The sequence below is a fragment of the Patella vulgata genome, chromosome 4 (assembly GCF_932274485.2).
Source record: "Patella vulgata chromosome 4, xgPatVulg1.2, whole genome shotgun sequence".
In the NCBI taxonomy this organism is placed as follows: Eukaryota; Metazoa; Mollusca; class Gastropoda; family Patellidae; genus Patella; species Patella vulgata.
The window spans coordinates 75,860,510-75,932,598 of NC_065882.2; the positions used below are offsets into that span (position 1 = coordinate 75,860,510).

At 36.5% G+C, this 72,089-nt stretch overlaps 4 protein-coding genes and 1 long non-coding RNA gene across 7 annotated transcripts in view; 3 read left to right on the plus strand and 2 right to left on the minus strand.

The window, feature by feature from the left end:
• The first annotated feature begins 483 nt into the window (after positions 1 to 483).
• Positions 484 to 9,302, plus strand: LOC126819324 (uncharacterized). The gene is made up of 5 exons (XR_007679574.2): positions 484 to 730; positions 1,335 to 1,484; positions 3,252 to 3,533; positions 4,972 to 5,173; positions 6,294 to 9,302. It is a non-coding gene; the product is annotated as an uncharacterized LOC126819324 (long non-coding RNA).
• A 4,996-nt stretch (positions 9,303 to 14,298) lies between these two features.
• Positions 14,299 to 17,357, plus strand: LOC126819303 (uncharacterized). The gene has a single exon (XM_050547286.2). The coding sequence runs from the start codon at positions 14,888 to 14,890 to the stop codon at positions 16,370 to 16,372; it is 1,485 nt and encodes a 494-aa protein (XP_050403243.2). The 5' UTR covers positions 14,299 to 14,887; the 3' UTR covers positions 16,373 to 17,357.
• A 2,941-nt stretch (positions 17,358 to 20,298) lies between these two features.
• LOC126819311 (coiled-coil domain-containing protein 24) lies at positions 20,299 to 29,694 on the minus strand. 2 transcript variants are annotated; one of them, XM_050547293.2, is made up of 9 exons: positions 29,570 to 29,694; positions 27,726 to 27,958; positions 26,814 to 26,974; positions 26,062 to 26,126; positions 25,081 to 25,168; positions 24,676 to 24,768; positions 22,694 to 22,824; positions 21,956 to 22,040; positions 20,299 to 21,164 (listed from the first exon to the last, which is right to left on the minus strand). In XM_050547293.2, the coding sequence occupies exons 2-9, from the start codon at positions 27,861 to 27,863 to the stop codon at positions 20,798 to 20,800; spliced, it is 1,128 nt and encodes a 375-aa protein (XP_050403250.1). In that variant the 5' UTR covers positions 27,864 to 27,958; positions 29,570 to 29,694; the 3' UTR covers positions 20,299 to 20,797. The 2 variants fall into 2 exon arrangements, with proteins under 2 accessions (XP_050403250.1, XP_050403251.1); XM_050547294.2 differs by having other exon boundaries at positions 29,577 to 29,655.
• Positions 29,695 to 34,054: 4,360 nt separating this feature from the next.
• LOC126819312 (transmembrane protein 68) lies at positions 34,055 to 44,023 on the minus strand. Of its 2 annotated transcripts, none has more exons than XM_050547297.2 (9): positions 43,905 to 44,023; positions 41,299 to 41,691; positions 40,362 to 40,526; positions 39,363 to 39,461; positions 37,925 to 38,019; positions 37,458 to 37,521; positions 36,644 to 36,719; positions 35,635 to 35,698; positions 34,055 to 35,023 (listed from the first exon to the last, which is right to left on the minus strand). In XM_050547297.2, the coding sequence occupies exons 2-9, from the start codon at positions 41,654 to 41,656 to the stop codon at positions 34,919 to 34,921; spliced, it is 1,026 nt and encodes a 341-aa protein (XP_050403254.2). In that variant the 5' UTR covers positions 41,657 to 41,691; positions 43,905 to 44,023; the 3' UTR covers positions 34,055 to 34,918. The 2 variants fall into 2 exon arrangements, with proteins under 2 accessions (XP_050403254.2, XP_050403255.2); XM_050547298.2 differs by having other exon boundaries at positions 43,882 to 44,023.
• Positions 44,024 to 68,178: 24,155 nt separating this feature from the next.
• The window catches only part of LOC126819310 (beta-1,3-galactosyltransferase 5), a 7,492-nt gene continuing 3,581 nt past the window's right edge, over positions 68,179 to 72,089 (plus strand). Inside the window, exon 1 of the mRNA XM_050547292.2 lies at positions 68,179 to 68,333. The gene's annotated coding sequence lies outside the window, so the exon portion shown is untranslated. The remainder of the gene's footprint in view (positions 68,334 to 72,089) is intronic.

The window sequence follows — 72,089 nt, forward strand, 5'->3', positions numbered from 1 at the left end:
AAACAAAAACACAGGGTTTTTTTCTTTAGGTTTTTTTTTTAATAAGCGCTTCAATATTTTAATTATAAAGTTCATTTTGATTCTAGTTATATTTATATCACGTATTTAAGGTCTCGATATTTCCACCCAATGCTTACCATTTTAATTTTGGCCATAATTCAAAACGTAGATCCACTCTAGCTCAGTAGCTGAGACTTTTACCAGTGTGTTCACAACTCTTTACAGACTACGGGCAGACTACATTCTGCTGTCAATTTTTTGATTAAGACAATTTTATCAATGCTAAAACTAAAGTGTGATAAAATTAAGCATTGCTTACAATCTGGTTTAAAATTTCTTAACGAGCAAGAAATATTTAAATATTAGCTTAAAGGAGCTAAGTCTCTAACTCAATATCCAAAATTTTCAACATTTAAAACACAGATTATTTGTCAATTTAAAACAACATTGATGCTGTGATCTTACCGGAAAAGGGTGGGCTTCTGATGTCCAATATTTAAGACAAAATAAATATTTTAGCATTGGTACACGAATCGTGTACCATAATGCGTTTCAGCCCCAGTTCTAGCAAGAGACTAGAGGAACGAGGCTAGACATATTGCACCAAACCAAACGGCTTATGTAGACTGGAATAACCAGACGCTAGGAATTTGCACTCGATTGAGACTGCCGGCTTATTTCTCGGAACATAACCGATTTGAAATTATAGTAAAAACGGAAACGATTGAATGTAAATCAGTTTATATACATTCATATTACGGTATTATATGAGTTGCGACCCACTTGTGTCAATTTCTAGGTCCCAAATATTAGCGATTTAGCTCCTTTTAATTAGTAATTATACCTTTCATCATATAACTTATAAGCTATTATTGTTTCCATGAACAGTGGCTAGTTTTTTTATCACATAGCTACAAGTTGTGACTGGTGTCATGTAAGGAGCAGGATAATTATGCTTACTCTTTCTAAAACGGGTGTGTGGGGGGGGGGGGATGGTCGAATGGTTAGCGTGCGTTGTATCATAGGGTCTGTCATTCATTGAGTCATATCCCAGGTTGTACATGACAAGGAGTAGGGTCGCCTGTTCAACCTTTTGGGTTTTCTCTGGGTCCTCCGGTTTCCTCCTACTGCTAAAGACCCCTACGTGCAAGCGAATTCTCTCTCTCTCTTGTGGTGACAATCAAAAATAAATTTAAAATACAACTGTTATGACAACCTAAAATAAAGCTAAGGTAAACGTGTCATAACAACCTAAAATACAGGTGTCATGAGAACTGAAAATAGAGGTGTCGTGATGAATAATTTAAAAAGATTAATGTATTTTTTTATGTCAGATAAAAACATCATTTGGTGTGGAGGATCAAAGACACTGATCATGTTGATGAAACAAGCGTCAATGAATTCCTGTATAGCAAATATTTTCAGACTTCTAGGACAATGGATTTCAACATTTTCTGTATTATTTTACATCTTAAAATTACCTGGTAAGATTTTTAATTTCATTTTAGTTTAGTTAGCCCCATGATCTGAATTCTGTGATTGCTCCAATTTTCAGATACTTATGTTTGGCTATCAAAAAATTGTAACTCACATGCATGGTATTCGTGCTGAATACATCTGATTGGCTAAATAGATACTACTTTCAATTTATCAGACTACAAGTTCACATGATCAGGTATAGAAGTTGTTATGTAGGAGCCTTATAGTGAGATCTAGAATTCAAATAGTCTTCAATATTATACGCATGTGTGCTAAGTGAAACTTGATCACAATTGAATGGGGCCCAATCTGATTAAAACAAAGATCCTATTTCGTTTTGTTTTTATAGTTCAAAATTTCGTTTTACTTGTCTTTACAACACTAGGATCTGGAAGAGTTGTTATCATTGACGTGTTCTGAATGATGTGAGCTATTAGCCAATGAAACGATCTGTTACGGCTAGCTTTAGGCATTTTTGCACAGAACTGTCGGTAATCCACTAGTAACATCAATGCTGATTGGTTAATCAAATGTCTGAATCATAGAGTCAAAAGCCGCTCGTATGACCTCTGACGCGACCTATTGCTACAAACAGTCAGATCTTCGTGTAGTGTAGACCATCGAAAGTATAAAAAAAAAACGAAACGAAATATAGATCTGAATTTTAATCAGATTGAATGGGGCCCGAAATAAGGTAAATTTCACTTTCAAAACCACCAGGATGCCAGACCAGTGAGACCACAGATGTTACAGTTACATGCTCATCTATCATTTTAGTCTGGCAGCCAATTACCTACATGTATTGTGTGCAAACATACATTTATTACTATGTAATGGAAAAACTCTTTTGGAATAAAATTTGATAATAAAGAAAATTATTTATTCATGTCACTGTTTATCTAATAATTTGTTTATATGTCATGTACCAACATATATTTAAGGGTCGCCTGTCCAACCTCGCGGGTTTTCTCCGGGTCCTCCGGTTTCCTCCCACTGCTAAAGACCCCTATGCGCAAGCGAATTATTGAAATAAAATTAAACCATATGTTAGTCCCGAAATGACCTAGTTTGTGTCGAGTGGACGTTAAACCCCATTTCTCTCTCTCTCACCAACCTATATTTAATGTGGAAGTATATTGATGTTACCTTAATCCATTATCTCTCTACCATTTCATCTAAACATTCTATAGGTCAAGAGTTAATGGAGAACTCTATCCAAATTCAGAAGTTTTTGATATTTACATTTAAATTTGTAAAAGCTTGAGAATGAAATACAGAGCAGTCAGTGGGATTTGTCAATTGATGTTTCCAGCCATTAATTGTGAAATTTTTTGATCAAATTTTTTAAAACATAGGGCTATTGTTGAGTTGGTTCTAAGGAGTAACCCTGTTGAAATTCAAAATCTATTGATAGCAAAACGCTGAGTTATCCCTTCTGTTTATGTTCAAATCTGTGAAATCTTGTGATACATGACAGATTCCTGGTAAGAATTTTTTGGAAGTCAGTTAGATTAGTCCTTGTGTCATAATAAAGAAACATTGAATTTCAAAATTTGGGAATCACAATTTTGGACAAGTTGTCGTTCCATTCGCATTTTTATGTTTTTGTGAAGTCATACAGGACAGAGTTCTATACATGATTGTTGGTTTTTATAAAACTTGCTTAGCAGGATTTATTGACATTGATTTAAAAGCTAAAATGGATGACTATGCTGCTGGTAGGTGTATTAATGGGCTTGAGAAGCTCCTTTCTATGTTTATTTATATTACAGATATTATAAATGCTGAGATTCTTGCTATTCATGTCGTCTTGAATAAAACATGTGATGATTGGGCAAGTCTAAACTGGAACCAGAAACCACAATTTTTAAGTGAAACATCTCGATGTCAGTTGACAACGGTTGCATTAAAAACAAACTCAACAGATATTCAGTCAATTTATCCAAGAGATTATCAGGAGTTAAAATTAACAAAGTTAAAAGAAAATTCACCGTATATGTTTTATATGCTGTGTGATAGAGTTTATATATCAAATAATGTTTCCTTTGTCACAGGTAAGTTTTGGTTTTAAAAACCCATTTCTAGACTCTGAAGTGGCTAGGAATAATGATAAGGCCTCAAGTTCACAAAGCATTCTCAGACTTAACTTAAGAATTTACTCAACTTTCAATCACTGTTTATGAGAAATATCTTTGATCCAGAAACAAAAAACTTTGCACATAGTTTCTTATTGATGTATTTGATATATTAAAACAACAAAAGTTTCATAAAGGGCTATATCTTAGTTAAAATAAATTTTTAACCTAAGTCTGAGAATGTTTTGTGAACTCAGGGCCAGGTATCTTAAAACCAATGATCATCATTCTGGAAATTGCAATATTGTGAAAGTGGACTCAATAAAAGGAAAATTAATCCAAAAATGGTTTAATTCTATTCCATATGATATGATGAATTGGCAATTGAACAGCAATCAGCATCCTGTGCTATAAGGATGGTTAAAATATTTTGATGGGCCTCTTTTTAACCCTTACCGATATACTAGTTGCTTTGCACATAAAAGGTGCAGAACGGAGGGCCTGACAAGGACAGCTGTCTAGTCCTTCGGATGAAACGAAAAAACGAAACGTAAAAGATCCCTTGGCAGTTGGAATTCAATATAAGAGTAGGCGATAGTGCCGCTGCCCGGGCAAAATTTCCCTCAAAGCACACTGTATGGCGTATGCCCGTCTTCATTAGCCCAGTATAGGAGCAGAACAGTAGGACGTTAAACCCCATTTCATTTCATTTCTTGCACATAAAAAAACCATTGGCAGTTGGAATTCGACCAAGAGTAGGTTTACCAACTGCATGGGATGTTCTTGTCTTTATTGGCCTGTTCGTATGGAAAAGTAATACGTTAAACCTAAATTCATTTCCAGTGTAATGGATGTATGACCATAATGGCAGGTTCCCACTGTCGTGCAATGCGTTACAATGGAATTGTCCCTATTGATTCCACAATCTGCTTCGTACAGAAACGTTTGGACACGTTTCGATACTATCGACACGATTGCTACGACTGGCCTCAATATATGATAAGACCTGATAGGACCACCATCGTTACTCCATGATTAAAATTACGATTTCAATCGTAGCAGTGGGAGGTGATGGCCGAAAAGTTAGCGCATGCGCGTTGTATCACAAGGTCTTTCATTGAGTCAATTTGTGTGGTTTCGATTCCCTGGTTGTACGTGACAAGGAATAGGGTCGCCTGTCCAACCTTGTAGTTTTTCTTGCGTCCTCCGGTTTCCTCCCACTGCTAAAGACCCCCACACACAAGCAAATTATTGAAATAAAATTGAACCATGTTAGTCCATAAATGACCTAGTTTGTGTCAAGTGGACCTTAAATCTCTCTCTCTGTCTCTCTCTGTCTCTCTCTCTCTCTCTCTCTCTCTCTCTTTATTTCCTTTCTTGTTTTACTTAACTTGACTCCATTGATTTCCTTTTACAGGTTCTAAGTGTTCCACACATGAAGATGATTCTACTCCATATTTTGTAAAAGAACCAGAAATGGCCGTAGAAATACCAGTATCATTATCAGATATAGTTCTCGGAACTGTTTTTGCACTAGTAGGACTTATAATCATTTGTGTCTTTCTTTATCATTTTTGGAAAAGTTATGTTCGTAGACAAAGAATTAATAGAATTTTCAGGTTAGTAATTATATATAAATGTTATATGCAGGGGGACCGCAACACACAAAAAAACAAAACTGGGGACATAACACTCATACTACACAGACATTGTAAGCAATAAACAACAAACGCATAGATCAAATCAAGAGAATGGAATTAGATCAGGCTGGTTTGTTTTAGGTTTGGAGGCACTCTTGAAAGATATTGTGTTTCAATCGTGGGGGGTGGATGGCCGAATGGTTAGAGCATGCACGCTGTATCATAAGGTTTGTCATTGAGTCAACTCATGTGGTTTCGATTCCCTGGTTGTATGTGACAAGGAGTAGGGTCGCTTGTCCAACCTCAGGGTCCTCCGGTTTCCTCCCACTGCTAAAGACCCCTACGCACAAGCAAATTATTGAAATAAAATTGAACCATATGTTAGTCCCGAAATGACCTAGTTTGTGTCAAATGGACATTAAACCCCACCATTCCTGTCTCTCTCATTCAATCATGTTAGATCCCATTGTTGGCCGAGAAAGTGGGTTTATCCTTGTTAGTGGTAAGGCTGAGACAAAAAACAGGCCCCGAGTTCACAAAGCATTCTCAGAACCAAGTTAAGAATTTACTCAACTTTCAATCATTGTTTATGAGAAATATCTTTGATCCAGAAACACAAAACTTTGCACATAGTTTCCTATTGATGTATTTGATACATTAAAACAACAAAAGTTTTATAAAGGGCTATATTTTAGTTAAAATAAGGCAAACAATTTTGAGTAAATTCTTAACTTAAGTCTGAGAATGTTTTGTTAACTTGGTGCCAGATCTTATGTACTTGTTGGCAAGTGCATAAAAGAACCCTTGACAGTTGGAATTCAAAATGAAAGAAGGCCATACAAAATGTCGGCCAAAATTTCCCTCATAGGACACAGCATGGCGTATGCCGTCTTTATTAGTCCAATTGGTGCAGGAAGTATACGTTAATCCTCATTTCATTTTGTAAACAAACACCAATGCACACCCTGAAAACCAGTTTTAAAATAATCCCGCCAAAGATGTCACTTAGAATACTCAAAAATCATTAAAATCAGTATTTTAAAAAAATTAAACAGACATTTTATTTTTCAGAGTAGTACATTTATCATTTTTATTTCAGGGAAGTGGAAACCGATCCGTTTACATATTTACAAAATCATATGGAAGAACAAAGTGCCGTTAATCTATAACAACACAGGCGTGATGGAAATGTAGATCTGTATATATTACTTCATCCCAATCATTTTTAATAAACAAAACAATTTACGAAATCCAAATGAGAAACCACTTCAGAGCATGTCTTCCTGATTGTTGATTGAAGGACATTACATACATGCACTTAATTTTTATATGACCACATTTGTCGTACATTGACATCACCCATGTCCATATGTCCGTCCCAAAGCAATTGTGGATGCTGTCGAAGAGAAACTTCTCATCTAATTGACTGTGTTTATGTTCATGAGGTGAATATTTGGTCCCTTGATCACTTATGTTCCTAATAGTAAGTGCAGGGGACTGCACCACACATAATTACACAAAACAAATGTACGGACAAGACACAATATGCAGAAATCACAAACAAACGTACATATCAGATAAAGTGAATAGATCCAGGGGCTAGCCGAATAGATCCCGGGCCTGTAGTGATACAGACTTCACTCAAATTTGAAAACAATCAGGGATGTAACTGTTACACGGAGAAACCATTGTGTAATAGCAGCATGAGTCATGATCTGCTATATTTTACATGAAATATGAATGTAAGCACATTGAAGTAAAAATTACCTGTACACAAGTAAACATATCGGTGAAATGTATAAAAAACGAGGTACTACAGGTAATCTAAAACTAAATGCTCTATGTTATTTGTTAAGTGAGAAACATTTTAAGTGTTCAAAAGAATTGAGGTATATTGACTATAAAGTTAGGGCATATGTTCCATTTACCAGAAAAACAGAGGAGATGGAGAAGTATCTCGATTTATTAATTAACGGTTCACGATTGTTTAAGTTAGAGCTAGGAAGAACTGAAACCTATCAAATTTTAATTATTTCTGATGTCAATGATTAACTAATGGATTGTTGCCCTTGATAAGCTTTTAGTGTCTTGTAAGAGCCCCCACTACTAACAAAAGAATAAAAATGTGATTACCTTTATGGACTGCTCAGACGACTTAGCTGCTGACGGTGTATGTTTCATTGGCTGCCAACCTATCTTTTAAAGTGAAACATATCGACATTAGGTTATTCTTTGTATTCTTAATAACCTTTATCAAATCACCTTAATTGATAAAATGTATGTATATATGAATACATGTAGATGGGGTTTAACATCTGCTCAACACAAATTAAATCATTTTGTGACTAACAATTACATTTTATATCATCATTTGCTTGCGTGCTGGGGTCTTTTAGAGTGGAAGCATAATGGAGGACCCACAGAAAACCCATGACGTAAGGCTCATGACAAACCTTCCCATGGTACTGTTAAACATGTAGGTATCACATGAACCTATGTTCCATACTGATCAGCAGTGAATATTCGCTATCCCACTACAATCACTGAGAGGGAAGTATTGGGAAAATATATTAAGGTGTTTGAAGTATATCTGTAAAAAATAATTCCTATTTAGTGTAAATGGATATATAAAATGAGTAAAAGTTCATCCAGATTTTCCGGCGTGGTTCCCCCTTGTCAGTGATGCAGGACGGAAGGGCTGACAAGGACAGCTGTCTAGTCCTTCGGATGAGATGAAAAACCAAGGTCCCGTGTATACATTAGAATGCACATAAAAGATCCCTTGGCAGTTGGAATTCGATATAAGAGTAGGCGATAGTGCCACTGCCCGGGCAAAATTTCCCTCATCGCACACTGTATGGCGTATGCCCGTCTTCATTAGCCCAGCATAGGAGCAGAACAGTAGGACGTTAAACACCATTTCATTTCATTTCTCAGATACCTGTAGTATCATACAATTCCTAGTAAAGCCCACTTATTAATACAACATGGTAATTAACATCATAATTTATGGAATTCCATACCATTAAGTCTAAAATGTGCCCCCTTCACTGGAATCATTCAAATCGAGATTAAAGACTCATCTGTTTGAATGTGAATACAGTTGTATTTGACTGAATATACTGTTGTGTAAATGGTGAAAGATACACAGTGTACATAGTGTTTGGCGCTTTGAGCATGCATACGTGTATGGAAATTTGCACATTATAAATATACACTATTATTATTATTATCTGTCTCTATTGGGTGATCTAACACATGAACTTTGGATCATAAGGTCTGTCATTGAGTCAAGTCGCAGGTTTTTGATCCCAAGGTTGTCTGTGACAAGTGTAGGGTTACCTGTCCAACCTCGTGTTTTTTCTGTTGGTTCTCTGGTTTTCTCCCACTGCTAAAGACCCCTACACACAAGTAAATTATTGAAATAAAATTGAACCATGTTAGTCCCAAATTAGTGTTTACTGGACATTGAACCAAATTTATCTCTCTCTTGTCTTGGTTACCTCGTGTTTAAGTTACATAATATATATTTCTATATTATACTGATATATGTAATAGAAAGTGTGTTCATGATTTCTGTCTGTAATATTTCAAATTTTATTCTTTTCACCCCCTTAAGCCCTAAAGATGGTTGTTTTAAAACCAGAAATAATGTTTATTTAGGAGGCTAAAGAACATTTTTTAGGTAGCCTCACCCCATAAAACCACAAAAGTTTTATAATGGGCTACATTTTAGTTAAAATAAGACAAACAATAGAGTAAATTCTTAACCTAAGTCTGAGAATGTTTTGTGAAACCGACACCTGATTATCTGGGGCCTGTTTCACGAAATTTTAACTAAGATAAAATCCAGATTTTAGTAATTTGATTGGGTAATATTAGATTGATTTTAGTGCTTAGCCAATCAAAATTGAAGTATCTACAAAAATTTGGATTTTATCTTTAGTTAAGATTTCGAGAAACAGGGCCCAGTTACTGTATTAAACATATTTAAAGAGTATTTATCATATTTTACTTGCCAGTTTGTTAAATATGTCACCAAGCTTGTTTGATAGATGTATATTTTGTATGTGCTATTTTTGCGTTGATTAAAGTATGGCTTCTTAAAGTATTTGTTAAAACCACAGATCTTCATTTGAGAGATTTTGAATCGCTTTCAAATTGAAATATTCTGAAAGTTGAAAGGGATATCAGTCAAAAAACAAAGCTAATTTCACAACTTGAATTCAATAGGATTAAAGGAGACCCCTAAAAAACTTGTCCACATTGATAGGTGGCTCTGCAGAGGATGGCAAATTTTGTAAAAATTTCAATTCATTATATCTTTGTAAATACTGAATGAAAGTCAACCATTTACAGGAGGTGGTGGCCAAATGGTTAACGCATGTGTTTGATCATAAGGTCTGTCATTGAGTCAAGTGGCATGGTTTTGATTCCCTGCTTGTACGTGACAAGGAGTAGGATCGCTTGTCCAACCTCATGGGTTTTCTCCAGGGCCTCTGATTTCCTCCCACTGCTAAAGACCCCTACACGCTAGCAAATTATTGAAATAAAAATGAACTATATGTCAGTCCCGAAATGACCTAGTTTGTGTCAAGTGGACATTAAATTAAACCCCTTTTCACAATATTGGAGTTTGCAAGGGATTCAAAATCTCTCAGAAGGCAATCAGCGACTTTAGTTGGAAGAACAATGGGTCATTTAGCCCTTACAATTCATGTATATACATGTATATAGATCGTTTGACAGCCTCACAGGAGTTATATATAGAATTACTTTTTTGCTGATGGCAGCATTTCTTTACTTAATTTCCCTACTTATATAACCATTAATTGATTTGTATACATATTGTTACTGTATCTATTTGTAAAGCCTAGCACAGACGATGGAACATTTATGTTGACAAACAAAAATACCAAACAAATATTTTTATTTTTGTTGTCCGCAGATGACAAACATGGTCCCCCAGACGAACAAATGTTTTAAGTCGAACAATAAGTTTAGCGCCACATAAAATCACTGCAGACACAATCATTGTAACGCAGACAAACTAATGTTTTAGCTTAAACAATACCCTACTGCCCATATGTGTCATTGATACTGCCACATAAAATCATGTGATTTCAAAATGGCATACATATCACATGACATTTGAATATCATGTGATATGTATGTGATCATTATTCAAATTACTTTATTCTGAGCAAAGTTTACAATGTTTATAGATTTGACAAGATGTGTGCATTGTGCGGTGCTTTTTATTCAAGTCTTAGTCTCACTTCTACATTTTTAAATTAAATCATTAAATGGCCAAACCAAATAATTTATATAACATTTCAGGCCTAAAGAAAGACCAGCAATAGGAAGATCTTGAATAATGCCTGTTTAAAGTTTGTTAAAATACAGATGTGACGTCATCCTTTGATGTTGGAGTACCATTATTTCAAATAATCGTACGGGCAATGTGCCAAGCGTAACTTTGTAAAATATTGAACTCGAGTGACGTATTTCATTGCAAAGCATGTGCAAGTGTCTGTTTTTTAAGTTGTTTAATGGTCTCGAGCTTACGACATTGCGTAATATATTGTAAAAACATTAGGGCCTCACGGCCCTCATGTTGTTACAATATATTACTTAATGTCTCGCTCTTAACCATTAAACAATACTTAATACCACTAACCTGGAGGTCCCATGTTCTTCTGGATTTTCTGGTATTGTTCCCCCTTGTCAGAGGTGCAGTATGGGGGGGCCTGACAAGGGACAGCATAGTTATTCGGATGGGACAAAAAAACCAAGGTCCTGTGTAGTATATGTACACATTGGGGTGCATGTAAAAGAACCCTTGACAGTTGTAATATTGAAATAAGAGTAGCCCATAGTGCTGTTGTCCGGACAAAATTTCCCTCATAGCACACTGTATGGTGTACGCCGGTCTTCGTTAGCCCAGTCCGTGCAGAATAGTAGGACGATTTGTTGGGTTTAGTGTGTTGATTGGAGGATTGTTCCAAATTTTAAATCTACAGAAAAAGCCAATGTTCAGAAATAATCAATGGTTGGTCCATGTGTCGAAACAGTAATCAAAACATAGACTAAAATCTTTTCAAACAAAATTTTGATGATGTGGAGCTTTTCCTGTCTCTAATGGTTAATACACACATCAGGTCAACCTAATGTAATACTTTATTTTGGTCTATATGAAAAAGGTTTAACCCCCTTAATTTAAAAGCTATAACTTCATCAATGCAAAAGTTTAATCTCATATCATTCAACTTAATTTGATGCTTTTTCTACAAACTATTTTTTTTTTTTTTTTAACATAATCTTTGAGTGGCATTTAGCGATGGCAAACACATTAACAGAACACAGTTTTTATATGATACAATCACTAGTTTATTCTAGATTATGAAGAGTGATTGTATCCCATAAAAACTGTGTTCTGTTAATATTTTTTTTTTAGGTTGTCATATTTTATTTCAGTCCACAGTCCACAAGTTATTAATGTTTAATTTTTACATTTATTTTTATTGTTTATTTATAAGATCTGTTTATGATAATGAATATATATATATATGTGTAATATTTATGTATGCCTAACAAACTCCATTAAACGATATATCTTGCCTTTCCATTCATTTGTTATGGTTGTGTTCTTTTCATCGTTTTCAAATGTTACAGATTATTTTCATATTAAAATAACTTATAAAACAGCACAAAGATGGAGATCACATCCAGCACTGGCCACATTGTCATTTCACGTTTGAAAAAAATTGAATCCTGTTTTTCCGAACACAAAAGAGGAAGCCATAAAATGCTAGAATATGGCCCCTCCCATAAGAGGAGGCAGGAAGGGTGGGTGGGTTTGTACTATTGTACACAGTGAATTATTTTCCCAGTTATAAGCAATGTTTAAAGGAGCTAAATCGCTAATATTTGGGACCTAGAAACGCATATAATAATGTAATCTGATTGTATATAAACTGATTTACATCCAATTGTTTCCTTTTTGACTCTAATCTCAAATCAGTTATGTCCAGCGAAATACAGCATGTGTCTCAACCCTACAGCAATTTCTAGCGTCTGGTTATTCCAGTCTATTAAGCAGGCTCTCCAGTTGAATATGTCTAGCCTCGTTCTTTCTGGTCACTTGTTGCAAATGACGCTAAAACGCACTATGGTACACGATTCGTGTACCAATGGTAAAATATTTATTATGTCTTAAATATTGGATATCAGAAGCCTGCCTTTTCCTGGTAAGATCACAACATCAATGTTGATTTGAATTGACAAATAATTCGTATTTTCAACGTGTAAGACTTTTGATGATATTGAGTTAGAGACTTAGCTACTTTAAAACATACCCCAGACCACAACGTTGTGTATTTTTATGGTTAATGGTAACATTGTCAGGGAAATTTGTGCTGACGGCAACGTTCCTTGTTCGAAACATATAACTCCCAACATGAGTCCTGTATCGGAAAGATATGGAAATGAAAGGACTATTCCAGATAAAATGGACTTGAACCCCTCTACTTTCATCGGTACTCTTGAAAAATACTTTTAAGGTTTAATTTAAAGCCCTAATATCGTCAAGGCACGTCTATCTACATCTGACTTCAAGATTTTTTAAAAAGGCAAATAGTAATGATACAGAGATCTCATGCGTACGCATAATATAACATCGAACAGAAATCAAACTGTTTGGTAAGATAAACACATAACATATAAACGACTGAAACATGCTGTGAATTGAACTAATTCTTAAATAACCAACTTTGTGCTCGAGAGTCGCCTCTACGAAACTTTTTTATAATCCTGTTTTAATCAATTAATACCCAAGAACTGTTAAAGTATTCCAAGCCTTATTGATCCAAATTTACTTTTCCATGTTCTAGATTTTTCACTGTTAAAGAATTCCGAGCCTTATTAATCCAAATTTACTTTTCCACGTTCTAGATTTTTCACTTGCCATATTATGAGATCTAAAAAGCCAATTTCTAGAATTGTTAGTTTTACTTAAGAATACTTTAATCAACTGTTAGAACTGTACAAAAAGACAAGAATTTTTTAGATGTCAAGAGGTGTGAAAATACGAGACTGGTGTCAACGGCGGCGTGTCAGAAGCATCAACAAATACTGATCATTTATCATCTTTTATAAACCTGTAACGGTAAATCTCTTTGATCTTTGGGGTATGACTTGCGGTCTGAAAGTCGGGGGCGGCTTTGGATATATACAGTGACATTTGGGGCTATTCTTTTGAAAGTTTTTCTTTAAATCTGTAACGGGTTATTCTTCCAGGGTAGGTTTTTTTTCCATAAGAAAACATGATATAAAGTTTTTCTTACGGAATTCGGGGATATTCTCATCTTGCGTACATGTAAACATAGACGGTTTATAAGCAAGATAACGTCCTCGGTTTTTCTTTTTCTCTGGTTATTTTCTTCAGTCTTTCTTTCCCTAGCATAACCCCAGTCTATTCAGTTCCGAATGGCATACAATGCGCGGAAATGACATATAACGGCGATTACCGTGAAACTTTCATCTGAAATTTGAATTTTTTCTCTTTATGCCATGAACCGCGGGACCCTGCGTCTGGGCCCCTTAGGCCCATGCCTAAGCTGGGCATTGCACCCCCCCCCCACACTTGTTAGTGGTGCATGATTAACGGCCTTGCAAGGAAAACGTATAGTCCTTCGGACGGTATGAAAAATAACAAGGTTCCGTGTACTGTTGGCAACAAATGGAAATCTAATTAACAGCAGTTTTCAAGGCACGCATAAAAAAAACTAATTCACCAGATTTTGCATGATGAAATTAAGACCTGTAATTTTTAAATCACATAAATCAAATATATTATAAAGAACCTGTAATTACGTGCTGTGGTATTATGATATTATTATATATGACTTTTATAAACTACAGCCGATATTGAGGTAAGGTTATTGATACTAGACAATGGCTATTGTATGAATAGAATCATTATGAATAAAAACGGTGTCGTCCTTTGTCGATTCAAGAAAGCGTTGTCAGAGGGCTTAATAATTCGTTGTATACAAAACTAAGGAACAAACATATACATAGATTTCATAGTTAGAGTTCTTAGCAATGGTATTCATCGATCTTGTTTTATTAATGTTAGAAAGAGGAAAACAAACTTGAAGAAACTACTTCTCGGCTTTAAGTCATCTTATATCGGCAATATATCAATCACGTGTTGACAGTCTTCGTATCGATCAGTTAAGATATTAAACAGCGTATAAAATAACGTTAAGGATAGCCATACTCTGGTGATAAGTGCTCGTTCAGGAATGTTTGAAGTTGACGACCCGTTATTACACCCTTAACAACAGGTGAATAGTTTGATAGCCAGGGTTTAAAATATCATTATGTGTTACCTGATAGTGGATTTAATTTAGGGTATATTCGAATATAAGATACTAATCATAAATATTACTGAACGGTTGACTACTGTTTCAGTAGATATTATGAGTGTGGACGGGCTCAAATGTTATTTGTGTGCGCCGTTTCTTGGTTTTTTAAACTTTCATCAGAGATCATTCCTTCAAAAGCAATGAGAAATGTTATAAATCTTGTTGTATATGTAGTGTAGTAGATTAACGGAATCAGATACTGTCCAAGATATATTTGCTATGGGAAGGGAATTATCAAGCTGAACACTATAACCAAAGTAAAATGTTATCGCAGGAATATCCAAAATTACAGATAGATCTGACTTCTATCCACGAGGAAGATCTCACAAAATCAACCAGACTGTCGGAAGTGAGGAAGGGGGCAGATTTTACCAAAATGGTAAATCAGTTGGCGGATCAGCAATGGCGTGGAACCAATGTCATGCCACGTATTATGGAGACAGAAGAGAGAGAGACACCAAGGAAAGACGGAGATGGGGCCCCGTTTAAACTGGAAGATTCAACCTATAATGTTTATGAACCCAAATTGAAAATGAACCAACCTCAATTTCAATTTGATGAACCCAAGTTGATGCAGATGACTAAGGTACCAGCTCCACCAAGAAGAACGACGCCCTTGGCACCGGTGTCGCGCCAAGGAGGATCGGGAAGATCGAGCATTGGAACTGTTTCCAGGGAGATACAGAACATACCCTCTAGACGGGACTCTTTGATATCGAGTATTCTGAACATCGAAACCACCAGCAATAAAAGCAACCGGAATCTTCAGAAAATAAACAACAACAACATCAACAACAATAATATCAACAACATTTTAAACAGCAACAAAGCAGTTCTGCCAGATATCAGTGGGCAAAGTTTCAGAGATCGTTCATCTTCTGTGGATCTAAAGGAATTATACTATTTCAACACGTGGGGATCCCGCGATCTCGGATTGGATTCTAAACTGGTGCCAGATGAGGTGCCACGTGTTATAGCACCTAAACAATCCGTTCCTTCCAGCAGAGTTGGATCCCAAGGCCGCGATCGACAACTTAGAACTGAGACTGACTTTAGATCAAGAAATGGATTAGTTCGGATTGTTAAACCGCATAAACCGCTACCACCAATTGCGAGGACCGAATATCCAGAAGCAGACCCGGCCTATGATCTTGACAATTTAGGACGAGAAAAGACTTATGTGACCCTCAAACGAATTGACCAAATACTAAATCCCCAACAAGCGTTTGTTAAAAGTGAACTTAATTCTTCTGAATTTGGAATATTAGGCTCAGGTTCGACAACTCCGAAATCGGTTAAAAAGAAGAAACGGGAAAACGTGGATAAAGTCGTGAAGTCGTTCGATGGAATACTAGACCATTCTAAGAATAATGCCAGTTATATCAATCATTCTGGTGGCGTAACTGTGGTGCACACATATCCCAGTGGACATCATTCACACCCACATCAAACTGCGCAATATCCACACACTTTTCAAAATGCGCAACATCCTTATCCCAACGGGCAGCATCCACACACGTCACAAAATGTGCAACATCCTTATCCAAACGGACAGTATCCACACACTTTTCCGACTAGGCAGCCACACCCGCCCACAAAAGCTGCCTCTAAGCCATCCTCTCGTATCAGTAGCAAAAATCCGAACCGTTCTCTATCTCCTGTTCTGAAATGTTTAGATACCGAAAAAGTAACATCTTACGAAAAATGTATGAAATGGGTTGATAAATGTAGTGAGTGGTATGACTGAAGATGACTGAAATTCGATACCAATTCGTTTAAAAACCACAGAGTTTTGTGGCTCCGGTTTAATATTTTGGGTAAATCGTAACGTTTTACGTGACTATAGAAAACGCAAAGCAATGGATAGTGATTACTGTACAAGAAACTGGACAGAGTCGTTGTCTTGAAGAATTATAATTTCTTATCAACCGATTGCATAGCTATGTTTAATGTTTCAAAATGAAATTATCTGAGAGAATAAAGGAATGAATCGTGGTATACTTAACATTATTAGGCCTACTTTTATTTATATTTTTAAATTTAAAAAAAGAAATGTTCGGAGGATCATGTCTCAAGCATTGGATGATTATACATTATAATTCGTATAATGTGCTGAGTGGCAATTAACAGTGTGGATCGAATGGACAACACTATTTATAATTAACCTACCTACGTTATAATATTTCTATGAATGGATGTGTATATATATAACAATATGTATTGTAGACTATAAGATTGGTTACTTGGTGTTATATTGTTATAGTCTATAATGACCAGATATATACTGTGATAAAAAGCGTATTGTGATATATTAATAGGACTGTCTATATATTTATATTGTTGACCGTAAACATAAATATACCATACCCATATACAATAACCATAAAGTTTGCGTGTTTGTTGTTAATCAGGAGTGCAGGATGGTAAGGGACAACGTATAGTCGTTCGGATGGGACGTAAAAGATCCCTTGACAGTTGGAATTCGATATAAGAGTAGGCCGTAGTGTCGCTGTCCGGGCTGTATGGCGTCTGCCCGTCTTCATTAGCCCAGGTAATCAGGAATGAACCATTTTATAGACATTGGATTTTGTTCCATGACAACAGCTTCAGGCCGTTTGCAATAACATTTTTTAAAAGTAACCATGTTTCAAAGAGTTCCGTTATGTGCTATGAGCACGATTTGTGGATTTGGCGCTATATAAATGGACATATTATTATTATTTTTATTTATGTGTATATTTTTTATTTCAATTTGAGGGGGGGGGGGGGGAGGTAACGTCCACTTGCCATCACAAACTAGGTCATTTCGGGACTAACACATGGTTCAATTTTATTTCAATAATTCGCTTGCGCTTAGGGGTCTTTAGCAATGGGAGGAAACCGGAGGACCCGGAGAAAACCCACGAGGTTGGACAGGCGACCCTACTCCTTGTCACGTACAACCGGGGAATCGAAACCCCGCCAGTTGACTCAATGACAGACCGTATGATACAGCGATACAGCGCGCGCGTGCTAACCATTCGGCCATCCAACCCCCCTTGTTAGAAATGTAGATTAAATGTAAAATAATTTAAATACGGTATCCCAATTCTTTCATAAAACAGTTTGTGCCCGGCTATTGTCTTGAATTTTCTGCTTTAAAAAAAAATACAATTTTAGTCTTCCACCTCTAATATTTGCAAAAAACATCATATACACGAATTGGAATCGCGTCTTTTTAACAATTCCAATTATGTCGTTTTATGATGATAAACATTTTCTTGAGAGAAATGGGGTTGAACGTCCACCCGACACAAACTAGGTCATTTCGGGACTAACATATGGTTCAATTTTATTTCAATAATTCGCTTGTGCGTAGGGGTCTTTAGCAGTGGGAGGAAACCCGAGGACCCGGAGAAAACCCACATGATTGAACAGGCGACCCTAACCCCTTTCACGTACAACCGGGGAATTGAAACCACGCTAGTTGACTCAATGACAGACCTTATGATACAGCGCGTACACGCCAACCATTCGGCCATCCAACCCCACATACAATAATGGATCTAGGACATTGATTCTCAACCAGTGTGCCGCGTCAAACAGGTGTGCCGCGAGATCTTCCTAATTGTGCCGCGAAAGTTTTCATATATTAGCCCAGGTATGCCGCTATTTTTTCATGTGTTCCAAGGTGTGCCGTTGGCAAAAAAAGGTTGAGAACCACTGATCTAGGAGGTTATACCGATACTTATCATGCGCAGTTATACATTAGCCGACGATTTACTATATTTACATGTATTTATCTATAAAAACGCAAGATCTTATCAAATCTATTGTTGCTTAGCTTCCATAGTATAAAAAGATCTGCTGACAAAGAACATTGATTTTTAAAAATGTTTCCTTGACAAGAAAGGGGATTATTTATGTCTTAAATCCTGGCCATAATATCAATAATATAAAGACGATTAACTCAAGAGGAATGATAAACAAAAAGAAATCAATAAAAGAAGACAGTAAATTTTGAATTCTATATAATACATTAGGCCTACACGGTCCATGATTGGGTCCAGTCCAGATTAACAGCATCGATTCTGGAAATCTGATCCATTTCTCCGAATTTGGTATAGGTCGATAAAGTGCATCTTTTTATGTTGGACGCGGACTCCAACTGATCCTCTGGTCCATGGACTTTTAGTCAGCAAATCGAACAACATCAAAATAGTTGATAGAAGACATGTCAGGGTTTGTCAATTTCCTTTCGTTTTATTTATGTAATTAGATTCACCTTTTCCATATTATGTACACAGAGATCCATCTGCTTCATACTTCGAGTATAGATCTCTGCCTTAAAGTTACAATTTCATATTTTTAAGTTATATTTTTAAAATGTATTAAAATAAAGCCCTAAAATAGATGGTATCTATAAACAGTTCTATCTTGTTAACGAATAATCCTATTAATCCTATAATTCACTATTGCCAGTTGAGAAATTGGCAAAAATATCATTTTCAACTTCAAATTCAAACGTTTGAAGATAGCTACTCCATGGTGGGGAATAGAAAAACAAGGGAGGTAATTGAGAGGTAATTGTGTTATTATTTCCGGTGTGAAGATTTTTAAGTGTGAGAATGACACCTATGATCTTATAATAGTTAGTTGACAACCTATTGAGCAAAAGACATAGAAATAATTATGTTTTGACATTCTTAGAAAATATGAAATTGTAACTTTAAATGACCGTCATGTACAACAATAAGTATACTGTTCTGTAATGCCGTTCTTCTCCGTTCCCCATCTGTCATACACACAGAGACTAAATAAACTTTTGCAATTTTATTAAATGGAAGCAGAATAAATACTTAATAAAAAATTTGCGACGTATACTGAGTGTTTTCGACTAAAAATCGCCCATATTGAATTTAAAATGTCGGCCAACTAGCTTAGTGTCTGTTCTAAAGCAGAGCTAACTGCAGACAGACAGCCTAAGTTTAGTATGATCTGTTCAATACCAGATCTAGATTTGCCAGGGTAGCAGCACTACTAACTTTCATATAGGCATGCACATTAGGATCAAACTATCATGGGTTTTATAATGGCGCTAATCTCTTCCCATACGCACCAAACTCGACATATTCTGTTGGAAAATCTGAAAGATTAAATTCATTTCACCTCCTTGTGTCAATCAACTACGGACAGGTCCTACTTACATTGCCAGATATCCAAAGGGAATATGACCAATCAGACATCAAGATGCAGGAAATCATATTCAAAATCTAATGTTTAAGAAATAAAAGGGGGTTTAATGTCATACTGTTTTGCTCCAAGTGAGCTAATGAAGATAGACATGCACAATACAGTGAGGGAAATTTTGCCGGGACAGCGATGCTGAGGCCTACTATTATATCAAATTCTAACTTCCAAGGGATATTTTATGTGCACACAGCTGTACACAGGACCTCGTTTTTGTTTTGTCCCATCTAAATGTTTAGACAGCTGTCCTTGTCACGTAGTATATCTGATCTTGTTGGGTAATAAAACCAGGTTGCTAAGCATAAAACGTGGTATATATATTGTTGAGTATTAATTCAAGGTTGCTATGCAGCCATTTGTTTTTAGTCTACATTATTTCACAATTCAAAGATAAGAACTTTGGTTAGTAATTAACTCAAGTCTAATTATCAGTATGTTTTATTTACACAGCAGTGTCGTATTTACATATAACAATTAAACCTATATGTATTATAAATATATATACTCACTTTATCTACATATATAAATAAATCACTTAACAAATATACATATATTGTATCAATAAAGAGTTTTAACATTGTAACTACTATTCTTCTATCTAGCTACACAACATAGGTATTTAAATATCTCTCCTTAACTACCATATCTTAAAATATATACAATTTTTACCTTGTGCTAGTTGACTCCTTCTTCAAGAAAAAATACAAATTTGTATATCACAAAAATCATACCTGAAGTATATTATATTAAAAGTTGTATTATCTGAAGTCAAACTCCTAGAGTCTCCACAAACCATGTTATGAATTACTTAAGTTTCTAAATATCAGAAACACACATTAACACGCAAAATGCTCTCTTTACATCAAAAACAACCCAATAATTCACAATATTAATACTGTTTATTTCAAAGAGTTTATTATTATCTACCAGGAATGTAGCGTGATTATTCTCCTTCGCGACAATCCAATACCATTTTACGGAATCTCATAGCAGAACTAGGTCTTGGTGGTGTAGTACTACGAGAAGTCCCAGGTGGTGATGGGGTTAATTGTGTCCTTGGGCTGTCACCATAGCGATCTAGAACTTTATTGACCGATACAACTTTAATTCGACCAGGACTGATGCTGTGATGAGATCTTGTTTTCAACTTTTCATGTTTAATATCTTTATGTGGATGACATGGTATATTTTGGACGGTTGGGGTTACTTGGTGGGAAGCTTTAAGAGGACTAGGTTTACTGGGAATAGAATGTAAGAGGGGTTGAGCTGGACGGAATTTGACACTGCCTGGGGAGCTTGGAACTGGGTTTCTGAAAGAGAAATTGAGTAAGATTGACATCCCTTATAAAAATACCTGTTTCTTAGCAACTACAAAACTTATTGATTTCAAAGAAATTTTAAAATTTATAAGAAAATGAGCAAAACCCTATATGAGCGAAATGGGGTTTAACATCCACTTAACATGAAGTAGATTATTACAGGACTAACATAGGGTATATTCTTATTTTAATAATTCCCTTGTGTTGATCGAGGTTTCCAGCAGTCTGGGGGGAGGACAGGGGAATCAGAGAACCTGGAGAAAACACACAAGGTTAGGTAAATGACCCTACTCCCTTATTTGTCACATACCAATTCTGAGGCTCGAAAACCCAAGGCCGGATTAAGGCACAGGCCAGCTAGGCCATGGCCTAAGGACCCGCCCTTATAGGGGCCCATTGTAATGATTCTGTTTTCACTAAGTTCTCGCTTGGTTCAATAAATCCTCTGAATAATCTGCTGGTACAGTAGAGCCCGCCCTGATAGAAGCAACGGGTGAGTGACAGCTTGAAATTGTTTATGCCACTGTTGTTTCTTTGATTAAATCATTAAATGGATAATCGAGACTATGTTTTTTTATCGTACCGACTTTAGTAATGATAACCAAGGCTAGGCTGAAAATTCGATCACTAAATTCTCAGTTTAGAGTGGATCAATTTGACTGAAATTTTCAGCAAATTCCTGTTACATTATCTAGTTTTTAACTAGTATTATAGTGAAAACTGCCAGCTCTTTATCTAATCTCCCATTATGTCACTTTAAGGAATGATGCATATCAACTTACCGAACACCATTAATAACTGGCTTTGTAGAGTTGACATCCGATGATAACATCTCCTTCTCTAATAAACTTCTTTCTTCTCGCAATTCTTAAAATAAAAACATTTACTTACATAACGCTTAGAAAATCTTTCTGTATTTGCTTTGTTTGTATTTTGTTGAGCGGTTTTCTACATAGAAAAGACTTCATGTTGAAAATGTTTATGACAAAAGAGAGAATTGAGGATTAATGTCCACTTGACACAAACCTTAAGCAAAGAGAGAGAGAGAGAAAAGAGGTTTTACGTCCACTCGGCACAGACTAGGTCATTTTGGGACTAAAATATGGTTTAATTTTATTTCAATAATTTGAATGCGCATAGGGGTCTTTAGCAGTGGGAGGAAACTGGAGAAAACCCACGAGGTTGGACAGGCAACCCTATTCCTTGTCACGTACAACCGGGGATTCGAAATCACGCCAGTTGACTCAATGACAGGCCTTATGATACAGCGCGCACATGCTAACCATTCGGCCATCCAACCCCGCTAGGAAACCAGAGGACCCAGGCAAAACCCACAAGGTTGGACAGGCAATCCACTCCTTGTCACGTACAAGCTGGGAATCGAAACCATGCCACTGGACTCAATGACAGACCTTATGATCTAAAGTGCACACGTCAATCCATTTGGCCACCCATCCCCCTGTTTGTGACAGATTGCAACAATTTATTTTCCACACTTATGAGACCAGAATATATTTTACCTGATAAAGTAGGTTCTCTTTCCATCGTAGATGAACTACAGCCATCTTGAAAACAGGCTTCATCCTCTAAACATTGTTGAAGGAATGTAATATCTTTTAATAAATGCTCGATTTCTTTCTGTAAATGATCCCTGAAACAAAGATTTAACAAACCAATGATGAAATTACATATCTTTTATTTTTTTAAGCAAGATTTATGCCCTAATGGGATTTACGCCTTAGGCCTAATGGGATTTATGCCCTAATGTTGAAATAAACATAATTCATTGCGACATTGTTGTATATGTCTGAACTCTGAAACATGTCTTGATTACTTCTCGATCAGTACATATACTGGAATAATAAAATGTTTGGGAAATTCTCTCTTTTCGATTTTTTGTGTTTCAAGAGTTGCCTCCCTTGCTCAGACATTGCTAGAATTTTAGGCTTTTTTATCGACTTGCCAAATCAATTTCAATTTAGTGGAGATGTCATGTTCGTTAAGTGCGCTGATTAGCTGTAAACAATTCTTGTGACTGGACATAGTTGAAAGAACATGAGATCACTTGATCAAAACGCACCTACAGTGATATGGCAATTTGTGGTAATCGCTTCGGAAATCGGTGTCAATAAATTTGAATCAGATGGATGCAAATCATTTTGGCTAATCAGTGGTTGATAAAACACCTTATGTGAAGCTTGAAGGCCAGAGACTGTACAGAATAGCGAGTGCTTACAGTAGACGACAAAGATCAATCCACTTGATTTGCGTGTTGTTTGTGTAATGTGTCTTGTATGCGGTATAAAATATGTGTCCTAGGTCACTATTGGGTTGTTATGTGTGGTGACGTTCTAAATTTGACAATATTAATGTGGCTTACAAATTTCTTTTGTATTTATGTAATTGATATTCCAACATTATGAGATAAAAAAAAGTTTATGATAAATTTAAACAAGCCAACAGTGAGGCTGATGTCCCCCGCCGAAATAGGAAAATAATTAGAGGACACATATAAATTTATCACAAATTATCTTTTACAAAGTATTGAACAATCAAACAGTATATCTTTACTTATAGTCTAACAATCAAAGTAGGAGAGTTATTGTTTTCCAAAGTCTCGACCAATCAAATTGTGTATCGCTCTGCTTACCCTGAGCAGAAAATGCTCATTATCAAACTTAGTCAAGGTATTACTGTAATGAAACTATACACCAAGTTTCATCAATCTCACTTAATTAGAACTAAAGTTATCGTGTCCCAAAGCATCAACCAATCAAATTGCTTATCTCTGCTTACCCTAAGCGGAAAATGCTCATCTTCGAACTCCATCAAGGCATTGACCTAATCAACACATACACCAAGTTTGAACATTCTAGCTCAATTAGGAAGAGAGTTATTGTGCCCCAAAGTATCAACCAATCAAATTGCTTATCTCTGCTTACCCTAAGCGGAAAATGCTCATCTTCGAACTCCATCAAGGCATTGACCTAATAAACACATACACCAAGTTTGAACATTCTAGCTCAATTAAAAGTTATCGTGTCCCAAAGCATCAACCAATCAAATTGCTTATCTCTGCTTACCCTAAGCGGAAAATGCTCATCTTCGAACTCCATCAAGGCATTGACCTAATCAACACATACACCAAGTTTGAACATTCTAGCCCAATTAGGAAGAGAGTTATCGTGTCCCAAAGCATCAACCAATCAAATTGCTTATCTCTGCTTACCCTAAGCGGAAAATGCTCATCTTCGAACTCCATCAAGGCATTGACCTAATAAACACATACACCAAGTTTGAACATTCTAGCTCAATTAGGAAGAGAGTTATTGTGTCCCAAAAAGTGTGACGGACAGACAGACGGACAGACAGACGGACGGACAGACGGACAGACAGACGGACAGACAGACGGACAGACAGACGGACGAACCCATTTTAATAGTCCCCTGCTTTCTTCGAAAGGCGGGGGACAAAAATAAAGATTAAATCATTTCAAACCAACCTTAAACTTGTAACAACCTCATCAAACTGAAGAAAATTTAATTTATCATTCATAGACACCACTTCACTAGCTAGATCAGCCTCACTGTTTAACCTAAAACAGTCAATATTTATAAAATTCAAATAAATTCAATACTATAAATTATAAATTGCAATACATCCCTTAAAGATACATTATGTAAGATTTAGATAAAGAGCTGACCATTCTTACAATAATAGTTCGAAAATATATAATACATAATGAATTTATTGAAGATTTCATTCAAATTGCTCCATTGCGAGCGAAGATATTAGCTTTTGAAGGTTTGACAAAATGTGTGTATTAAGTGCAACCATCCAACTGGTTTTTCAAAGCTTAGCCTCGCTTCACCATTTTTTGGTTAAATCAATTTATAAAGAATTGTACCTTTCATTGACTGATGATGATATCATAGGTGTATCTCTACCACTGTCTGATCTAGCTGTTTGAGGTCTTGGTGTACTACAGCCTGATCCTGTTGAATCAATGTTTAAATAGTAATATATAATAGAATGCTTGCTTTACTATATATTTACTTTCTAGAAAAGTACTATAGTCTAACATTAACTAAATGTTTGATACTCAAAAAAATAGTAGGCCTAGTTGGGAAACCACCAGCCAGGATTCAGATAGTCAATGGGGCGGGAAAAGCTTAACAAGAAACAGTGAACTGAAATAAAATGGGGTTTAACGTCCTACTGTTCTGCTCCAACTGGGCTAATGAAGACAGGCATACACCACACAGTTTGCCATGAAGGAAATTTTGCCCAGACTGTGGCGCTAAGGCCAACTCTTATTTCGAAATTCCAACTGTCAAAGGATCGTTCACATGTATGCCAATATGTACACAGGACCTTGTTTTTGTCCCATCCGAATGACTAGACAACTGTCCTTGTAAGGCCCTCCGGCAATGAACCCTTGAAATAACAATAGACTATAATGCCACAGTCTGGTTAAAATCTGCCTCTTAGCACACTGCATGGCTGTCTTCAAAAAAGTTAACAAGCGGTTGCCATGCAATATACGCCCACACTTTGCAAGAGATGGACATAGAAAACAAGCTAAAACAAAAACATGATTTTTCGTACAATCAGGGGCCATAATCCAGGAAGTTAAGCTCTCAAATGCCTGAATATCGAAAGGGACTGAGATCTTTACAATATAAAGATATATTTTAAGTTTCATCAAAATTGGACAAAAATTGTGACCTCTAGAGGGTCCACAACCTCCGTCCAGACGGACGGACAGGGGCAACGACACTATATGTCCACATGAAAATGTGGGCGTATAAAAACAATTTATTATTATTTTTGATGATCCAGTAGTATATAAATAATTTTCCTATCTATAATTCAATTAACAACTTACTGCTAGTCTGTAATGCATAATTAAGTACTCCTGAGTTATGTTTAGATATAATCTTTTCTGGATCGCTGTAATAAATATTATAATTTGTTTTAATAATTAATTACATATCATTAATTGACATGGATAAATAAAGAAGGCCTTTGAATTTGAAAAAATCGATTACTGCAAGACTCATTCTTTTACAAAATAAATCATGGAGGGAGGGAGAGAGAGAGAGAGAGAGAGAGACAGAGAGAGAGAGAGAGAGAGAGAGATGGGGTTTAATTACCACTCAACATAAAGTAAGTAATATTTGCTCCAACAAATTGTACATAAATTTGTATTTCAGTAGGAGGAAACTGTAGGATCTAGGGGAAAACCCTTGGGGTTATGTGACTATATCTGTACTGCATGTCAAGTACAAGTCTGGGGTTGAAACCACACAACTGACTGACAGACCTCATGATTAAAGTGGACTTTAGAGAGAGAGAGAGAAATGTGGTTTAACGTCCACTTAACACAAACTAGGTCATTTTGGGACTAACATATGGTTCAATTTTATTTTAATAATTCATTTGCATGTAATTGTCTATGGCAGTGGGAGGAAACCAGAGAAAATACACAATTTTGGACAGGCGACGCTACTGCTTGTCATGTACAAGCTGGGAATCGAAACCATGCCACTTGACTCACACATTAAACCACCTGACCACCCAGCCCTACGTGTACATGTCACCCAAGTAAAGAAGTATAAATAATAAACCAAGACCTACACTCCTCCATTATTAGCCTTGTCTTTAACTCCCTTTACAAAAAATACAATTTCTTGTATTAGCCTTTCTCTGATTTCTGGTGGTTCAGGTAATTTTGTTGATTTAGGATTTGTCTGTGATTCTTCTCTAAATGATCTCCAAATATCTAATAATGTTTCTACCTGTAAAAAGAAAATCCAATATAATAACAAATTTACTTCATGTATTCTAACCAGGGTACACCGGGTACACATAAATTAATATTAAAACCCAGTAATTTCAATTTAGCAAAAGGCACAAATTCTATAATAGGTTAATGAGTATACCACATTTCATAAAGATATCTTTAACAGTTTAAGAGATATGCTCCAGAAATGAAACTGGGACAAATGAATGAGAGGAAGGGGCTCATTTCAATACCTCTCCTTTAACTTTGTCTCGTGTGGACTAGAAAGGTGAAAGTTCAGTTAGATTACAATCATACCTTGAATCTTAATTGATTCAAATTTACAAAATCAAAAACAACACAATAAAAATCAAAGAAAATATTGAATATTTAGAATAAGTAAGTGTTAACCTAATATATATATAGAGAGAGGAATGGGGTTTAACGTCCACTGGACAGAAACTAGGTCATTTTGGGACTAACATATGGTTCAATTTTATTTCAATAAATTGCTTGCGCGTAGGGGTCTTTAGCAGAGGGAGGAACCGGAGGACCCGGAGAAAACCCACATGAAAGGATAGGCAATCCTACTTCTTGTCACGTACAACCAGGGAATCGAAACCATGTCAATTGACTCAATCACAGACCTTATGATACAGCACACGAGCAAACTATTCGGCCCTCTCTCCACCCCCCCCCCTCCTAATATAGAAGTGCCAAGGTATACTTTACAAAAAAATCTGTATCCCTTCGACAATAATCCCTACCTCTTGATGAAGTTCTAAACTTTGTTCAATCAAAGATTCTCCCAGCATACTTCGTATTTCCTGAGTTTCGTGAGGTGAAATATGTTCTTCTATTAATCTCCATAATGAACTGGGTGGGTTATATGCCACCATATCCATGTTGACAAAAAGAACTTATTATTTAAAGTCAAAATTAAATTTATAATATCACTGTCCAGTGCCAATTTTCAACAAGTTTCAATCCTACCATATTCCTGAAATGACAAAATTAAAAAAAAATGTCTTCTGAATTATCATTGTTCAAATTTTGTTTGGCACTATTAAATAATTGGGTAGGCCTACATACCATTTAATAATAAATACAATACAATAAGTCATGATCCACAACAATCTGATTAAAAGATCTATATTTCGTTTCGTTTTTTTATACTTTCGATGGCCTACACTACATGAAGATCTGACCGGTTGGTCTGGAATGTCGCATCAGGGGTCGTACGAGCAGCTTTTGACTCTATGTCGGACATTGATTAATCAATCAGCGTTGATGTTTCAAGTGGGTTACCCACAGTTCCGTGCATCAAACACCAAGAACTCGTCGTAACAGGCCGTTTCATTGGCTGATCCCTCACTTCAACCAGAATGCCGGTAATATAACAACTCTTCCAGACCCTAGTGTAGTAAGACAAGTAAAACGAAATTTTGACAAAAACGAAACGAAATAGGATCTGTGTTTTAAACAGATTAGATCCATAATATCTTAATAACTAAACAAGATACATCTAATTAAAAATACTGTGAAGATTGTAATTAAAATACAATGCAAACTCAAAAACAAAATAAAACTGAACATGTCTGCATTGTCTTGTGTGTACAGGTTTTCTGCACAATGTGCCTGTCAATAAATTATACCTGGGCATAACCGGGAGTCATAATAAATATGGTCATTACTCATGCCATCTAAAACTGCTCATGTTTACTCCACCCAAATGTCAATAAGTGTCTTTATACTTCAATGGCAAAGAACAGAACATCCTAGTGATAGTCAATGAGACCCTCCAGACATCCAAAGCTGTTTAGCATTTACTAGTTTTAGGCCAATAGTTTAGTAATTGTAATGAACCATGGATATAGTCCGATGTTAAATTATTATGGCTATGCTGTAATAGTAGATTTAAGATTTCATATATTGCAATATTATGATGCTTCCAGCCAGGATACTCAAAAGAGGTGTTTGGAAAGAGGTTTTATATCCCTTATACCTCATACTGCAATATCTCATGTACCTAGTTTAATGAAGGTTGCTTTTGGATTATGTTAATAATTATTTTTTAAATCAATCTGTTAAATAAAAATAGATTTCTATGAGCAAAACTTCAAAAATTTGGGGTTTAAATGTGGAAGGTGAATTTGAACCACTGCACTGTGTTTAAATACTATGTCTATAGTTCTGTGATCTAACACTTACACAATAGCATGCATAGTTACAATTTTGTCTTTTGATAAGTTAATTTCATTATTTTTAAATGACTCTTTTTCAACAATCTAATTCCTTATTAGTATCAATTAGTGGATCTAATGTACATTCTCTTACTCTTAGAACCATGGACCTTATAATACATTATAAGGTCCATGTTAGAACAAAGGCTATGGTGGATTATAAATAGATTAAGAAAAATCACAAGAACATTAAATCGCTTTGCAAGTTTCACTAAAGAAAGAAAAATTTTCAGGTCAGTGTCAATCAATTTCCACTTTTTCATGAATGATCTAAAGAGCGAGAATCCATTTTTCAATATATTCAGTGAGAGTGACATTTATATTTTACATGGGCTTATGTGGTAATGCATTTTTACACTTTATGTTACCTCTTACATCGAAATGAAGTCTCAAATCATAACAAATGCGTCCTTAGTTTCCAATCGCCATCTTGAATTATGAGCGGTGTAGATGTGTTTATGAACTTCCGGTCTGTAGATAAATTGACCGGGGAATCTGAATTTAATGCTCTTAAAAGATGAAATATTATTAATATTATGTACTCTCTTCCAATATAATTTTGAAAAATAATTACCGTTAATTTAAACAATCATGGTTGATAATTTACTAAACTATTTGATAAAATTTTCTTGAATGAATACTGAAATCTTTTTCTAAGTAGCAGAGCTGGATAACAGTTGTACACTGTGCTTTTGTACGTTGACTACCAATACTAATAAATAAATGTATATTTATTGAAACTTTTATTAAAAATAAAATTTTGAGTAATAAATATTTTGTTTTACCATATACCTAGTTCCCGAAACCGTTCCTGAAGGAACTACCATAAACCCATCCCTTAATCTGACCTAGAATATAGGTGAAAACAATATTAGTTCCACTCCCACACCCACCTGGCACACAAAAGCCAGCTTGCTTTTAAAAATCTCAGGGGAATATGTCAAGAATGTAATTATTTTTTTTTCCTAAGACATGTTTAGAGCTCTTTATCTGTTGGAGGATAACAGAGAATCTAGATTAAACTAACCAAGTATAAGGGAAGTAAATTCTTTGTTTGAAATTTCATAAAGACTTTTTCTACCAGATGTGCAAACATACATTTCTATACAGAACATAAAATAAACAAATATTCTTTTAATCAACAACCATTTTATTTTTTTCTTTCTGATTTCAGAAATTCTGTTGAATGTTATTTAACAATGATAATGATAAGCAACAATTTTTTTACAGGTTATTTGAAAGTTCATGGAGATGGAAAAGTATAGTTAATATTGAACATCATAATTAAAGCTATTTTGTAACAACAATACAGTATAAAACATTTTCAAGTTTATACCTACGATTTGATAAATTATGTCATCCTTATTGGTTTCTATCAAAATAAATTTATAAAATTTCATTCATATTTTGCTACCAAGGAGCCAGATTGTTCTATCTCTTCTTTCAGCGGAAAATTGAATTATGGATTTTTTTTTAGATTTTACACCAAGATCTAGCTCCAAAAGAAATTTCAGACAACAATTAGGATTTTTAATTTGTTTTTTTATTTTAAACTCTTTAAGCTGTTCTTAGTCCCATTAGAACCAGAAAATTCTATCTCCTGCTGTTTAAGGACATACTACAGTCTGATTTCAAGTATTTTGTCAATTGAACTGAGACAGCATGAATGTTATTGGTTATATTTAGTAATACCACAAAGTTTCTTTTGATTTCAGCTGAAAACTGACAAATCCTGTATATGGTTCTGAACTTTGAACAATGTTATCTCGGAAATGATAGGTAGCAATTTATAAGATTTTCCTAGAACCGGGAATATGTTAAATGATACAATATAACATAAATTATTTTTCAACAATAATATATAGCAATTAATATTGTATAATAATATACAGAAATTACCAGTACCAATTTTATGTATATACTGTACATAAATGAGACAGATCCTTTCGCTAGTTTTATTATTCGTGAACAATTTTAATAAGACTGATCAATAAAGTATAGTTCAATCATATAAAATATATAACAATAGTTTAGCTTTATGTGAAACAAGAATTGGTATAAACATAGCACTATAATTTAAATGAACTATTACTCAAGATAAAAAAAATATAATATAGAAATATCAATTTACATGTACCGGTATATTGTATAATAATTAAATTCCCCATTACTTATTGTATAGAATAGAGATATACATTGATATGTAAAAAAAAAAAAATAATTAATTTAAATGAAATATGTACCAAAGATAAAAAAATATATAGAGATATTAGAGAATATAAGGTAGACAATGACTTACTTTGTCTCTATAACAATTGTTTAAGATTTTGCTAAGGAATGTAAATAAGTAAAACAACTGCCCTATATTTCTAAAGGATCAAGTTATAAAAATACTAATTATTGTTAATTATTGAAAATGGATGTGTGGGAAATAACGGGTATCTGAATAAAGAATATGTAAGTTTTAAATAAAAAAGAATAGAAATGGAATCGATTAGGGTTTAACATCTCCTTAACATAATGTAAACAGGTGGACCTTGTGTTTTTTGTACCATCTGACCAACTAGACACACTTTACCTCTCAGCCAAGGGTGAGATCTGGGTTTGAGAAATTGCAAAGACTCTTCGCAGTCCATGCTGGGATTAGCACCGAGATATTCTGGTTAAGGGGCATTCAAACTACCGCTTAATAACTATGATACACTCAAATAAAAGAAGAGTTGATCAAAAACACAATAAACCCCCTAGCACTTCCATGGTGATAACAAGTATTGCCGTCGTCAGTATAATGTTCATTGTTCAATAATCATTGAGAATCTAGCTTGTTCACAGGAATTAAGATTTTACATGAAATACGAAAGTCGTACACTATGCTTATAAATTTCTGTAGATTTTTCTGTTTATTTCTATAGCATGGACAACCAAATTTTTGAAGGCTTTCCCATCATCCACTTCTTTCAGTTTTTATGAATCTTAATTAATCATCTAAATTAAATAGCAGAAATGTTTATGTATCTAAATTAAATAGTAGAAGTGTTTATTATCAAAATTATAGAGAAAAAGTGTTTATGAAAAACCCTATAAATCCATAATAAATCAGTTAAACCTGTGTAGGAAAAATAATAACATCGCACACAAGGTGTTTAATTAACAAAAAGAAAAGTAACAAATCTTCAAATAAATAAAAAGTGTATAAATGTAATAATATCTAATTTAGAACAAAAACACATACATGTACATATGGAAAATAGCTACTATATATTTAAAGCGACGTTTCGAAGAGTAATCTTTTAAATATGCTAGTAGATGTTTTCCATAAGTATGTGTTTTTGTTTTTACCCTACCAAGTTATTAAATGCCACTTAAAGATTAATATCTAATTAGTTTCAGATCTTAATTCAGATATAGAACAAGAAAGATCTTAATTCAGATCAGAACAAGAAAGATCTTAATTAACATGTGAAGTATCGATCTAGTGTCCTTTAATTCTGACAGTTCATCTCAGAATATTAAGGACCATCTGATTCGTTACACTTTAATGAAATTTTTAAAGTCAAAAATGAATATCATGATTGTAACCAGACCCTGAGTCCACAAAGCATTCTCAGACTTAAGTTGAGAATTTACTCAACTTTCAATCACTGTTTATGAGAAATATCTTTGATCCAGAAACACACAACTTTGCACATAGTTTCTTTTTGATGTATTTGATACGTTAACACAACAAAAGTTTTAATAATGGCTATATTTTAGTTAAAATAAGGCAAACAATTTTGAGTAAATTCTGAACATAAGTCTGAGAATGTTTTGTGAGAAGAAACAACACAAAAATAAAAACCATTATCTTGCATCAGATTTTTTAAACGAATAGGTAGAGATCCAGAATAAATGATGTATTAACGTATAAAAATTGAAAAACATTGATCTAAAAAAAATGATTGCTTATGAAGTCAATAAATAATAAATCTATCTTCAATTGTTCCCAATTGTTATTCCTCTAACAATAATATGTGTGCATGATATTTTAATAAATGTAAACATCAAATTGTTTTCAAGATATTTTTGGCACCGATTATCTATCATGCCTAGTCAAACATTTATAGCAAACAGCAGGTTTATATATAAAACGAAATGAAAAACGAAATGGAGTTTAACGTCCTACTGTTCTCCTCCTACTGGGCTAATGAAGATGGGCATACATGTATGCCATACAATGTGCTATGAGGGAAATTTTGCCCGGGCAGCGGCACTATGGCCTACTCTTATATCGAATTCCAACTCCCAATGGATCTTTTACATGCACGTCAATGTATACACGGTTCATTGGTTTTTCATACCATCCGAATGACTAGACAACTATCATTGTCCGGCCCTCAATTCTGCACCACTGAGAAGGGGAATCCACAACAGAAAATCCCGATGAACTTTCTCGGCTAATGCAGGATTAGAACACGCGACCTCCAGGCTAGCGAGTCAGCGTCTTTCCCACTTAGCCATCGTGGCTCCCTTTTAATATAAAACATGTAATATTGAGCTATCAGAATCATAATAATCATTTTATATGGTTTAAACATTTTGTGCACATTTTCCTTGGGAGCTTATTATAAAAAGTGTGCGTGAGAGAGCCCAGCTTAGAAGGACCAGTTTTTCCAACAGCGTTAAAGTGAAGCCTGTCAGTTTTATCACATATTAATATAAATATGGTGAAATGAACAGTTCACAAATATCTTTTAAAACTTGTTTTTTTAATTCACTTCACTCAGTATTTGTTCAGAAAGGTTATAGTCCACAGCATCCTCTGTATCCCCAGTGATCTCATTCCGTTCTACTCCTCTATACCATGGATTCATTTTCAAATTATCTGCCCTTGATCATAGTTTGATTCTACGATCCAATCAAAAAACAGTTTACAAACCAGCCTTAGCCTTATTGCTTACATTCACAATAATATGTCAGCTTGTTTGATGCAACAAGATGAGAGTTACTTATCTTCACCAACTTCCTTTGTATTTGACGATTTCTTTGATTGGTCAATAAAAATAGCACAGTCATCAAGGGCAGATAATTTGAATACGTGTCTCCCACATCGATTAGCCCAGGGGTTAGTGGAGTAGAACGGAATAAGACAACTGGGGATATCGAGGATGAGTCCACGGTTAAGGGTTAACCCTCTAAGCACGAAAGTGCAATTTTGTGATATTACCATTCTATCAATTGCAATGAGGATGCAAACAGTGCATAATTTTAATTTCTTCTAGCTGGTGAATTTAGCCAGTCTTTATTGAGTATTATAAATACATATGTTGATAAACTTGTAAATTCTTGAACTAGAGTATTCTTGAAAGTATTATTCACTTAAAGAGTGAAACTATACTATTCTGTGTCCAATACTATATCTATATATTACACAGTTTGAATTGGAAACAGTTTGTTAATCATGACATATTACCACTTTGCCACTTTACACACACACACCATGGACGATGATAAACAATTTATAACTAAGTTTATTTACAACTAATAAATTTAATAAATAGTTTTTGATAACTACACAAGACAACATCCTTTCTTGTGAGGTACCATAATATAGTATATATAATATATCTATATATGAATCCTTTTGGATTCATTTCTGTTTCACTTTTATAAATAAATATATAAATCCATTTTTTATGCTGGTTTAAGTATTTTGTAATATGAAATAAAAGAGTTATTGATTAATCTGTTTTATGTTGATAAGGTATCCTCTCTAACAGAGCTCGTACTATATTTCCTGGTACTGTCTGATGTTTGTCTATCAGTTTCTGTATTTCATTTTGCACCTGTTGAAATAAAAGACAAATTATTAAAGCTGCTGATCCTGTATTTTTCGGACAATATTGAATTGATCGCAGCTAAAATAAACTCAAATTGATTATTTAACATTTAATCAAGAAAACAAAAAGTCAACAGGATGGATAAAATCAGATTAAAAAGATGCCAATTAAAAGACTTTTCCCACAGATTAAAGAGAGGCCCATCGAAATGAAATGGGGCTTAACGCCCTCTTACTGTTCTGCTCCAACTGGACTATTGAGAGAGAGAGAGAGAGAGAGAGAGAGAGATAGAGAGAAATGGGGTTTAACATCCACTCAACACAAAGCAGGTCATTTCGAGAACAATTTTATTTCAATAATTCGCTCGCGCGTAGGGATCTTTAGCAGTGGAGGAAACCAGAGGACCCGAGGAAAAAAAACCCATGAGGTTGGACAGGCTACCCTACAATGACAGACCTTATGATACAACGTGCATGCACTAACCATTTGACCATCCACCCCCCCCCCTCTCCTTATATTCAAGGGGCCAGCACCCTGTTATAGACCAAACAATAGCCACTAGTTTTTTGGCATGATTAACATAGTTTTGCCATGTGGTTATATATCTACTAACTTACTTGTTGTGAAAATAATTCTGGTGTTATTCCAGGCTGAGGATAAATAGGTTCACCAAGATAAGATCTGTAATAAATACACATTTTGTTTCTCAGAAATGAAATGGGGTTTAATGTCCTACTGTGGGCTAATGAAGACGGGCATACGCCATACAGTGTGGTATGAGGGAAAGTTTGTCTGAGCAGCAGCACCAAGGCCTACTCTTACATCAAATTCCAACTGCCAAGGGATCTTTTACGTGCACGCCAATGTGTACACGGGACCTCGGTTTTCCGTGCCATCCGAACGACAAGACAGCTGTTCTTGTCAGCCCCTCCGTCCTGCACCATCGACAAGGGAAACCATGCCGGAAAATCCTGATTTATTTGTCAAACAAACATATGAATGGAATGGGGTTTAATGTCTGTCAACACATTTATTGGGTCATTTTAAGACAAACATGTGGTTGCATGTGCAATATAAGGTAAGAGAATTTTGCCCAGACAATAGCATTTCTGCCATCAATTTCCAACAGTCAAGGGTTTGCATTCACCTCTATTTTTCATCCCATCCAAACTACAGACACACTTTCCTTATCATCCACCCTTGACAAAGTTTACGCAGGGAATTTCCTATTTTATGGCCCTAAGTCTACCCAGGGAATTTCCTATTTTAAGATCCTAAGTCTACACTGGAACTGCATATTTTATGGCCCCAAGTTTACACATGAGCTGCATATTTTATGGCCCTAAGACTACACATGGAATTACCTATTTTATGGCCCTAAGTCTACAAGGGAACTGCATATTTTATGGCCCTGAGTCTACAAGGGAACTGCATATTTTATGGTCCTGAGTCTACACAGCAACTACATATTTTATGGCCCTCAGTCTACACAGGAACTGCATATTTCATGGCCCTGTGTCTACACAGGATTTGCATATTTTATGGCCATGGGTCTACGAGGGAACTGCTTATTTTACACTACCTAAAATATCTTACAAGAAGACACTAAAATATTGAAATATTTACCTCATTTTGACAGGGAAGAACCCATAGATAGGTACAATAGGTAGTCTTGTCCATTCATATATTTTTCTAAGTAATGCTTGAACAAATTAACATAAACAGTATAATCGCCTCGATCATCATTACTAAAGTCGGTACGATAAAAAACAGTCTTGATTATCCATTTCATGATTAAATCATGAATGGAAGTCGACCAGCAAATCCTAATCCAATAAACATCACAGGCTAGCGATGAGAGATGATTATGTCTAATTAATAATTTAGATAACATTTCAGACCTAAAGAAAGACCTGCAATAGGCAGATTTAGCTCTTGCATAATATATGTTTAACTTTCAATTGATATCAATTTTCATTTAAAAGTTATCAAACAGATTTCTCTTATTAAATCTGCTGATTGGCATTTGTATTCTATCTAATCTACATGGCTTAACCATGCTGAAACTTACTCAAATTTATCATTTATTTATAAAGCAAACAAAACCGAAATATCAACAATAAATAAGAGAAAGAGAGAAATGGGGTTTAACGTCCACTAGACACAAACTAGGTCATTTCGGGACTAACACATGGTTCAATTTTATTTCAAAAATTTGCTTGCGTATAGGGGTCTTTAGCAGTGGGAGGAAATCGCTTGTCACATACAACTGGGGAATCAAAACCACGCCAGTTGACTCAATGACAGATGTTATGATACAACACGCACGTGCTAACCATGGGCCATCTAAGCCACCAAATGTGAAAGGAATTAGTGCTAAATACACAAGATTAAATGATACCCAGGTTACAGTGATATTTGACTGCAATATGAAACTTACATCTTCCTAATTTAGGTGTTCTAAAAGCTTCTCTACAGTTTTGGGTGAACATCGGAACAACAGGCTGAAATGAAATGGCAAGATTTTATGGAGACAAAAGAAAGCCCACAACTGTTGAAGCTGTTAAAACTTGGGGACGAAAAGGGATAGTGCACAGTAAAATTCAACATAGAATATAAATTAATTTGGGGATGAAAATGGATAGGGCATGATAAAATTAACATAGAATATAAATTGGATAGGATTAATCTCTCAAGTAATGCAATTGCAATAATTGTGGACAAACCGACTACATCCTACTACATAAAATTAACATAGAATATTAACTGGACAGGATTAATCTCTCAAGTAATGCAATTACAATAATTGTGGACAAACTGACTAGGGAGACAACTATATCCTACTATATAAAATGTAAAACATAAAAAATGATATTAAAAATGAAAGTAGATGTTAACATAACATACCACATTAGCTTGAAGAGCTACTTTAGCAAATCCAACTCTATTGGACCACATTATTCTGTAATATTCATCTCCAAATAAAGCTTCTCTTACTCCACCTAGAAATACACAAATAAATACATAAAATATACATTCCTTTAATGAGCACCTGACAAAACTAGATCATTTGGGGATTATCATATAATATACCCAGCTTCGCCCAGGGCCCAAATCGCCCAGTGCCCAAATTCACCCTGTGGTCAAATTCACCAGGAGCCCAAATTCACCCGAGGCCTAAATTCGATGGCCTAAACATTCACAGCGTCATGCTGGTTAATATGATACCACATAATATGTGGAGGTGAAGCGCGGACAAAAAGCATGATTTGCGCAGGGCCAGTCCCAATTCGCCTGGAGTCCCAATCCGATGGCCTCAAACATTCACAGAGTCAGTTTGATACCACATATGTGGGGGTGGATCATGGCAACTCATACAGACATCTTTGATTTTATTTATATAGATATCTGTATTTCATTAAAGCCATTGACCGTCATTTCAGAGATTTGGAATCAGTTGGAAACTACAACACTGTGAAAGTTAAATTCCACTCTGTATTGATACATATATGTTGAATTGAAAATTTCAAAAGATTTAAAATAAACAAGACTATTATTCATTCGATTTAATCCCAATCATTTTAACTTTGGGGTTTTTTTTCTAAATTAAATATAGAAGTTAATTTGAGCATATTTTAGTATGGATCAAGTCGTGAAAATTTAGATATTCTCTGAAAAATGCGAATGACAATCAGTGCCTTCAATTCACTTGAATAAATAGGAATGAAAATCGAAAAGTAGAAAACTCTACAATGTCAAGTAGCAGGCCTTACTTTCAGTCAACTGCAAAATAAAATGCTTGTTGCATAGATGACAGAGATATGATCATGCAAGATGTTAACTGGAGAAAGATTGCCAAAAACTGTATATAGTTTAACACAACACTTGTGTAGAAACCTCGGTCCAACAGGAATATGAAAACAATGGATCGAGGAATCCGATACGGAAGTGTCCTTCACTAGATAAATATTAAAGTAGATAAACAATAGCGACACTAACACTGTTTTATTTGTCAGATATTATTAGACCAACGTTTTGAAGAGGTACCCTCTACTTCTTCAAGGTAATAAATAAATATTTAAAAATAATCTCTAAGGAAACAGAAATGACATCATAGAGAACTATGACGAAGAGTGCTGATGTACCGAAAAATGTTTTAAAAAAAAAAGTATAAAAAGTACTAATGGGAAAGATGGTTTATTACTATATTATTACTATTACTGGTTTAATAATATCTGACGATAAAACAGTGTTAGTGTCGCTTTTTTTATAGTTTGACAGGCAGAGGAAATGTGTCAAGTCTGCTACAGAGCAATGATAATTCGTCCAGCCAAGAACTAATTACCTGGTGATATTGATAACAGGTGACCATCATTTAAAACATTAACACAACTCTGTACAGTACCAGGTGTAACATGAAATACCTCCATTAATAAACGCCAACCTAAAAATATCAACATTATATCACTTGTTAACACAACATTTTACTAAATAAATTAGATCGAAAACCATAGTTTTGTAAACAAATCATAGCCTCCTATTAAAAGATTATTACTGGTATGCTTATAACAATATTAATTCTTGTATTAATATAGCACAAAATTTCAAACCAAAGTCTGCTCTGTGTTTGTGTGTGAATTAGTTGCTGAATTTCTCTGGTAGGTTGTTCCATAAAACAGCAACCTTCTAAGCAAAGCACTGTGTTTAAAATATTGATGACTCTACGACATGAGGATGTATTTAACAGTCAACCACAAATTACAGGTTTATAAAGTGAAAAGGGGTTTAATCTCCTATTGTTCTGTACATTCAGACCCGTTTTAATTTTTAAATACTGATTTTGTTAAAAGTACCAATACAATAATTGTTTAATTTTATCGACAATTTACATTCTTATTCCTGTGAGTGGTTGTGTAGGAAGGGGCCCCAATGAGTGGTTGAGTAGGTAGGAGCCCCTGTGAGTGGTTGTGAAGATAGGGGCCCCTGTGAGTGGTTATGTAGGTACAGGCCCCTGTGAGTGGTTGTGTAGGTAGGGGCTACTGTGGGTGGTTGTGTAGATAAGGGCCCCGTGAGTGGTTCTGTAGGTAGGGGCCTCTGTGAGTGGTTGTGTAGGTAGGGCCCCTGTGAGTGGTTTTGTAGGTAGGGTCCAAAGGACATTAATGCATGTACACTTTAATATTGTTAGGATGGTCTTCGTTCTGCATCAAAAGGGTTTATAAATACGGTAAGTGTGCTATGATGACCAGTTATTTGGTTTGAAGTTAATTCCAAAAATACATGTAAGCTAGTCATGTAAACTCCTTAAATAAGTATCAGATTTCTAAGAGTATATATATATGTCTACCTGGTACATGCATCAAGAAGCGATCACCCACTACACGGATTTGTCTCCCCTTTTCTAGGATACAGGTGGCAAGAACATAATAGAAATCTATTGGTATAGCGCCATGATAATATACTAATAAAGCTGGTCCATCAGGTATGTTATCCAGTCCATGTACTTCAAAACCTAGAAAACAAACAGACATTATCATGAAATGAAATGGGGTTTAACGTCCTACTGGGCTAATGAAAACTGGTATATACACCGTTCGGTGTGCTGTGAGGGTGATTTTGCCTGGACAGCGGCACTATGGCCTACTCTTATTTTGAATTCCAACTGTCAAGGTTCTTTTACATGCACGCCAATGTGTACACCGGACCTCAGTTTTTTGTTCCATCCGAACGACTATACATTATCCCTTGCCAGGCCCTCCATCCTACACCGCTGACAAGGAGGAACCATGCTGGAAAATCTTGATGAACACAGGGTCTTAAAGTTAACGAACCAACGTCCTCCTCACTGTGGCATTTGGCTACCCTAACATTAAATGAAATCAACATGGTGTTTCAATAAAGGTAGTTTAAACTTCTCCATGTCAAAGAGAGATTTAACTCCACTCAAAACAAACTAGATCATTTCCGCACTAACATATATGGTACAATTTTATTTGAATAATTTGCTTTCGCCTAGGGTACTTAAACAGTGAGAGGACAACAGATTACCAAGAGAAAACCCATGCGGTTGGGCAGGTGACCCTATTCTAAGTCATTTACAAGCTTGGGATGGAAACCACGCCACTTGACTCAATGACAGACCTTACAATCTAAAGTGCATGCATTGGACTACCCAGCCCCAATACAACTTACAGTGTAAGAACAAACTGATCAACTGTTCATGTTCTCATATTATCAATCCTGTCGATCAATCTTAAATTTAAGATGATGTAATAATAATTTACCATGCCATATTCTAGCTTGTCCTAACCATAGTACTGCCAATGTCTTTCTCGCACCATCCCAGAAATCTCTTGCATAAGCTTCTTGTAATCGGTGACGTTGACGATAGACGAGTAAGAAGAGGACTGATGCATACAGAAAGACTAGTATTATTAATGGTAGAAGAAATGATATAATTATAGGATAAATAACCCAGAGAACCCAACTTAAATACTGTATATCAAGTTGACTAAGCTTGGTCCAACCTAACTGTATATAGAATATCGTTTGATTCAGCATGTTATTATGGTCCCACCAGGTGGCATTACTATACAACATAACACATAGCCATGTAGTGCCTTCAATATAAAGATCACTCATTGAGCTACCAACATTCAACTAGTATCTTACATCACCTGAAGTTAAAAACAAAACAAAATATAAAAATTCAACGTAGTAGTAATACCATTTCTATATGTAAGTAAATGAGTTAGGGGTTGTTTTTTTTCTGTCCCATAGCATCTTTAATAGAAGGCTTGATCTTGCTTTAACTACGTACATCTTATCAAGACCTTCCTGTAATACACTGCATATTTCGGCACTAATGTCAATTGGCTACCGACCCAGCTGGCGAGCCTATCAGATTCCTTGATCATCGCGAGCACACGCTTTCAGCTAAAATGTCTACCTGTGATAGTTCAAGGTTCGTTCAATATCAAGGCTTCCATGGAGGTCGCCATGTTTGATTTGAGTGTGTTTGAGCCACAACCTCAGATTGGACGCAATCATTCACGTGTATGTAGTAAAGGGAAATAATGTAGAGCTATAAGTTCAGGAATTGCAGACCAGTCTAGCAACTTGTAGATGTTGTAAAACTTGTGGTCATTGCTTCGGGAAAAAGGTCCCATAAAGGAATTTTGTCATTTTTCAAGTCTTCACCAATTGGTACAAAACAATTTTTGATTTGACTATACTGTTAGATAGGGATGTTCAAATTAGTTTGTATGCAAAATTTTAGACTAATCTGCAGAACCACTGCTGAGATAAAGATGTTTTAAATTGTGAATAGCCCTATTCTTTGGAACCTTAAAATAGACAACAATGGGTTGAAAAGCACATATTAACGTACTTATACGAATGAACATCAACTGATCTATATTTTAACTTGGTTGTGATTTCTAATCAGTTATGTTTGGTTAATCTGATTAAAACACAGATCCTATTTCATTTCGGTTTTATAGTTCAAAATTTTGTTTTACTTGTCTTTACTATACTAGGATCTGGAAAAGTTATCATTATTGACGTGTTCTAAATGGTGTGAGAGATCAGCCAATGAAACGTTCTGTTACGGCGGGTTTTAGGCGTGTTTTGTACGGAACTGTGGGTAATCCACTAGTAACATCAATGCTGATTGGTTAATCAAATGTCTGTCATAGGGTCAAAAGCCGCTTGTATGACCTCTGACGTGACCTATCGCTACAACTTGTCAGATCATCATGTAGTGTAGGCCATTGAAAGTATAAAAAAAAATGGAACGAAATATAGATCTGTATTTTAATCAGATTGATGTTTGGTAAAATATGTTTGTAGTCCAAATTGAATTAGTTAGTACAGTCTACAAGTTTATTTCCTTTTCATTTTGTTGAATGTGGATCTGCCATTTTTAATTACTGGTACTTCTGCATTGCCTTGGGGATATGTTTTGCTTAGTTCATCAAGTCTTCTAATTACAAATAGCGATTAAGACCCTAAGATCTTAAAATGTATATTATGGATATTGGATATCAGGAGCCAATACTTTCATGGTAAGATAACAACATCAACACTGATTGTAATGGGCCAATATTGAATTCTAATCCATGTTTTCAATGTCAAATATTATGGATAATATTGAGTAGGAGTTATAACCCTTTAACATTCAATTTACTAGTCATGCATATTAATTAAAAGATAACTGTTTAAATTTATGGGAATATGTAATAATGCAAGATTAGCTGTAAGAATGGAATAGAACTGGGATTAATGTCTCATCAACACAATAATTGGATTATTTTCATTAATTTCTATGCCATGGTTACGTGCAACGTGATGGTGGGAAAGTTTGGGCATATATCAGTGTTTCTGCATCTCTTCATCTTATTACAACTCGCTTTTTTTTGACAACCGAATGACTAGTCACATTTTGCTTGTCAGCCCACAGGTCACTGGTGCCACCATTGACAACTGAGAACCGACATGAAAAATCCTGCGGGTTCTTCCTTGACAACACCTGCTGGATCCAAACTCTGGACATTATTTTCGAGGTTTCCAGAATTGTTTATCGGATAAACTTTATCCATCTATCGATCAGTATGAAGTATTTTGAAATCTTCAATTTGCAAAGTATGAGGTTGTGATTTTCCATAATTAGGTGAGTATAAAGTTGATTAATATTAATTTAATGGAACGGGTGACAATAACCCTTTAAAGGTCTTCCTCACTTGGGTTTATATCTTTAAACAGATTTTTTATAGACTGGATATTCGAGAACTCGTCTAGTAGAATGTAAACACATTTTTTAAAAGACTTAATTTATTTACATCTCGAGGCCAAGGATATCAACTCACCACCCATTTCCATTTTAGTTTACCTGGGAGATCCAATACCGAGCTGATCCAAAAAGGATCACGGACTCAAAAGCTGTGGTTGAGTTCATACGTCAGTTCGAATGCGACAAACTCTAAATTTTAATGAAAAATCATATGGACACCGATATCTACCTTTAATTCTAAAGAGCGTCTACAGCGAGTTGCCCCCCTTAGTGTGTTCCAAAAAAGTTATTTGAGAGAGAGAGAGAGAGAACGTCTACTCGACACAAATTTGGTCCAATTTTATTTCAACAATTCGCTTGCGCGTAGGGGTCTTTAGCAGTGGGAGGAAACAGGAGAACCCGGAGAAAACCCACGAAGTTGGACAGGTGACCCCACTCCTTGTCACGTACAAGCGGGAAATCGGAACGACGCCACTTGACTCAATGACAGACCTTATGTTTTCAAGTGAACGCGTTGAACCACTAGACCTCGACTAAAGGCTGTTGTTTGAAGTTATTTGTTATTCCTCTGGCAACTGGTGCGCTCAGCTTCACTATTCCTTCCTCTTCTTGTGGACAGTCCATATGTGTCACTAGGCGAATTGGGCCGCGGGCGAATTTTGCCCCCTTCCTAGCGAACCTAGTGCTTGATAACGATAAGAGAATACTTATCGAAACGTTGTGCTTGTGTATAATAAACCAGTGATTGTTGTCCCATATAACTGTGTCAGTTTTGTTATGTTTCCAATTGCTGAATGCCACTAAAGGATAATATATAGAGGATATTTGTCGTTTTGTCGTGAATAAGATATTTTATTTCATCGAGAAGCAAGAAAAATTATATTTTCACGAATGCGTAACAAATGCTACGCATTCGTGAAAATATAAACGTTTTCTTGCTTAGAGATGAAATAAAATATCTTATTCACGACAAAACGACAAATGTTCTATTTTTTTTATGATTTTACAATCATTTTAGGTAAAAACAACAAGGACTACTGCTAGCCAGTGGAATAACACTTTTATTTCACTGATAAAACGCGGTATTCCACTACTGATCATAAAATAAAGTTGTTTATTCAGTGACTCCGGTGTCCCATTGGCATTTATCGCTAAATTATCAAATCCACGTTAATAATAATATGTACTCAGATTGATTATTTAATATTTAATTAAAAGAACAAAATTAAAACACCAACTCTAAATAATGTCCCGGCTTGGATTCCATGGGTTCATGGACCTGATAGGATTTAAACTATAGGCTCATCCGGTATTTCCACTATACCAATAAAAGATGGTAAATACTGTGGGTCACGATGGCTAAGTGGGTAAGACGCTGGCTCGCAAGCCTGGAGGTCGGGTGTTCGATCCCTGCATTGGCCGAGAAAGTTCATCGGGATTTTCCGTCGTGGTTCCCCCTTGTCAGTGATGCGAGGGACTGACAAGGCGGCCGTCTAGTCATTCGGATTGTATGAAAAACCGAGGTCCCGTGTACACATTGGCGTGCACGTGAAAGATCCCTTGACAGTTGTGGTGCCACTCATAGGCGTACGGGGAAATTTTTGACTGGGGGGGGGGGGGGCGGTGGTGGTTGGTGCCCAAAAAATGTAGTAAGGTTCTTAGTATGTTACATAATAATAATAGATTCGCTGTTAAATTGAACACATTCAAGAACACAATATTTTTTTTATACAACTTTTACAAAGTACAATTGTGTGCCCAAATTTTCCCAGCATTTGGTGCCGCCCCCCCCCCCCCCAGCACCCCAGCTCGTACGCCTATGGTGCCACTGTCCGGGAAAAATTTCCCTCATAGCACACTGTATGGCGCATGCCCGTCTTCATTAGACCAGTTCGGAGCAGAACAGTAGGACGTTAAACCTCATTTCATTTCATTTCATTTTTGGCAAATACTGAATGGAATTGAACGGATATTCCTATTAGAGATCCATCTTTCACATTATTGTAGTTTGCAAGTGGTCTCTATGGCATATCGGCACTTTTACAATGCAAACAGAATAGATCGATGAAATTTCATTTCCCCATATCTTTGTAAAACTGAACGAAATTGACCCATTTTGAACTGTGTTCCTATTAGAGATACAGCTTTCACAATTATGTAGATTGCAAGTACTCCCAATGACGCATCGGAACCAACTAATAACTGGCCAGTGAAAACATAAAATTTATGTTTCCAGTTAATCTAGTAATATCTATAGCGTTAAAGACGGCGAGATTCGTGCTACATACAAGTCTGAAATTCAAATATAAACTACCAAAATAAAATTTTAAAAAAAACAAAAAAAAATTAATATTTTTAATATGTGAAAAAAAAAACAAGTAGGTATGCAAACATAAAACACATCACATTGACTCAAACATTTTGCTTGTCTCTGGTTGGTTCTCCATTATTGTCCCATCATATTTATATTTTATCATTGTATTCCATAGAAACGTCGCCCAGTAATACACACAGTGCCGGTTTAACCATTACGCAAATAAGGCACGTGCCTCAGGGCCAGCCAAAAATCCTGGCCACGAAAAAGTTGTAATCTAGCTACCATAATCTTATAGTAATTACCGTACTGTCAAAAACAAACTGGTTGTGAATTTTTTTGTAATAAATATTATGCTGTTTAATGAAACTTTCTTCCTATTATCCCTGAACACAAAATATCTGTATTTTCAGGCCTAGGGCCAACCAAAAATCAAAATCCAAGCGACGAACAGTACTGTCAAAAAAATTGGTTCTGAATTTTTTTGTAATACATTTTCTGCTGTTAAATTTAACTTTCTTCCATTTATCGGTGAACACAACATATCTGTAAATTCAGGCTAGCTATCAAAATGTGCCTCAGGGCCACCAGAGCCATAATCAGGCAATGGATACACAGTAATTGTACTCCATATAATTGTGTCCTGTGTATTTCCAGTTCAATCACCAAAATGTCATTGAAATAAAATATGCATACACATACAACACACCGCATTGTCTAAAAAATGTAGCGGAGAATGGCACTCCATTGACACCGGGGGAAACTGGGGTTTATAAGAACATTTTGCCATTCCAGAAATTCATTGCCCCGTTTGTTTAATAGACAGTGCAGCACTGGTTCCTCAACAAAAGCATAGACAATTTATGATGTTTATGACAAAGTTTTTTACAGCGAAATAAAACAAATAAAGAGCTAAAAATCCACCGGATAAAAACAGACAAATCACCTTCGAGAACCTAGCGATATTATGCTGTTTCACCACTACAAGCACCTGTTATTCTATGCCACACCGGAAATGTGATGACAACTTATAAAATGATCTAGTAACCCGGGCTGAGCAGGACACTGACTCATCCATCTCTATGGGTAGCTGTGTGTTTAATCAAGAACCATCATAAACGCCTATGTGCAGACATTGTAATTAATGACATCTGATAAAGGTGCTATCTAATCTCTAATCTTTTTAACGACATGACATTTAGTAATTGGAACATAATAGCTTGATAACGACTTGTGAAATCTTGTTGAAACGTCGCAGTGAAATAAACCATAGTATTTGTTATCCATAAATCGTGTGTTATTCGAATACCAAACGATATGTTTCTATTAAATAAAGGGTAGAACTCTCTACTAAACCAAGCCATGGCCAAAGGCCGTAAAAATGGAAAGATTACAAAATCATGTTTATGTCTTATCTGCGATATCACTTTTGTGGAAGCAGACGTTAAAGAAGCAATGTATTACGTTTACTGTATATAAAACCCAAATGCATGCAGTTTAGTGAGACTTCGACTTGGTTCCAAACCAGTCTTGTTTCTATGTAAACAGGGAATATGAATCGATGGCATGATTCAGAAGTATACGAGTTATGGTTAGGTTGGTTTTCAGGTAAGCAAGCCCCTAACACCAAATTTTAGAACGAAGCATTTTTTAAATGGCTAACAAACATTCTCGATAATGGGGTTACGTTAAAGTTATCCGACTTATTCCACTCTTAGAGAAAGGAATCCAAAAACTGGAAAAGGTGATATCGGTTTCCACACCCGTTTCCAATAAACTAAAGCAAACTTTGGCTGTTATGGCCACCTATGGTTTATCTGATATTGCATTTACGCTGCAAACCACTTGATGAGCTGGATAGAAGACTTTGACTTTCTTCTATGGAATTTGTTAACGCATCTTCATCACCAGTAGAACATCTGGATGTGGGGGATCCGGGAACTCGGTAAATAAAGCAGTTGACAAACCCTTGTATAGGATTCATGACTGCCTGAAATTAGAAATTAAATATACATTATGCAAGAGCTAAATCTGGGCTTGAAATGTTATATAAACTATTAATTAGACATTATTACCATGAAAAGACCTTATTCAACACTCGATGCCGTCTTATGTGTCGGATTTTCACTGGATTTGAATCCGATATGTTGATCAACGCTCATTGATGATTTAATCCAAAAGTGGATAATCGAGACTATGTTTTTTTGTTATCGTACCGACTTTAGTAATGATCATCGAGGCTAGGCCTAAAATTCAAAAGCTAATATCTCGGTTCAGAGTGGCGCAATTTGACTGAAATTTTCAGCATACCACTTTATCTAATGTTCCATAATAAATGATGCTTTTAGTATCGGGATAGAACTGAAAGTTTGCGTTTCGCTTTGGGAAAATTACAGTTATCTGAATAATGAATTAGACTTATTTATTAAAGATGTTTTCCCACGACGGTATCTATAGGGTAGTTATTTACAATAAAAGTGTAACAATTTTTGTATATATGGAAAGTAGAGACACCAAATCTCACTAGACAAATATTTAATTCTCTGACAAACACTCATGGTTCGCGCACAGGGCAAAACTTTAAGGGTATTACTAAGTGGTAACCCGTTGGCGTATTGTCTGCTCGACTGACGTATTTCTTGAAACAGCGCCAATTTACTCAATGACAGACCTTTTGATCTAACACGCACGCGTTAAAAAAAATGCACTAAATCAGTAGCGGATTATAGCGGAGGGGCCAGTGAATTTATGGGAGTTTTTTTATGTCCGGGGCACTTACTTATAGCATTCACTTGCGTTCCACTGGGGAGTTACTGTGGCTCGGTTAGTAAGACATTCCTTATCAGTGTTGCAGGACGGTTCAGCAAAGCACTTGAACAGAACCGTTTGAATTAAGTTCCCGGAAACTATCCGGAATCTTAACGATGTTGCTTCCCGTTAACAAGGACGAACTATACTTATGAAATATATGAGATACGACTTATTCGGATATCCAGTGAGTAAATAAGTTTATATCTACTACTTGTTATATCCGTATCCTGTGGTTCTTGTAATCAGTACAAGAAATGAAACGGCCTACTGTTAAATCCGTATCCTGTGGTTCTAGTAATCAGTACAAGAAATGAAACGGCCTACTGTTAAATCCGCATCCTGTGGGTCTTGTAATCAGTACAAGAAATGAAACGGCCTACTGTTAAATCCGCATCCTGTGGGTCTTGTAATCAGTACAAGAAATGAAACGGCCTACTGTTAAATCCGTATCCTGTGGTTCTAGTAATCAGTACAAGAAATGAAACGGCCTACTCTTATATCGAATTCCAACAAAACCTGTCTCTCAACCCTGCGTATTTCGAGGTAAGATCAGACTTCAAAAAGCAAAACTGTCAATTTTTTCTTCAAAACAACAACTGATTATTGTTACTTATTACAATTCTTCCCCATCCATGCAATTAAACATATAGTTGACTGTAATACCAACCTCTATAATCCAGATTGGAAACAGCCACTGATATATGTCGTCGCTTGATATGTATTTGTGTGCCATTAAAACACGTATAATACTGCCTATTATATTAGGAACCCAACTGAAATAAGATCAAATACTAACAATGAGTGAATGAATGAAATGGGGTTTAACCAGGGCGTAGTCAATCATGAGTATGCATGAGGAACAGGATACCGTCCGGCGAGGGGGGGGGGGCTCCCAGTGCCACCTGGTAATATTGGGTTGTGTGGATCATGTTCCTCATATCTGACCCACGGTATATGTTTGACACTGGTTAAGCCGCATTGAAACCGCGTGATTTTTTACCATTTGCGAGGGGCACAAAAACTCACGGGGGCGCAAAAACTCAAAACCATGACGCAATGTGCGTCATTGCTCCCCTCTCACTTAGCCCCTGGGTTTAACGTCCTATTTTTCTATCCCTGACGGGCAATTGAAATCCAAGCGCTCTCTTGCGTGTACGCCCGGGTGTACATGGGGCATCTTGCACCATTGAATCGAAATGAAATGAAATGGAATTTAACGTCTTACTGTTCTGCACCGACTGGGCTAATGAAGACGGGCATACGCCATATAGAGTGCTATGGAGGGGGGGGGGGTGTCAAGACAGCGGCACTATGGCCTACACTCTTATATATCAAATTTAAACTGTCAAGGGTTATTTTACGTGCACGGGACCTTGGTTTTTGTCCCATCCAAACGACTATTACTATTACCGAAATACGAAGATGTCATAAAAGTAACGCATTTACCATAAGTATAATAACACAACGATGGCCACAAATCTGCCGGTAATTACCCGAACCAAGCCTCGCTGTCTGGTGGAATATGTTCCCGTCCGTCTTTGTATACTCTTCCTTACTATAAATAAAAAAATAGAAGAAATGGAAAAGAATGCAATCATAAAGTCGGTCTAATAACAAAATGCAAAACCTGTTGCATGTATACATATGGCATGGACAAGATGTCATATTACATGGAGTGTCGAATTTGGTAAAACAAAACTATTAATGTCAGGTTCCCACTGTCCTGCGATGCGTTACGATAGAATTGCCCCTATTGGGTCCACGATCTACAATACGCAGATACGTTCAGATACGTTTCCATATGGTTAGGGGTTCTGGATGGCCGAATTGGATGGCCGAATGGTCAGCTCGTGCACGCTGTATCATAAGGTCTGTAATTGAGTCAACTGGCGTGGTTTCGATTCCCTGGTTGTACGTGACAAGGAGTAGGGTCGCCTGTCCAACCTCGTGGGTTTTCTCCGGGTCCTCGGGTTTCCCCCCACTGCTACGCGCTAGGGAATTATTGAAATAAAATTGAACCATATGTTAGTCCCGAAATGATCTAGTTTGTGTCCAGTGGACGATACCCCCACCCCTCTCTCTATATATCGCTCTCTCTCTCTCTCTCTCTCTCTCTCCTATATGTTGTTATTACCCCTTACCTAAAGTTCTGGATCTGATGAGCAGGATTGGGTTGACAAGCAGTGCCACTACAGCCGGTAAATAAACAATTAGATCGCAAAGTTGTGTCCGTAATTCGTCGGGACAACTGCAAATATAGTAAAATTAATAGTTAGGTGTGGCATTTATGTTTTGCCGAGGACCCGTATGCAAGTGAAAGTTGGTATTCGACGAAGAGTAGACAGGAGCATCGCGCGTACAGTGCAATACATGGCGTATGCCTGTTCTGTGTGGGGCCGCGGTGACTCAGTGAGTAAGACAAGGCACTTTTAAGGGACAACGTTTAGTCGTTCGGATGAGGCATACGCCTTAAAGAATAAGAGTAGGTCGTGGCGCCACTGTCCGGGCAAAACTTCTCTCATGAAGCTCACTATAGCGTATGACCGTCTTTATTAGCCCAGAGAGCCACGGTAGCTAAGTGAAAAGACGCTGGTTTCCCCTTGTCAGTGATGCAGCTCGGAGGACCTGACAAGGCTTCTGTATAGTCGATCGGATAGAACAAAAGCCCGAGGTCCAGTGTACACATTGGCGTGTACGTAAAAGATCCCTTTCAATATAAGAGTAGGCCGTAGCGCGTGTGTCCGTCTTCATTAACCAGGAGCAGGACAGTAGGACGTTAAACCCATTTCATTTCATTGGGGGGGGGGGGGGGGGTTGGATGGCCGAATGGTTAGCACGTGCGCTGTATCATAAAGCCTGTCATTGAGTCAACTGACGTGGTTTCGAATCCCCGGTTGTACGTGACAAGGAGTAGGGTCGCCTGTCCCACCTCGTGGGCTTTCTCCGGGTCCTCCGGTTTCCTCCCACTGCTAAAGACCCCTATGCGCAAGCGAATTATGGAAATAAAATTGAACCATATGTTAGTCCCGAAATGACCTGGTTTGTGTCGAGTGGACGTTAAACCCCATTTCTCTCTCTCTCTCATTTCATTAGAACAGTTTAGTAAGACGTTAAACCCCATCTCATTTCATTTGTTTGGCCTGGACCATTATTTCCTGGAGTAAATGAGACTTAAGACGAATGAAAATACATATACAGGTATTACGGTGATATTTGGTTGATTTTACGTGATTTTTTCTTAAGAAAGAAAACTTACATTTTTGGAAATTCCGTATTGAGATAAACATCAATTGATAGGGCTCCCACAAAAGCAATCGGCAAACCCCAACATATAACAAGATACGTTGAAATTGACCTGAAATCAAAAGCAGAAGTTTAAACATACATTATACGAGAGCTAAATCTGCCTATTTCTTTAGGTTTGAGATAATTTAGACATTAATTAACTTTTCCAGACCATATTCAACTCTCGATGTCATCGCTAGCTTGTCCTTTTTAATGGATTTGAATACATTTTGTAATGGGTGATTTAACGTCGAACTGGATAATCGAGGCTTTGTTTTTATCGCACCGACTTCAGTAATGATGATCGAGGCTAGGCCTAATTTTCAGCAAATTCTCTTTACGTTATCTATTATAGCGAGAACTGCCAGCTCTTTATCTAATCTCCAAAAATGTCTCCAAAAATGACCATAATTTTTCATTATCAAAGTCAGCTTGAAAGATGCGTTGGCGCTTTAGGTGTCTTGTTCGGTATGTAAAATGAAATAATTGTAGATTTGACTACACAGTTAAATCGCCAATGAATATATATGCAATCGTTAAATATGGAACTCTGCGTGTAAATGAGGATAATTTTTAAAAATGACATTCAATTGCCGCAAATTATATGTCGGGTCTTATAAACCAATCAAATTCTATGTTTTTAATAATCTCGCAATGTACGAGCCGTATTGAGGGGGATACAATAAAATACCAACGAAAATACAATACTACTTTGACTACTTCTTCACCCCAAATTCAAAGGACTGACCTAGCACCAATCTATAAATTACGCACGTGTACATCGAGAAGTAATCATGTGACCAAAATACCTTTTGACAAATGGAGTTTCTGAAACAATATGTTTATGTTTTCTAAGCACGTCAACACAATAGGCCAAAGTCCACAACAAAGCGGCGGTATAGTAATAATCTGTAAAACTCTGCAATATAAAATCAAAGAATGATTGCTCAGTAAGTCGTATCTGTAAGTTGCCAACCTCCGCGCATGTCTGAGCCATAGAAATGGTGGATCCAGTCTATTCAGCAAACGGGGATGGGGTGGCAGAAATTTAAGATCATAATATTGAAGTATTGTAGTGAAAAATCGCGATCGCTGAATTCCCCCCCCCCCCAACACACACACACACACACCCACCCAAAGACATACACACATATACCTCTCTGGATCCGCGACAAATTTGGTCGAGCAATATGATTAAGATTGAAACCACAACATTTTTCCGTTGCGCCCCCTTCACGCATACCCTGCGTATTGACTCAGATAACACACGCAGAGAAAATCGAAATCGATCATGACTTCTTGGTTGACAATCATTTCATGCACATTGTGTTGGCACTGGGTTTACTCGTAATGATTCAGCATCAGACTTACCTCAATTACAATCCAGGGGATCATTGATGTCTGATTTATAGATGGTTTATAGGAAACATCATCCAAGCTTTTGTTTATATACTGGCTTAAAGGTGGATCATATAATATTAATGCAACAGATCTTAAGATGACACCTATAAAATATACAGGAATGTCAAATGTTTTTATTTTTCACTTTTATGATACTGTGCTAGTTTACGTGTCGGGATGATGCTGGCATTGGAAATGGAAATCATCTCGATAAGATTTGTTTTCGAAAGTGTTGCCATGATGTTGAAGATGAAGATGAAAAGGGGTGGTACATGAAGGCAGAGAAGACATTCAAAAATAAATAAGACAGTGAAGGTCGCGTGGTTTTATGTTTTGATAATGAAAGAGTCTAATGTTAATATGGAAGGAAAGCTTACTGTTTGAATTCTAAGGGCAGGGAAAGGTAACGATACCATCGAAAGGGAAAGTAATTCCAATACTAAGGAGGAAGGTAACGCCTTTACTGAAGATGAAGGTGGTACTGGCATAGAAGAGGAAGGTGGTGCTAAGACTAAAGATGAAGGTGATGTCGACATTGAGGAGGAGGGGGATGTTGAACCTGAAGAGAAAAGTGATGCTGACATTGAAGAAGAGGGTGATGCTGACACTGAAGGAAACGTGATGTTGGCATTGACGAGGAGGGTAATTCCGACACTGAAGAGGGGGGAAGAGCTGGGTGACACTGGAGATGAAGGTGATGCTGACACTAACGAGAGGTGTAGCAATGCTGCATTGACGATGAGATTATGCTGACGCTACAAAGGATGGAGATGCAGTGTTTCCGGAAAGAAAAGTATTGGAACTAATAGATAGTTTGAATGTGGATCGCTCTACATAGATACACTTATCTTATAAGACTATAATAGCATAATTTGTCCATAATTTAGGTCAGTTTAATCCTCAGGCGTCAGTAATAAAATGATACACGTATTTTTGAACATATATAAGGACAACATTCTGATTATAATGGTCATAAGCTGGCCCTAATTTAGGTCAGCGTAATCCATAGACGTGAATAAACCAATCCTATAATTCGGTGTTATGCCTGTAAGGCGTATTTTGTTACACTATTATACGCGTACTGCATACGTCACATTAAGCCATATATATCATATGTCATAACCTCTCTTTTACAAACCATGTCCTGATCGTGACCTTTTATTTTGATGAAATGACCCACAGTTTAACCTTAGTGTAGACTTTGACATTCGAAATTGTGGACCAGACATAAATTAACATTGGGTTTATGTAAACTTTGAAACTTGGCTGAATACCTTCTACAGAAAGTGTACATTGCAAAAATCCATCGTCGACAGAAAACGGGTGGAATCGTCATTCAGGTAGACATTTACCAATATATTTTTATATTTTATCACATGATGAAAATAAACCAGCCCAATGTTCAGTGGTGCTTACTTTGCAACCCTTATCTTCGCAATGGCAAGGTGTGGCACTACCGCTGCCACATATCTTTGTCTTGGACTGATCGTCTAGGGGTTGGTTTGACTCTGGACTGGCTACTGTTGTATCTCTCTCCTTAAGGACTTCAACATTGTGTTTTCTTACGATACCGAAATATGTAACAGGAACAACGATAGTCCTTTTTCTATACGTTTTATGTCACAACAGTTACACACAATGGTCTATCTTACAATATTTAAAATTAACATCTGTTTGCCTCAACCCCAACTTCTGTAAATTAATGTCTAACCAGCGTGGCTAGATTCAGGAAAACACTACATCATGAGGATCAACCGGTCTTCTACAGAACTCAATGATGTCTGGTCTTATAAAGAATCTGCATGATGATGTCTGTCTATTCTAGCCCTCACTCCCTCTTTTGTCTGTAGTATTTACGTAAAAGACTGTTAACAGCTAAATTCTAAATATGGAATAGATATACAGTATACCCTGGATATCGGTTGGGATTATTTCCTAATGTTCATTAATCTATAGCTCAGTTACCTTATCAAAATAACCTGCATTACTTGCTAAATTTCTTGATTATGACCTAAGAGTCAATCATTTGTAAAGATAACAATATTGTTTCAGTCATCATATTTCTCCATTTCTTTTCTATGAATTTGAAAACAATGTCGCAACGATAATATTACTACAAAGAGAGAGAGAGGGAGAGAGAGAGAGAGAGAGAGAGAGTTTAACGTCCACTTGACACAAACTAGGTCATTTCGGGACTAACATATGGTTTAATTTTATTTCAATAATTCGCTTGCGCGTAGGGGTCTTTAGCAGTGGGACGAAACCGGAGGACCCGGAGAAAACCAACGAGGTTGGACAGGCGGCCCTACTCCTTGTCATGTACAACCGGGGATTCGAAACCAAGCCAGTTGACCCAATGACAGGCCTTATGATACAACACGCACGTGCTAACCATTCGGCCATCCAACCCCCCTAGGGAGTGTGTCTAGGCGTTTGGGTAGGACGAAAAACCATCCTTATTTCTCCACTGCCTATGTTGTGATTGGTGTGGCAAGTTGTTTCCTCGTATGGTTTTTAGGTCAAACCGACAATGCCGTGGTATTTTCAGATCTATTGGCGTGTTCACCATCGAAAGCCGCCTTCACGAGATCCACAAAGCTCACATATCGGGTGGTGAATACCATTCTGGAGATTGTTCGATGAATATTCATAAGCTTACTATTTGGTCTGAACATGATCTTTCATTTCCAAATCTCCAGAGTTCTTATCCCCAAGCTTTGCATTCAATCCGAGGTGTAATAAATGCTTGGTAGTGATAAGAGTTGAATTCATAGCACATCTTCCAATTTTTTGGCACCACTTCCAGTTCCAAGTTATCTTGCAAACTATCAAACAATATAATCAGGGATCTTACTATATGTCTGTCTGGTGCTTTCCCCACTGTATGGCATATGCCCGTCTTCATTAGTCCAGTCGGAGCAGAACAGTAGGACGTTAAATCCTATTTCATTTCTGGTGCTTTCCCATCTTGCCGAATCACTCCTTTGGTGATTACCCATCTTGCTTCTGGTCATGTTAAGATTTTTATTCTCGTCATGTACAGGTTTATGACGGACAGTCTTTCGTCCTCACAACAGTTACTGGTTGTTAACTGTATAGAGTGGCTTCAGATCGTTTTCCCAGTCGCTTTCTGTGCCTGCCCAAAATTACATATTTGTTATTTCTAACATTTATCATGACAGCCTTGTCTTTAATGTTGCATTCTGTCAGAGGGTGTTGTTTCTCTCTTCTAGTCTCTGAACCAGTTTCAACTTGGTGATCCGTTGTCTTCACTGTTATCAGTAGTTTCTTGAGATACCTCGAACCCCCTTTATCCTTGCCCTCTTTACTTTAAAGACGTCGTTGCCATCTAAAAGGTATTCGTATCTGTTGGAGATTGTCATACTAAACACACTAATATCCTTTTTATTTCCTAACACTGTGGCATCAAATCTTTGGTGTCTTTGTAAAGTATGTTTGCTCACAGCTTAGCAACCACTAGTGCATCCACAGATGTTCTCCTCCATCTACGAAAGATGAATAAAATGAAATGGGGTTTAACGTCCTACTGTTCTGCTCCTACTGGGCTAATAAAGACGAGCATAGGCCATACAGTAAACTATGAGGGTAATATTGCCTACACTAGATGGCAATATGGTTTGTTTGGTTATCTGTTAGTCTGTCTGGAAAAAGCCATGTCACCTTGTGGATCCTACGATGGGGAAATATTGTTTTATTAATCACTCGATTGTTCATTTCTCCGTTTTCATTCATCTTACCCACAAGGAATTCTCTTTTAGTATTCCAATGTCTAGTTTTGGCATTCCTTGTCTCTCTCTGTGATACTTTATCAGACATACTTGTTGTTTTGAAAGGTTGGTTAATCAGTAGCACTGCACAATACTGGAACTTTTTGAAACCTTGTCTCCTGACTAGTTTCTTTCCTTCTCGAAGTCCATTCTGGTGGTGATCACATTCATTGGGGGGGGGGGGGGCGAGAAGGGGTGTAGAATACATGATAGTATGCTGAAAAGATAAAGTAGATTTGCGCCAATGGTGTCTATACTATCTGGTATCTCTAATGTATACCTATTCATTTCCCCGTCTTCCATTATGGTATAGTGTTCTCGCGCCCCAAGCTCTAATTCGTGAAGAGGTCTAATTAATAAGCCCATGCCTGGGTGGTGGCTTTCCTAGTACGCCCATCAAAATATTCGCTAGCCCCATGCAAAGTTTACGAAGAATGACGAAGAATAGGGGTTGACTATGCTTGTTTATAACGTTATCTTCATTAATTCGTGAAGAGGTCTAATTAATAAGCCCGTGCCTGGGTGGTGGCTTTCCTAGTACGCCCTTCAAAATATTCGCTAGCCCCATGCAAAGTTTACGAAGAATGACGAAGAATAGGGGTTGACTATGCTTGTTTATAACGTTATCTTCATTAATTCGTGAAGAGGTCTAATTAATAAGCCCGTGCCTGGGTAGTGGCTTTCCTAGTACGCCCATCAAAATATTCGCTAGCCCCACGCACAGTTTACGAAGAATGACGAAGAATAGGGGTTGACTATGCTTGTTTATAACGTTATCTTCATTAACTCTTAGACATTCTGCTTCGCTGACCATGAATATAGTTTGTTGAGAATTCAGAATTGAATGAATTGTCAAGGAGGTGTTAATGATTCGTAATGTGTTTGACTCATAATATGTGAGGAATACTTCCTCAAGGAGGAGAACATGGGCAATTGATTGTCAAACGTTATCGCTGTAGAACTTTAACTATTAGTGAGTTTTTGAGTTTTAATAGAGATTATATTATTATATAGAAAATAATAATAATAAATGTTTAAAGTTACAATTTCATATTTTTAAGTTATATTTTTAAAATGTATTAAAATAAAGCCCTAAAATAGATGGTATCTATAAATAGTCCTACTTTGTTAAAGAATAATCCTATTAAACCTATAATTCACTATTGCCAGTTGAGAAATTGGCAAAAATATCATTTTTAACTTCAAATTCAAACGTTTAAAGATAGCTATAGAAAACAAGGGAGGTAATTCGGAGGTAAATGTGTTATTATTTCCGATGTGAAGATTTTTAAGTGTGAGAAAGATCGTATAATAGTGAGTTGACAACCTATTGAGCAAAAGACATAAAAATAATTATGTTTTGACTTTCTTAGAAAATATGAAATTGTAACTTTAAACAAATAGGTGAAAAGTAGATAATGGTAATGCTTACCTATACAGGTTAAAAAGTTGGCAAGCGCTAAACAGATAATGATTATGGGATTCACAAAGGCGTGTTTATGTTCCCCTTCTTCTAAACGACATGTGCTGATAATCCAAGCAATGAACTGAATTAGAGATCCAACCAACCCTACACTTGCCGAAGCTAAACTCACATAAGAATAAATATCTCTATAGTTGGCATGGGAACTGGTATTGGTGGGAAGTTCCGATGCCGTGATACAAAATAAGGAACCGTCATGAAGAGAAGCCATTGTATTTGGAACTCAGTAGTGGCGAGATCTGTTTAACAGTGACGTGAAATTCATCAGTTTGATCGAAATGATCAACTTATAACGACAGGAGTGATAACTTCAATATTTAAGATAAGCGTATTTACTTCAGGGTTTAGTTTGTCGCGTGATTGGTCTTTATAGATAATATTCCTATGTACTAACTATTAATATAATTATACACGTGATGTTTTAGTCTTTAATAAATGGGAATCACCGAACGAATTACATATATCACACCCATCCATATACCACATCTATTTTTAACAGAAATCAAAATAAAGGTTACCGTCTGCGCATTTCGCCCACGGCCATTTTGATTTTATTCAAACATTGCAACACAAATTCAATTTGATTCAATTATGATTTAATTACAGGTCACGGTCTACCTATTACTATTAGTATATTCTAATAATGATAGACAGATATAAGTGACATGACTCGAAACGAGATGGGGTTTGACACCCTACTTCTACTTTTCTTCATCGATTGGAGAAAGAGAGAGAGAGGGGGGGGGGGAGTGAGGGAGGGGGGGGGGGTAAACGTCCTAGTGTTCTGCTCCGACTGGACTAATGAAGACGGGCATACGCCATACAGTGTGGTATGAGGGAGATTTTGCCCGGACAGCGGCACTATGGCCGGCACTACATATTTTAATAGCCTTGTATTTCCGACGTGTTTCCCGGCCCTTTGTCAGTGATGCATGACGGAGGACCTGGCAAGGACAGCTGTCTAGCCGTTTGGATGGGACGAAAAACCGAGGTCCCGTTTACACACAGGCGTGCGCGTAAAACATGCCTTGGCAGTTGGAATTCGATATAAGAATGGCCGTAGTGCCGCTGTCCGGGCAAAATTTCCCCTCATAGCACACTGTATGGCGTATGTCCGTTTTCATTAGCCCAATTCGGAGCAGAACAATAGGACGTTAAACCCCATTTCATTTCATTTGTTATTTTGTTTCATTAAATATTGCTTTAAAATGTATAAGCGCTATTCAATATAATTGTCTACTTTCGTCGTCTGTGTGTGTGCTATTATAACATGTTAAAAAGTGTAATTAAAAGCCAAGTATATTCTCATTTTGATGTTTATATAAATATAGATTGTGTTCCGAGTGAATGGGTGCGCAAACATTTGCTCCCAACATAAGTTCTATTTAGTCCAGCAGAACTATTGCTGAACCTGGAAATTGTATACAAAGTTTCTTTTATGATAGATTTTGGTAGTCTATGGTGTCCTTTTTCAGGATCTGCCTGGTGAACCTCGGTTATACTTGAGCGTTTTGAGAAATTCAAGATGGCGTCCAAGACGGGCGCCATTTCAACTAATCCCCTATAGCTCCCATAGTATTTATTCTAGGATGATAATATTGTTGTCTAACCATATGTTTCCGGGGTCAAGGAATACGCTGAAATCGTTCATTATGTTGTGGGGTGATAAGATGATAATAAAATCAAACATGCCAGACAACATGGTCTTGTAACTCGTTACAAACTATCTAGAGACAAACTATATATTTCTGGACATTCTACCCACAAAAAACGAACAGAACCTCAACAAAACTAGGTAATATTCAGTTAAATCCTTTATAGTTGTGTTTCTGGCTGCAACCTGTGACAGCACAAGCGCAAAATACTCTATATTCTAAGCCATCCCTACAAGCACACGTACTACATGAGCTGTCTCTCTTGCATCCATATCTGATTGATGAGCTATATATATACTATTCAAAAAAAGTAGGGGATATTTGATTTTTAAGTGTTATTAAAGTCACCTAATGAAACTGACGAAGAAACAAATGACAAAATGAAATGAAGTTCACATTCATCGATTTATTCCAAATGATCGTTAGACTAAGTAAGGCACAGACTGACCATTATAAGGGTAAAATGATACCCGGGGTCAAACAGCAAAGTTACCACAGCATCACAACCAAGTCAGTAACGGGTAAATCCTCCTCTGTTTGCCAAACAAGCATTGATCCGACGTGGCATACTCCTAATGAGACGTCTAAGGTCATTTTGGTCCAGATTGTCCCATTCCTGTTGCAACGCAGCAGCAAGTTCTTGGACATTGGCAGGACGTTGTTGATGTTGACGTAACCTCTGTCCAAGCATGTCCCAGACATGCTGGATGGGGGAGAGTTCGGGACTCAGTGCTGGCCAAGGTAATGTGGTGATGTTCTGTTGTTGGAGGTAACCTGTAACGATCCTGGCCCTGTGACATCTTGCGTTGTCATCCTGGAAGATGAAACGGCGGCCATGACGTCGTGCGAACGGCACAGCGTGGACTGCCAAGATGTTGTCCCGGTAGTACTGGCCTGTAACACGCCCTGCAACAACATGTAAAGCCGTTCTTCCAGCAACAGTGATGCCTCCCCACACCATAACAGAACCACCCCCAAATCGATCATGTCTGATGACGTTAACGTCTTGGAAGCGCTCGTTTCGACGACGCCACACCCTCCTACGTCTGTCCAAAAAATCAACAGTGAACCTTGACTCATCTGAAAACATCACATTGCTCCAGCGTCGATTATCCCAGTGTTGACGATCCCTACACCAACGACGTCTTGCCTGAATGTGATGATCTCTCAAACAAGGGATCACGCGAGGACGTCGGGCGCGAAGGTGACCCCTATGCAGTCGATTCCGAATCGTCTGGCCACTCACTCTCACACCAGTGTCTGTTTGAAGACGAGCGCTGATCTGATTTGCTGTGATGACACGATTTCTCAAGGCCAAGGTACGGATAAATCGATCCTGGGCTTGAGTTGTCGCCCTTGGTCGACCTGAGCGTGGTCTGTCCTGTACAGATTGTGTATCACGGTATCTGGACCATAGCCTGCTTATGACAGACTGAGAAACATTCATCGTCCGCGCCACAACCGCCTGTGTTGTGCCGATCTGTAGCATGCCAAGGGCACGTAACCTTTCATTTTGGGTAAGCCGACGCATATCAAAATTTGTTTTCTGGTCACTAAAACAATTAAACTGATGTTTCCACCCTGGAATTCAATGCCACAATGACTGTAACATTCAAAGTCAGAGTCGTGCAAATCTTGGGTTGGACCCCCATGATGATCCCACGCATCACCTGCATTCCATGCGGTAGCTATTGGTGCGTTTGGGCGTCACATGTAACTGGAAATGTTTCTTCTGTTAGGTTCTATAGTGACTTTTTTCGTAGTCATTTGCATATTTTAATATTATGCCCCCAAAATCAAATATCCCCTACTTTTTTTGAATAGTATATGACAGAGTCCGGATCAAGTTGACCGGTTGTAATATTCTCAATTTAATGTCCTTAACCTAGGCACGTATGTGGTGTTATCGTATCACTCATATGCTCCTATATCCAGAAATATATAGTTTGTTTCTAGATAAATAAATACTAATCCTCAACGGCCGCTAACGAGTTAAAGGACCATATTGCCTGGCATTTTGGTTTTACTATCATGTAATCACCCGACAACATAATGAACGATTTCAGTATATTCCTTGACCCCGGAAACATACGGTTAGACACCCAAATTATCATCCTAGAATAAATACTATGGGAGCTATTGTGGATTAGTTGAAATGGCGCCCGTCAGCAGTGAATATTCGCTAGGCCTCTACAATCACCAATAAGGATGACATCAATGCGACATAATGAGTCTCAAATATTAACTTTTTTCCACCGACAAATTAAATTCTAAAACATATTACAGAAGACTCTGTGAAAGAGAGAGAGAGAGAGAGAGAAATGGGGTTTAACGTCCACTCGACACAAACCAGGTCATTTCGGGACTAACACATGGTTTAATTTTATTTACATAATTCGCTTGCGCGTAGGGGTCTTTAGCAGTGGGAGGAAACCGGAGGACCCGGAGAAAACCCACGAGGTTGGACAGGCGACCCTGCTCCTTGCCACGTACAACCGGGGATTAGACTCTGTGAAACAGATTGGTAACACTAGTGTTGGGATAGGCAAGGGTCCGGCTTGTTTTATACTTTCAGTGGCGCGTGGTAACAATATAATTGTTTTGGCGGACATGTAAAACAGAAATTAAAACGGTCGTGTCTCGTGTTGTAATGACTCAAGCATGGTTAAATGGACAATAAACCCACTCTAAATATGAAACAGGAAGTCTTTAATCGTATATGGGCCACCGTATTAATCTCCTAAATAGTTTAGGTCCAAATATTAGATACTGATGGTAAGATAACAATATGATTGTTTGGGCGGAATTATAAAAAAAGAGAAATTATTAAATTGTAGATTACCGAGTTAAGGCCAAGAGGACAAAGTTTGTAGATATATAATTTTTTTTTAAAAAAATACGTTTTTTTTTAGAATTCTGAAGATTAAAGATACACATCCATGTTTATTAATAAATAAATGAAGGTTTAATTTTGATTCAAGAGTAAGATTTAATGATAATTTTTAGGAATAATAATGTTAGACTAATATTAAAATAATTATCTTAAATTAGGAATAGTTAGTTCTTGGTCTGATGGCAATGACATGTTTTGATTCGTCTAACCAGTCATCAAAAGAAGTGCTGATTGAAAATTCTTAGAAGTCGGGACCTGGTGATTAACTTGAGAATTCTTATTTAGCAGAAAAAGAAAGTTTACATTGTGGAGACTTATGGTAGCTGAAACAGACCAATGGAAATTCAAGATGATGAATTGCAGAATTTAAAGTGAAAACTGAACTTTTTAAATTAAAAGTGCAGTAGTATAGTGTTCAGAGATTAGAACACCCGAAGAATCAACGGACATTTAGATTTTAGTTGTGTTCAGGTTAAAGTGAATTATTATATTGGACTTTGAAGGGCAGTGATGAACTTTATTTTGATTTTTGTTTATTTGTGTTTTCTTTAAACAGATTGAAGCACATTTTGATCATATGTAATCTTGTATGTTTATCGTATAATAATCGTATATATTTGCATGTTACATGAATAGTTATATAATTATATGGTTTAGTAAATGAGAGTTTTTAAGGGTCTCCTACCTGATAATGTCTCACAAATCTTAAAACAGTGGGGGTAATATAATATCGATGGCGAGACCCGTGCTACATGTATGAATACTTATATAAAGCTACAGATGTTGGTATGGTCGTTGTAAAGTTTCATGGGATCTTTTACCTAATATTGGACAAAAAATCTTAAGAAAGGGAGGAATGTAAGACTATTGTAGACTTTTTGCCTTTAAATTAATAATAGCATTATATTATATCATTAACTAATGATTGGGTTCACATATCTCACGCACTTAAATTAAAATTAGTGACTTACTGATACAGGCAAGATGTCGGAAGGTAGTGTGTTGTGCTCTGCTCCGGAATAAATCTTCAAGTTATTTGGGACTATGGTGATATTTTGTGCATAGACAGGGTTTAATGTGGATTGTGATAGATAATATAGTTAAATCAAATTCGGTTTGTTGACTGTCCATGTGCTCACAGGGACTTTTCGTGTGTGGAGTGAAATTTGGTAACATTGGGGTAAAGACCAGTCTCCTATTTGTCTTATTTACTAAGTGTCAGACTTGTCTAGTTGTACAATTCTTCCTTGAAAACCTGTATTTGACAATAACTATACCAATATCAATACTTAAGAGTATTTATGGCCAGCACGTTGGGGAGCTCATTTGTGTGGGCATCCAAACCAACGATTTAACGATATTAACCGTAGCCACCGCGTGGGGCACACCTCTGACTACAGAGATGAACCACGCCTAATTATTGTCATTTTTCACGGGTATTATACTAAAAAGTTATTCGTTAAACGCAGAGGTAGACTTAAACAGATAGCTGCTAACGTAAAACTGATCACTAGTCAAAGGACTGGCAAGGGCCCTGACAACAACAATATGGGGAACTCCTGAAGATACAGTTTTTAACTTGGAATATTCACCATTAAGAACAACTGCCTGTTTCCGATTTTGTAAATAGTTTTCGATGAGTGAAACTAATTTACCCTTTATGAAATGGCATTTAGTTTATGTAGTAGACCTTTGTGCCACACACGACCAAACGCCCATGTTAGTTCTATAGAAATTGGAATTATTTAATTATTTCTGCAGTTTTGTAATCGGAGTTCAGCTTTAATATATCATGAGTGAGAACAAAGTTATGAATAAATACACTCAGGTACTAGACAAGGATATAGGCCGATAGTTACAACAATGATGTGCATCGCCCTTCTTAAATATTCTTTGCCATTTTCCATTTGTTGGGAAAAGTTGCATTTTGCTGACAAAGATTGAAAATTTTACTTAATATTTTGTTATTAATACGATCAGGGCCACTAGCTTTATTTGTGGTCAAACTTTGCATACTTATTCCTTATACCCTAGGCATCATCACTATTGTTCTAAGGGCATGCCAAACCCCCAGGGACGGAGCTACGCCCATTTTCTTTTTGCGTGTCCGTGTGTCGCCTACAGTCCCCAAATCTTAATCGATCGTCTTGAAAACTTTATTGTCCGAATAACAGAATATCCAAATCTAGTGCCAAAATAGCTCATTTTTTGAGTATTTTTCTATTAAAACAAATATTTTTCTAATTTGCCAGGTAGGTATGAACTGATTCAACCTAATATTTTGTAGGGATGTATCTGGGTACTAACCCATTAAGACTATATTACCCAACCAATCTTTATGACAGAATTTATTAAATTAGATATAATATCTATAATATCTAGAGAGAGAGAGAGAGATGGGGTTTAACATCCACTCGACACAAACTAGATCATTTCGGGACTAACATATGGTTTAATTTTATTTCAATAATTCGCTTCCGCTTAGGGGTCTTTAGCATTGGGAGGAAACCGGAGGACCCGGAGAAAACCCACGAGGTTGGACAGGCGACCTTACTCCTTGTCACGTACAACCTTAGCACGTGCTAACCATTCGGCCATCCAACCCCCCTATATAATTATAAGTGCTTCATCACCGTAGCTTGCATTATCGGCATCATGTGATATGTAATTACCATGTAAATATATCTCATATCATATTATAAACAGTATTATCATATCCAGTATCAGAAGTTGGAAATTTGTTTGTTTGTTTGATTATTAATATCATTTTTAGAACTAATATCACTGCAACGTATATTCTGAACATACGTTCACTAATGGAAGGGAAAAATAAAATCACAGGTCCAGGGTATCCATGTATTTTAGTTAGTGACGTATATGCCTGTAGTACGGCCAATTTGGCTCTAGTAAGGGGTGAAGGTGTCCTGGAGTAAGTGGAAATGGGTGTTCGGGATTGGCTGAGACACAGGCGTAGCCGTGAAATATATATTGGGGGGGGGGGGGTCTGCAAATGACAGTTTTATGGAACACGATTACTTTTCACTTCACACATGTTTCCAGGATGATTCTCTCTGTGTTTTATTTTAGCAATGTAAACCATATAGGGATATGTACAGGTTTTATACAGATAGAATCTTAACTAATCCTTTAGTGTGAAACCCATGGGCTGAGAAGGTGCCTGATAGTATGGCAGGCTTTGGGGACCCTAAAGACGTTTATGTTCTTGCGTGGGTTGCTGGGGGGAGGGGCTTTTTAGCCTTGAATCTACTTCGTTTTTTTATGAATTGGTATATAAACAAAGTCGTCTCTTGAGATAAAGATATACCCTAAAAAGCCCTGGGGGCACTTCACCCACCAGACTCATGGTATCTGGCCCCAGTCCGTCCCTGGAGTGGCTCATATGTTTACTAACATTCTGGAAAGGTATTTCTTAACCCAAGACTATAAGATGATGTTCATAGTCGGTTGCAAATGACTTTTACGGCTCCCAATAACCGATCACTAAATTCTACAAAATAAAAGGTAGCTCTACTCCAATTCCCCAGCTGACCGGAAATTAATCTAAGATATTGATGTTTCTTACAATTGACCTAGCCTTCTCAATTAAAATGGGGGGTTGGGTGACCGAATGGTTAGCGTGTGTGCGCTGTATCATAAGGTCTGTCATTGAGTCAACTGGCGTACGAAACAAGGAGTAGTGTTGCCTGTCTAACCTCGTGGGTTTTCTCCGGGTACTCCGATTTCCCCCCACTGCTGAAGAACCCTACGCGCAAGCGAATTGTTGAAATAAAGTTAAACCATATGTTACTCCCGAAATGACCTAGTTTTGTCGAGTGGACGTTAAACCCCATCTCTCTCTCTCTCTCTTCCGACGTGGTTTCCCCTTGTCAGTGGTGCAGAACGGAGGGCCTGACAAGGACAGCTGTCTAGTCCTTCGGATGAGACAAAAAACCAAGGTCCCGTGTATACATTAGAATGCACGTAAAAGATCCCTTGCCAGTTGAAATTCGATATAAGAGTAGGCGATAGTGTCGCTGCCCGGGCAAAATTTCCCTCATAGCACACTGTATGGCGTATGCCCGTCTAGCCCAGTATAGGAGCAGAACCGTAGGACGTTAAACCCCATTTCATTTCATTTTATTTCTCTCTCTCTCAATTAAATCTCTCTCTCTCTCTTATGCTATATTCCCAAATCTATTTTAGTTCAAAAGAAATTGGATTCAAATTTGTTTTCCATATGCTCAATAGAGCGAACTACAATGGAACACGCGCCCTGTAGGCTAGACCAAGTAGAATTTGATGTCTAATAGAAATAGCTAGAGTTCTTTGTCCATTAGGTCCAATTTTGGAAAAAAGTTTTGCGTGATAAAATAAAACTTTTAATGGACATTTTTGTCACGCCCATTCCAGATTTGATTCATAATAATAGATTAAAATTCAGAACACGTGGAATTCTGAACTACGATTCGCCACGTGTTGACACACCTCCACGCGCGGCAAAATGAGGTTTGATCGATAACATATCTGCAATTAAAACGAAGCCGATATAGAAAAATTTAAAGGTTGCGTGTCTTATAGAACTCAACCTATATTATTAAAAGAGAGGTAACAAAAAAAGAGAATAACAGAAAAGCATTAAATAGAAAGGGCGAACTATAAATATGCTTTAACCTCCAGAGGACCTTGACATTTAGTCACGTGGTATCCATAATATGGCAAAAGCTCGGAGAAGGGGGACGTAGTCCTCCGATGTGGATCAGTAATTGACAATATCGTCATATTATCTGAAAGCTCAACGATCCTGTTGACAAATCATTTGGATTGTGGATCACCAGTGTGCTTTTAGAAGATAGCAATTCGATAAAATGTCAAGGAATGGGAATTCACCTTCATAAATTGTAAGTAGGTCATAAAACAGCGTTAAGTGTCACGGTGATAATGTCGGATGAGATAATTTTAATAGTAGGCCTATTACTATTACTTAACCACAGTGGTTGAACTTGATGTGACCATCGGCCGGGACGTTAATGTTTCTTGTCATTCAGGGCAATTTATTTGAAACAAATATTAATAAATATGTTAATAGATCTGATTATTGCAGATATTTTCATTTTGGTAACAAACAAGCCTAAGAAGAATAAAAACGGTTTTGATGGCTTTGTTATTGTACATTTGAGATGTCTGTAATGATAATTTTGCGCCACACTACAGAGATTAGGCTTAGTCTACATAAGGCAGGATTACCCCATGTTATGATCCCAAGGCATGGGGTATAATATTAATCCAATTTGGAATTTTCTTCTAAATTCCAAATGGGATTAGTATTACTAATTAATTAGTATCTGCCAAGTCAGAAATGGGCTCTTAGTCTTACAGGGCAGACCAGTGGCAGTACAAATTTCATATAATATGATAATAATAATAATAATAATTGATTTATATAGCGCCAACAATTCAACTCAGCGAGTTGCTCTTGGGCACTTTACATTAGTACAACTAATATAAAATTACAACAATCACAACACATTTATCCATAATAAAAGACATAAACAAAAAACGGAGAACATTATTTAGTACACATGGTAAAAGTCTGACACACACACCGCTATACCGTATTCAATCAGTTGTATATTTGATTAAAAAGTTCAGTTTTGAAATACGGTACTTTTTAAAACCTTTAATAGAATTTGCACTTTTGGTTTCGTTTGATACAGTATTGAATTCCATAACTTCGGAGCACCAGCTGCGAAAGATCTATCACCAGAGTTGGTTTTTGAAAAAGGCTTAATTAATTAATAATTTAATGAAAATGACTCCCTTTTAATACAACATACAATTTTACTTGAACAAGATTATCATAGGGTCCAGTTGGGAGCGATTAGTTTAAGGTCAGTCCCGAGTTCTAGTAAAAGTTGAACTACACACTAGTCTATGCAATCTCTTTGTTTTGAATACATAGAATAGGCCTATCTAGACCTAGAAACAAGGCCTAGAAGTTTGTCCATGACAAAAATCTATAAAAAAACAGATTTTCCAATCCATGATATATGTTGAAAGTGATGTTGGTTAAACGCACTAATTGCCTGGGGCATATAGTACACTTGATTTATTTATATACTGATGTAAAATAAGCCTTCGGTCAGTGCTATTTTACGTTTTAGTAGGTCACAGTTAAGTACTAGTCTATACACAAAGTAAATATATGTATATTATGACTTCATTTCTTATGTAAATAAGGAAAAACGGGACACTAGTTTTATAGGGGCTTGAAGTGTGTCCTTGACATCCTGTTCAAGGTAAGGTTGTTAGTCACTTGAAGCACTACAATAAGATTGTATTTTTATTGTCAGGTAAATATATAGGCCTATGTTTTGACTATTCATAGCTTTTATGTAAACAAAAAAAATGAGACGCCATCAAAATTACCTATTAAGATCCAAATGGGCTCTAAGTGTGTCCTTAACATCATGCACAAGGCAAATTTATGTGTTGCTAGAAGAAATATTATAAGATTGTCTTTTTCATTGTCTATACTGAAGGTAAATATATAGGCCTTTATAATATGACTATGCATTGCTTTTATGTAAACCAAAAAATGAGACGCCATCAATATTACCTGTGTAGGTCTATATTGGTTTGAAGTGTGTCCTTAACATCATGCTCAAGGCAAATTTGGACATTGCTAGAAGCAATATTATAAGATTGCCTTTTTTATTGTTTATACTGAAGGTAAATATATAGGCCTTTATAATATGAGATGCTAGCATTATTTGGAACCTACATGTAGCTTGTTTGTCGTTAGATCTATGCACTGGTATAAGAAAGTTTGTCTTTTTTAAAGTCATTGTAGAACCATAAATCAATCAATAATTCTAACATTTCCAAGTATTTATGGCTTCATCAAAGAGTGTTCATTATATTTATTCATATAATATAGTAGAATAGCGAATTAAAGCTGCTCTTTGGTAATATATAATTTTTTAGATTTGTAAGATTTTTATCAATTTTTTGGGAGTGAAATTAAGCAAATATATGATCAAAAATCAGATTTCATAATTTTGATTAGTTTTTGAATGCGTTCTTTCTACCCACCGCAACAAATAAGGCAATATTGTTTAATAATGAAATCAACAATTTTGAAACTGATTTTTGATGTTTACAGGGAAAATAACACTTTTTATGACAATTCAATGTACAGTTTTGATGTCAAATAATATTCCGAATGCAATTTTTGGACCATATTTTTTGTCAAAAAAAAGTGACAAGACACCAACTCGAACCTTTAAATAATCCTCAAGTTTTGCGACTCGTACATGTAAACACAACTTGTACCGGTAACAGTATTTTAATGTTATATTAAAGTCAAAATCCATTTAACTTCCCAGATATTTACAAATGTACATCAAGAAAGGAACTGATTATTTTTCTGTACATGTGGATATTGTGTAATACTAGACATGGAGATACATCATATTGAATGATCCAGTAGTATAGAGGCATGTATTTTAGACAAGAACATAGTGAACGTACATGTACATGCACTACATGTATTTTAAAAGTAAATTAATCCATCTATTTTCAATATTTAATGACCATATATATATATATATATATATATATATATATATATATACGATTTTCTTTTAATTGTATTCATTCATAAAATGAAATCAATGACAGGAAATTAATACCGTATGAATATTGATTAATGAATTATTTAAATTAGGTCTGTGAAACTTAATTTATAGGCCTATGACCGATTCTGTGTTCTATACATCTGTTACCTTGTCTTGACGTCATACAGACTATATTGACACTTTCTTCATATTATTTAAATCTCGGTTAAATTATATTCACAATTTCTTCATATATGTTTTGGCATGAGGTGGTCAAGTGCACTTTAGATCATAAGGTCTTTCATTGGGTTAAGTGGCCTGGTTTTGATCAGAAGTTTGTAGTTGGGTGTCTGTCGGCCTCATGGGTTTTCATTTCATTTCCTCCGGTTTCCCCCCATTGCTGGGGGGGGTGGATGGCGGAATGGTTAGCACATGCTCCCTGTATCATACATAAAGTCTGTCTTGAGTCAACTGGCATTGTTTCGATTCCCCGGTTGTACGTGACAAGGAGTAGGGTCGCCTGTCCAACCTCGTGGGTTTTCTCCAGGTCCTCCGGTTTCCTCCCACTGCTAAAGATCCCTACGCGCAAGCGAATTATGGAAATAAAATTAAACCATATGTTAGTCCCAAAATGACCTAGTTTGTGTCAAGTGGACGTTAAACCCCATTTCTCTCTCTCTCTCTTTCCCCCCATTGCTAAAGACCCCAACGCCTAAGGGAATTATTGAAAAAAACATTGTACATACCGGTACTGTATTGTATGTTTATCCTGAAATGTCCTAGTTTGTGTTGAGCGAACGTTAAACTCCATTTCTCTCTCTCATCTCAGTTAAAGATGCATTACATGTAAGATTTAGATAAAGAGCTGGCTTTTCTTGCTATAATAGTTCCAAAATAGATTATTCAAAATTAATATATTGAAAATTTTATTCAAATTACTTTATTCTGACAGACATTATCACTGTTTGAAGTTTTGACATAGATTAATTATTATCTTAGCAATGTTCCAACCGCGTGGATTTTCTCTGAGTCCTCCAA

What these genes read in the sequence shown, in the direction of transcription:
- LOC126819303 (XM_050547286.2), top strand. Translation starts at nt 14,888, where the DNA reads ATGTTATCGCAGGAATATCCAAAATTACAGATAGATCTGACTTCTATC.
- LOC126819311 (XM_050547293.2), bottom strand. Translation starts at nt 27,863, where the DNA reads ATGGATATGGTGGCATATAACCCACCCAGTTCATTATGGAGATTAATA. An exon ending in GTTTAGAACTTCATCAAGAG is followed by an intron (nt 26,975 to 27,725) that starts GTAGGGATTATT and finishes TTCTTTTTACAG; the next exon opens with GTAGAAACATTATTAGATAT. An exon ending in TCATCATCAGTCAATGAAAG is followed by an intron (nt 24,769 to 25,080) that starts GTACAATTCTTT and finishes TGACTGTTTTAG; the next exon opens with GTTAAACAGTGAGGCTGATC.
- LOC126819312 (XM_050547297.2), bottom strand. Translation starts at nt 41,656, where the DNA reads ATGAGTGATCTTTATATTGAAGGCACTACATGGCTATGTGTTATGTTG. An exon ending in CCTGTTATCAATATCACCAG is followed by an intron (nt 38,020 to 39,362) that starts GTAATTAGTTCT and finishes GTGTATTTCTAG; the next exon opens with GTGGAGTAAGAGAAGCTTTA. An exon ending in TAGCTCTTCAAGCTAATGTG is followed by an intron (nt 37,522 to 37,924) that starts GTATGTTATGTT and finishes ATTTCATTTCAG; the next exon opens with CCTGTTGTTCCGATGTTCAC.